The sequence below is a fragment of the Amia ocellicauda genome, chromosome 17 (genome assembly GCF_036373705.1).
Source record: "Amia ocellicauda isolate fAmiCal2 chromosome 17, fAmiCal2.hap1, whole genome shotgun sequence".
NCBI lineage: Eukaryota > Metazoa > Chordata > Actinopteri > Amiiformes > Amiidae > Amia > Amia ocellicauda.
The window spans coordinates 18916069-18988157 of NC_089866.1; the positions used below are offsets into that span (position 1 = coordinate 18916069).

Here is a 72089-nt window from a genome sequence, read left to right on the forward strand (position 1 = left end):
CCACTATTTAAAAATTTGAAATGGTTTCAAAACAAATGTTTTTGTTTTTGTTAAACTTTAACACAAAGTAGTCTGTGATATATAGCACAATATGTTTAATCTGAGTATTTGTTATAGTCAAAATAATCCACACATTTTTTACTCAAAAACGAGTTGTATGAGCTCAGGTCAATGAGGCCTACAGGCCATAAATAGCAAATGGAAGTTCAAAACTTGTAATGTTCACAAGAACTCAAGTTGATAAAAAGGTCTAACACAACATTAGGTGATAATATATGTATTATTATGGATTTATAATCAGGTATAATTTTGGTCATTTTGGACTGAGAACACAGAATTAATTAGCATGAAATGAACACAACAGGAGGGTTAAAATGCATGAAATATGTAGCCTGTCTGCACTGTAGTATTGTATTCATATGGTATTACTGAAATCATATTAATCTTAATGTCAACGCTAAACATGTGGAAAGACTATATGTTCACAATTTGCACATCATACATGATTATTAGCACGATTAAATGAGTAAAAAGCAAATGACCACAGTGTCAATGATCCTCCAGTTTATTGCTCAGTATGAATGAAAGAAGGCAGACATCATCCGTCTCCCAAACTCAGCTGTATGGATGTCTTTGTAGTAAACGGTGTATCATAGCATTGCAGATGCCATATTATAACCAAAATCATTACAAATCCAGTGTTAAATGAGATTTGCTGATGAAGTAAGAGCTTGCAGTTCACAGATATGTAAAGAAAGAAAGAAAGAAAAAAACACAAACGTGTGGGGAATAATTTCTGCTCCATCCCCAGTCTGTGTTTGGGTGTATAGGGCTAAACCCCCTTCCTGATATGCGCTGTTACAATTGGTGAGATAAATAATACAAAGTACCTGGCGATCCATTCTACTGACACATACATTCATTTTAATCTTCATTAGTTTTCATAAAAAATGAACACCAGTTTCATCTTATCGGCGTTCATATTGTTCGGACATCCAAATATATATACAGCTCTGGAAAAAATTAAGAGACCACTTAACACTGATTTCTGAACTTGGAGTGGTCTCTTAATTTTGTCCAGAGCTGTATAATTCAGCCACTCATGGACACGGTGTTCAGGGCCCCGCAGGTGTCTGATGCCGGGCAGCTCCGGGCAGAGGAACCTGACTGTGGCTCCACACGGTCAGCTCCCTGGCTTCTCCTTGTTGGGCCCCATAAACTCCACCCCGTCAATGGGAATGTCTTTATCCTTGATTGCTTTCTGTAACAAATTGGAGAAATGGCATTGACACATTGAATACTTTGATGTGTTAACCAAGAATCACCTACATCTACTGAACCTCACCACTGCTGCAACAGAACAGCATCCCACATACAGGCATGACCCCCTGTGTAAAGTAACAGATCTAACAAGAGTGTCGTTGTACAATCATAGTTGTTAAGGCCAGCTGTAAAACTTGACAGCATCCAGAATCCGCATTATTATGAATCATTAAAAGTCACGCTGGTGTATATTAATCCATCGCGGTGTATATTATTAGCACAGCAGCGGGCTTACCTGGACGCACACTTGGTATTTCTTGAACATCTCGGTGCAGGGATCGCCGGTCCGGTCTCCTTTCAGGAACTTCTCCGCGAACCAGCGGTTGAAACACTGATCGTATTCCCGTTTCAGCTCCGTGCATCCCTCCCCTACACTGTTCATCCTCCGGGGCGAAAGGGTGGCAATACCGTGTGTTTCAATGTGCCCACTACTACAGGTGAAGGTTTGGAGGGGAAGATAAGAAAAACACTGTGAACGTGTCTTTTTCCTGACTCAGAATGAATAAGGCATTATATCTGTGGCTTCCTGTTAGTATGCCTACTTGACAGGAACAAAATGAAAGTGCATGAGGGGGTGGGGGTGATATATAACAAAAACTCAAGAACAGAACAACAAAACACACGGATGAGTTTACACTCTCATGTCGTTTTCCCCTTATTGTGGACCACGTGGTTTGTACAGTGACCCCTAGCAGCTGTCGCTTTGTTATGACGTAGCTTAGCGTAGAGGTCATGTTTGAAGAGCCGTAGAGCACATAACGAATACATGCAGTTTATTTAATATTGAAAATACTAGATTTATCTGTAGGCCTTTCAACAGATTTTTGTAATAATGTTTTTATAACAATTTTTCAAATATAAAATACTAGTTTGAGAACTTACCTTAACTTAACTTAGTTATAAACGACCATTTACAGACATATGTACCTGTCAGTGCAGTGGGATTTTGCGTTTTAGTTTAACTTGGTTAATATTAATATTATATGATATACAAGAGATTTAAATAACAGTGCATTTAGGTTTACAGGAGCTAATATGTACTATTCCAACATAGAGCTTCAAAGCGGGACTGTCAGTAATTACCAGGATTATAATTGTCAGAGAGATTATGGGTTACTTGCATCATAAAAGATATTCAGTGATGGTTGGCGCTAACCGTTCACCCTAATAAACCTCAATATGATGGTTTATTTTGTTTCAAACACCTGAAACTAATAACAGGAAATATGTAAATCACTAAACAATAGACATCGAGATTCCTCCTCTGAAAGATTCCTGTTTGTTGGTTGGAAATAAACTCCAATCCCTGGAGGCAACAGGACAATCCTAAAGGCTGACAACCCCTGATTAAGACCTGCCCAAATACAATCCGAGAGATCTAGTGTCTTCATATCTGGGGAAATTAATACTGTATAAACTTGATTGCATGGGCACTGTTGAAAGGGCATTCATTGGTAAAACTTAAAACAAGCAAAAACACACAAATGTATAAGAACTGGTTTTGAGTAAAAGCTAACATCTTTGTTAAATTAAAAACCATTAAGTAGATCAATGGATACTTGTAGTCAAAAGTTATGTCTACATTGGGCAAGCAATCAGCTCAGATGGAGATATGGAAGAAATCAAAATAGTGAAAATAGGATGGAATACATTTGGAAGAAACAGCACGCTATTGAAAGGAAATCTACCTATTTGCCTGAAGAGAAAAGTATTTGATCCATGCATACTGCCAGTGCTCGTAATGACTCTGAAACCTGGTCACTAAATGCTCAAATGCTACAGAAACTGCAGACGACACAAAGAAGCATGGAAAGATGTATGCTTGGAATAACAAGACGTGACACAAATATGTGACATCGTTGAAGGAGTAAGAATGTAAAAATGGCTGTGAAATAACTGACACATTGAAAGAACAGATCAAAGATGGACAAAGGAAGCTATTGAATGCATCCCCAGAGATGAAACAAGACCACACAAAAGATGGGAAGATGAAATAATAAACAATGCAACCGTGACGTGGAAAAGAGGAGCTGTAGATCAAAGCAAGTGGAAACATCTTGGGGAGGCCTTCATCCAGCAGTGGATCAATATAGGCTGATGATGACACACATATAAAAAAATAAGTTGTGTATTATTGTGCACCACAAATATACAGAACCAAGTGGAATATGGAGATTCAGCTGGTGCTAAACTAATTTGTGAGGTGATCACTAATGTGCATGGAGGTCCAATCAACAACGGTGCTCACGCAAATTTCAATACCTTATTCAGTTAAGTAATTAACGATCCGTTTTGTCGAGGCAGGCGATGCTGCTATTGATTTTGTCACTGACCTTGTGTCTTCAGGGAAGAAAAAAAAGCTTGGCGAATGAATGATTCCTGTTGAGTTGGACGGAGACTGACGCAGACGCCGCCCTCTGCCCTATCCGCTCTTAGAGATGCAAAAGATGAGGGAAAGTAGTGAAAACAAGTCATGAGTAGCGCTGACACTTCAAAATGCCGAGTGGGAGAGATCAAATTGGGGTTTGGGAATGCAGTCCCCAAAACATTTAGTTTAACTGACTTTAATTAGGACTTATTGTATTTATTTGTATTTCCAGCACATATTGCAATGTTTTGTGAAATGTTTATATTGTGTGTCAACTGTAAGTCATGCTAGGTAGGGGCCCTGGTATGATACATTAATAATTGTTTACTCATAAGGTTAGGGAAAAAAATAGTTGCTTTACATTTTATGTTGGTGTGTAATGACAATTATGACATGTCTGATTTACATGGGACTAAGGGATTTTTTCCAGGTAACATGTACATTACAGGATCACAAAATAAGAAAAATAACAGGTCAAAAGCACACAGTGAATAAAAAGGAATTGAAAAAGCTATTGGAAAAAATAAGAACAATTCCATTTTTATTGATTTTTTAAAAATACATTGACCATTTAATATATATTTATATATTTAGATTTGTTTCTGTAATATATTCTTGTGTGTATGAACAACCATAAATAACAAATAGTTTAGCTTAGAATATAAAAGCAAGAAAATGCAGAACAAAAAAACACGGATTGTTGGTTCTCTTGTTGTTGCTGTAACATCGTTGTCTGTTCACAAAGAGTCATCAGTTTACGTGACACCAGAAACTTGCACACATTTACAAAACAGCGCTTGGACTGGAAGAGAAAACTGGACAATGGTAATGGGGAATCTGGTTGATAAAGACCTAGCTGGTATGCTGTTTGAAGATTGAGACCATATACTTGATGGTGGTATTACACATCTACAAGTGAACTGCTAATGAGACTATCAGCTTTGAGAAGAGAAGAGAGCTATAATGTATGGGCATATTGGAGAAAACATGCATATCATATCAATCATAAACAGATAAAAGACACAGGTTGATGAACTGCGAAGATCTGGACCATAAAGGACATGTCTGTGAGTTGAAAAACATGAGTTAGTGGCAGGCTGTGCAGATTTCAGCTAACCAAGCCTGAAGTTTCTAAACTGGTTTGTCGATTTATCATGTCCGTTACTATGATACTAAATGAAGACTTATTTTTTAAATTGTTTTTTTTGGTTGAACCCAGATTGAACTGAACTGTATTTACACCATTAGGTCACCAGGTGGCAGGTGTTTCCTGTAAAATGTCAGGTCTACGTAATAACTACTATTTGTCAAATCTGTAACTAAACATGCAGCACTAAGTTAATGTGTCCTATAATGCCAAAATAAAAGTAGGGACTGTCTATTAGATCTGTTTTAAATGGATACATTAAATAAACATACAAACAAAACAAGAATAACATCACCAACCTCAGGATGTGATTTGTATTAAGAACCCACACTGCTTGGTGATGTTCTTTTTTAAATATATATATTTTAAACTTGTATTAAACCCTTTCAGGCTTTGATGCACAGCAAACGTATCTGAAACATGTGACCGAATCCCTATTATCCAGTTTTCTCCTCGTTTCACTCAAACACACAGAAGTTTAGGGTTGTTGGCATCAGCTGTAGAAATTTCAACAAAAATAAAAAACCTGCTGAAAATGCAATATGACAATACACTATATTGAGAAAGCGGCACATTGTACATATTTAGTATACAGTGATTCACTGGAGAAAAATGAAAAAAAAAAGTAAAAGCACTGATTTTATACTTTCCTGTTTTGTTTAGTTTTTTTTCTTTTTTTCAGTTTCCTGTTTGATCCAGAAACCATAGTTAACTTGTACATCATATACGTTTATGAATATATATATATATATATATATATATATATATATTCATTCATTCTTTGTTTCTTTTTTTTTCTTTAATACACAGACACTGGTTAAACATATACGATATATATAGTTTGCCACGTTTAAAAGATATTTGTTTTTCCCTTATTACAGTACAATTCACAAACAGCAATATACAGAGACACTTCTGGGAATGAACAAGAAAGTCAGATGAATAAAATGAAAAAAAAAAAAAGATACGTCTTTCAAAACACTGTCACTTGGAACAATGAAACTTATTTGTTTACAGAGGATATGAAAATGGTTTCCTGCGTACATTTTCCTTCTCACCAGGGACAGCCTGCTTATAGAAGCGGACCTGGATCCATAAACATTCCTGATATCCACATCCAGAGTCTGTACTGAGGTGTCCAGATTTTCGTTAGCAAAGACCACAGATTATCTGAAATTAAGCCTCTATTTTCCATTAGTATGTGTACTAAAGCAGCTGTAATGAAAGAACTACACGCATTTTCAATTCTCCAGAGTGTGTAGATTTCCCAGCAATCAGGTCAATAGTCTGTCTTGGACGAAATCAATCCCTTTTCTCCCATTTTAAGAGATCAATCTATTATTCTACTGGAAAAAACAGTGCAGAAGAGAGAACATTATAAACCAATTCAATACATTGTGTGTTTCAAATCCAAGCAATAACAAATTAAAACAGCATTACCCAGGGTATTTTACTCATCCTGTATTGTAAGACGTACATTTGATGATAATAGTAAGAACAATTGAGTACTTTCTCAGAAGATGACGTTTTACCATTACGACACAGTATATGGCAATACCAATACATTTGGCAGTGAGTACAGTTGACAGTTTTCAAATGGGATCATTAAAAAGGATGTTAGCCCCCTTTTTCTTTGATTTACCATTAATCCAGTTTGTAAACACATGCACATCAGATTCATATGACACAAAATCAGGATGACAGTGATTTCATGGTAGCTTAATACTCTACAGCACTAATTCTATAACATGACACAGACTCACATGTTTGCATAAATTAATACATGTAAGGCTGACATGATGACATCTAATGCCAGTTACAAAATGGCATCATGACACGTATCCATATAATGATTTCTTTAATGGACCGTGACTTAAATATTCGTGATCATTACTGAATACATAAATAAATAGATTAAGGCAAATAAAAGATGCCAAGGCTAAATAACAATATGCCTTAACCGGGGGAAATGCAATTCTTAAGGCATGCCCCGGATATTGATTAACCTATTGAAATGTACCGAAACGCTCCTTTAATTAGCAATTTAGACTAGAAGGACGCTACAAGAAAAACGTTGTCAAAGGAATTGTATGCCCTGCCTCAGAAATCAATTCAGAGGATCAAAGCGGATTTTACAAGCAGAACGTAGCAAAACAAAGAAACATATATTAATATCTGATGCACCAGATATCTTAAATATTGATGAGCTACAGTGTCTGTAGCAATTGCACTTTGCCCATTAGCAGGTTAGTCTTCTTCCACATTCATCAATTCTAATTACATTATTTCAGACTCACACTTATGACAGAAGGGACAGAAAGGATTTGAAGGCTGTTAAAAGGAACACCAGGTAGATGATGTTTGGATTTCTGAAGGTCATAAACCGTCAGGGTTCTCAGTCACTGACCACACGTGCAAATGCCATTGAGAAGCCTTAATATATTTGTATCTGCATGTTTCAAACCTCTGCTAGAAAATAAACGTATCAAATTGATTCAGATTTCATGGGAGAGCTGCCCACATCACACTGGTATAGTTTCAATTCTCCTGCGGCAGGAATCCATCGCTGGCATCTGATTGGAATGTTTAAGCGTGTTTGGCACATGCTTTCCTTCACAAAGCAATTTAACGCTCTCCGTCTTTCTAACGCCGCCACCAAAATGTTTTTCAAAACAAATCTGGCAGCTTTCATCTCCGCAGCTCTCAAGTCTCCCCCGCGTTTGTTTATTTTTTGCGCAGAAATAAAAGAATTACCCAATAGCTTCTGCCGTGTTCTGAAAATCACAGATCGCTGTGGATAGAGATCATTTTCGGTAATGCCCAATTCTTTTAGTCTGCGCTGAGAAACGCAACTTCTAAACTTCACAGGGGGAAGCGGAGCAGAGTCAAAACCTCTCTCACGTGGAAAGAAAAGACAACCTTGCGTTTAAGGGTGATTTCTGCCCCGCTCCTCTGCCACACGCTTCTCAAGGGAGGCGAATGGGAGAACAAATACTGAGATACACACCTGCAAGGACAATTCATTGACTCGGCCCATCAGAATGAATGGTTTCAGTGTTCCATGGCAGACAATGGTGAAGTGATAATGCTAGGGTGCTTTCGTTTTACAAGGAAACAGATCATGTGACTCTGAACTTACAACACTACGAGACAGACATGATGGGGGAAGGCTGTGGGAAAATGGCTGAGGAGTGTCTGAGAGAGCAGACTGCTTCACGGGGCCCTGCTCACTTGTTCTCTATGAGAGTCTGGACTTTGTACACCAGGTCTCGGGCCTGCTTCAGCACCTGCTTGGTGTTGTGGTGCTCAGCCATTTCTAAGGGAGATAAAAAAGACAACAGGTATTGCAGAGGAAAATCTCTGGCTAGTCTTGCTATTCCTCGATTCAAATACATAATTAAATCATAAAAAAATATCTGATGCTGAACAACGTAGGGATACAAATGGCTTTTCCGAAGTACAGAAGAATGTTTAAGGTGTCTTAACTATGACGTCTTCCTTTACTAAAAGAAAAAACAAAATAAATACTGATTGGCTGATCTAGGGGATTGCAGTAGAGATATTTGTAAAGGTGTCTGTCTCACCGTTGAAGAATTTGATGATGTCAGTGAAGTCCATGTTGTTCTCCAGGATGATGTCTCTGTACAGCTCCACCAGCGCCAGGGCTATGAACAGGACAAAGTGGCTGGAGGAGACGTGCTTGGCCGCCCAGATGGTCTCCCACACTGAGAACACGTCGTCATAGACCAGCTCTGTGGAGACACGAGACGCAGCGTGTGTGACAGCAGTTTGTGTGTCCCTTTCTAAAGGTAGTTAATACATTAGTAAGCCTGAAAGAGCTCTCTAAAATAGGACTGAGAGCAAAATAACATGTTTACCTGGTGGGTGTAGACAGAGAATTCTGCATTTTCCTCTGTTTGGTGTGTGTCTAGTGGTGATTGAGGGTTAAAAACATGATCATTTAAGTGTATCAATTCATTATAGCGAGTCAAGTGTGTGTAAATAATGTATGCTTTTCTTCAGAAATGTTTGACAATTGATAGTATGTGTCTGAAATAAACAGATTGTGTCTGACGTAAACAGATTTTCTGGAATGATTTTTTTAAATTATATATTCTCCAGTGCATATCTGGCTTCCATCACAGCTCTTAACTCTACCTGGTGATCCTCCGTATGTTTCCTCTTGAGATCAAACACATGACTGGAGCAAACCACATGACTGGTGCCATTTCTTAATAGGCTTTGAGTACTAAAGGAGGCCATTACCTCGTTTGAAGTCCAGCAGAAACCAGCGGTAACAGAAATAGAAATGAGTGTAGTCCCCATTCTGGTGCATTAGCTCAAACAGCTCGGAGTCCAGGATCTGATAAACAAGTGGGCACAGAAAAAGGCATCAGTCACATGGATTTCCAAGGCCTGCTTTCACAGCACACTTGGATGGGTCTGAATGATACATATTCTTATCGAGTGTAAGGCAACATCATCGAAGAGCTGGGCTGGACTTTCTCTTGGGGGTCTCTCCAAGAGATGATGGAGGTGTGGGCACCACAGGGGCGCTGTACCTGGATGAGGGAGCGCATGTTGGCGAAGTGTGTGTCCATGGCTCCTCCATGAGGGAAGTTCTGGTTCATCCTCTTCATCAGCTCTGTGAAGCAGCTGAACGCCATGGCCTCTGAACAGCAGGCAAAGAGAAGCTTTATGAGATCAGCAGGCCACAATACAACCATTCCCACCCTATCTGGACATCTTCTAGGAAAAACTATAATATTGGGGGAAGAGCCTTCAAAAGCTATTATTGATGATACATGGGAGAATATTCCTCTTCTGACATATTCCCAAATCCTCAAGGTTTTATTATTAAGTGCCCAGCTGTACAATCCTGCCCTGGACTGTCTCTACTTGGTGTCTTGTGAAAGGTCTCCATTCAGACACCTGCCCCACCTATCTGGAGCCACGAAAGCATAGCTGCCCATCATAAGAAACCCTCCAGAACTCACCATCGTCCAGAATGACCAGCAGGGGCGCCAGCAGGTCACACATGCCCTGCACATACCCAATCTCCAGGTGCTGCCAAACGTAACTGCAAAAGAACGATTACAAAAGAAAAGAACATGTCACTGTAGCCGAAATATTCTGCCCAATAAAAAAAAATGAATTTCAGGGGGAGTAAATGCTCAGGTTAGGCAGCCCAGTGACCAGGGAAAAGGGTTCATTACCATGATGTTTCTGGTTCAACACCCCCACCACTGCCAGTGATTCACTCACTGTGAGTCACCCTGAGAAAATGACTCCACTTGCTTGTGCTGTTCCTCAGATCTGACACAAGACTGAGTGAAGCCCTATTGTTAGAGCCAGCAGCTCTGGCTGGCGTGCGATTCGTGTGGTTTGAAAGAGCATCTTAATAAAATGATAGTTGTTGGAACCCACCTGCACATGATGTTCCGCAGTTTCTCCAGGTTGCTGGGAGTGAAGTACCAGTAGTTTCTGTCACAACGCTGGACGTCCTTCTCGATGCGGTGCAGGTTCACTGTGTACATATCCAGCAGCTCTTGCTACAGTGACGGGGAGATAAAGGGGGAAAATAGCTGCCGTGATACAAAATGTCTTATTTTCAACAATTGTGTAATGTGTGACCTGCTTGAACACAGTATGGTCTAGCGCAAGGGTTTAGAGTTAGATCTGGAAGACAGGGATAATGGAATGAGGTATTATTTATCAAACACTTATGACAGGGTAACGAAAGACTGTTAAAACGTCATGAGTGTCTGATAAATAATATCAATAAATATCAGTGTTAAATACATTCAGACAACGCATTCTTACAGAGTACGTGGTCCCGATGGAGGAGACGGGGGAGGTGGCGTCATTCTTGACCTCCCCCCGGACCACCAGGGAGTCAAATTGTGGGAAGAGACTCTCCATCTCGGGCTCCTCTGAGAGCGCGTCCTCGCTGCCCACCAGGCTCTGCCTCTCAGCCTCTTCGTCCACCTGCATCTCCAGGACTGGCAGACTGGCCGCCTCCCCTGGGGCTTCCATGTCCTCCGGCGGCAGGTCCAAGGCAGACAGCAGCTCCTCCGAGCTCTCGTTGGTGGCCATGCTATCCTCTGCCGGACCGGCATCTTCTTCTTTGGTGATGAGAGCAGCCTCCTCTGGCTCCAGAGCCTTGGCCTCGTTCGCTTCCTTTTCTTGCGGCGCCTCCTCCTGGGTCTCAGCTGGGGGTTTCTTGCTGGGGCTGGAGCTGGGGGAGGCTTCTCCTTGCTGAGGGGTCTTGGCTGGACCGGGCGGGGTCGGCTGTGGCTGTGGCTGTGCAGGGGCCTTGGCCGCCGACTCGGTGCCGGCGCTGTCGTCCGCGCTCAGGCTGCGGTCGGAGAAGCCGGAGGTGATGGAGAAGTTGCGGGAGGAGGGGTGTCCAGAGTCCGGGGAGGAGGTGCCGTTGGGTAGGACACCGTTGGGGACCTTGGCTGCCTGCTTGCTCTCCTCCCCCTTCGGCTCCGTCTCGATCTGCTCCACCTCCTCCACCGACTCGAACACCTGAAATGACAATCCACAGGGAAGCAGACGGCTTGGTGATGGGGAGGTGATGGCAGGAGAGGTTGGCATGCATTGAGCAGCTGTCGGGGGAGGGGCGGATGGTATTGGGGATGAGCAATACCAGTTCAGACAAGTCAGTTAGTTTCTGTGATTGGCAAAGATCAACATTGTTTCATCTCAAAGGAGCAGATAGGGCAGACATTTTCAGGGCAAATTACAGCAGGTGCACTGCAGTTGAGAATGGTTATATGTTATGTAATTTAAACGTACAAGTACAAATGGCCAGAAAGGGGAAATAAATTATTCCCACATCAGATGCAAGGGCAGTAATATCTTCACTGCTACTTCTAAGAGGATTGCACTTGCAGGCTCTGCTCGCAGCGTGCAGTGAAACAGTGAAGCACGTCGGCAGCAGGTGACTTTAGCGGAGGGCCTGTAATTGGATTTTACGGAACACTACCTCTGTCTGCGGAACACGGGACGGACAGAACAGATAGAGTACTGCAGATAATAAACCTGGCAATTAGAGCCCCCAGGGGCCCCAAAGGACATAAATATATTCCTCAGCCTCTCTTTGGAGCAGCAGCTGGAGTGTCTTACTGTAATTAGATTAGCTGTTCACTTTAACGGCAAATTTAATTATTACGGTTTACATACAACAATGTGTGCTCCTCTTCCTACTAAGACTTCTACTATTACTACTACTACTAATATAAAAAATATTCTGTTGGATTATCTTAGTAACATTACCAGAACTGTTAAAAGTCTTTGGCTGATTTCAAATATTTTATTTAAAAACTGGACACACAATTACTATATTTAAAATATTTAGGTAAGTAAATGAGAAAATACTTATGATGACTGGGAGCAAATATAAAGGTGGATGTGAGAATACACAGACAGTGGAAGGTGCTTCGCTATGGTTGTAATGACACACAGCTGGCAAGGAAATTACATTTGTAATTACACAGGTAGTATGGGTGTAAACAAGCATGATTACAAATACAGGTGTTGTAATTGCAGCATTCCAAAGACATTCACATGACATCGTGACAGTCACATGATTGAAACACGCATGGATTTAATTGGCCAAGGGGGGCACGACTGGGGGGCACGACTGGGTACCTGTGTGCTGCTGCTGGAGTCGCTCTGCAGCCGTGCGTGGCTCGGCCTGTCCGAACTGCAGCTCTGAGAAGACTGCCACATGCACACCGGGGGGGAGCGTGAAAACACAGGGAGTCAGGGAGACAGGAGGGACACAGGGTTTTCTTTACCAATCAAATCCTTTCAAAATCCTGTTGAAAGGCAAATCATTCCCCTGCACACATAGCTATACAAAGTATGGGTTTAAAACAACTCATCCCAACCACTGTCAAATCATTATCAGGTGGATCCAAAAAAAAAAAAAAACAGTGATGTGCATTTTAGTGACTATACAGATTGGGTTCCCAGGAAAAGGATGTTGCCGAGCAAAAGTGCCCGTACGCTCACAGGCAGGGCTGGGCCTCACCTCGTTGCTGACAGTGGAGTCTCGGTGCATCATCTTCTGGATCTGGCTGTCCAGACTGGCCCCGGAGGAGCACTTGGCCAGGGCGGCGGCATGCTGCTCCTTCTCCCGCTGCCGGACGATGGCCTCACAGCCCAGCCACTCGCTCATGGTCTGCTCATAGCACGCACGCACCTGGTCATCCACCTGATACGCCAACACAACACGTCAACACACAGACACACATATCTGCACACGGAACGGGTCTTTCTTAATAAACTAAGGCTAAGACTACTATTCAACTATTCAACTGTTCCTATAATTTAACCAAACCACAGTTCGAGTCTAGCCTTAAACATTGTCCAAATCTTAAAGAAGGATTGAGCCTGGTTGTACACATACATGATTCCAGATTTATTTTGATGATTTATTTTCTACTGTTGGCCAAGATTGTGCCTCATCAGAGCCAAAGGACATGCATGGTCACCACTAAGAAGAAGCATTTTGTCCGGGACTGCGGTAGGTGTGTAAAATCCGACGCCACACTGACCTCTTTCCTCTCTGTCTCGGACATCCCGAACTGGTAGTGGCCGAGCAAGAAGGGCCAAGCCTCCTTTCGAAGCGAGGGCTCGACTCCCCCGAAATACACCAGCCGCAGCAGCTCCTGCTCCTCATAGGCCTGTGAGGAGAAAGGTCTTCTGTCACATGGGAGGTCCTCGCTCAGGACAGGTGGATGTGGAATGAACCTTCCAACTTTTTTTCTTTCTACCTTTTCTTTAAATAATTGGCAACAGTACAAAAGTACAGTGAATCACTGCTCAGAAACCTCTATTCCTTTTTAAAATAATACCTTTTCATCCACCTGACACACATTCCCTTCACAATGGCTATTTTCCTTTGCCAATCGCCATGCACTTTGCAGAAGAGATTCTCAGCCATAAACAACCCGTAAAAGCTTTTGAAGCGCGTCGGGTTTGAATGAAATGGAAATTGCTTTCCAGTCTGAAACGCTAAGATCAATACACCGTTTTGAAAGAAAATATTGTATCTTTCCCAAGAAGTTCTTAATCAAGGGAATTCTTTATTGAGAAAGACTCTGGATGACAGAGTTATTCAAGTCAAACTATGCCGATTACACAGCAGGATGAAACAGAAATCACAATGCAGTTATTCCCTGCTGTATTTTCAGTAGCAATCATTAAAGTACTAGACAGCCAAACAACACTAGACAACACCAGTTACTTTGAAGGGCATAATCTTGGTAAATGTGATTAAACAAAGAAATAGCAAATTCTGATGGGAATAAGGGACTCAATTTTAACTGCTTAACAAAACACCATTTGGATGTAATCAGATTTCAAAGTGCTTTGTTGATTGAGATACATACATTGCATATATGCTAGGATTTTTTTGACGCATTGCATATATAATTCAATGCATTAATAACTGACTGAATAATAAGAGACTGAACAAAAGAAAACCCTTCCACTTCACAACAATCATCTGCAAAGTTTTCAAAAATGTAACAAATGTCACTCTAAGACATGTTTATGGCCGCCCTGATGAATTAGTCAGAGCTGTGTATGGCTGTATGACTAAGAAAGTGTGAAATGTAATTAATGAGAAATTATTATTGGCACTAAAGGCCCTGCATGAATATTAAGAAGGCTCTGCATTACAGAGGAAATCACTTCTATTATCCAAATAACCATGTGTACAAAATGTATCAATACCTTCATTGTTATTACTATATAAAGTGTTGGTGTTTATTATGTACCCGTATTGATTAATCAATTTATTTTAAAATGGCAGTAGAAAGCTTGCTTATTCTACATCAAGAGCACTTAAATATACATCAACAGACTGACAATTTACAGCCCAGCCACGATGGGTAAAGATTCTGGCAAATGTAATACACTTAAAAGCGCAGAATATATTTCAAACACAAGAGTCAGAATCCCTCCTCTGCACTAATGTGACAAAGTGCATTAAAAAGACTGCGGAGATTCGTCTCTTTATTTAACTACACAGCGTGATGCCAGGTTTAGTCAACATAAACAAACATTGAGCCTGAAAGAGATTTTTCATACAAAAATAAAAGGTACAAAGGTTGAAAATGAGGAAGCAAATATTCTGGATTTGCATCTTTGGCCTGGCTTGAGTGACTCACATCCTGTTGCCAGTTGGGTTGGTGGGGACAGTGACAGTGACTTACTGTGCAGTCCTGAAGGTACTTTTGCCATATGTCCGTGGTCAGACCCCTACTGGCATCTTGTGGGACTGCAGGATCCACAATGGTGTGGTTGACCAGAGCAGACAGGTGGGTGCGGACAGTGGACAGGTGTCTGCAATACGCTAGCCCTGGTGAACAGAGAAAGCCATTTAGCACGAAACGGCAGCACTGTGGAAATGTTCCTCTACAAAGCTGGCTAAAGAATAATGCATTTAATTTAAATTACTGCCTGCTCCTCATTTAATATTGCACAATCACTGCAGAAATACTGGTAAAGACATGGCAGCTGAAGTTTGTACTTTTCCTCAGTATGATTAAATTCTGCCCCATGTACCGAAAGCTTCTGTACTTTGGTACTGAATTTCAAAACAAGTGATCACTCAGTTCAGGGATTAATTAAACCACAGATATCTATAACCCGAGCGGTCAGTGAAAAGAAGAAGCAATATGTACGTACAGCCATAGAAGGCTCTGGAAATGATCTGATACTTCATGTTGTCACACAGCAACTTCAGAGGAGCCCTGCAAACAATATATAACATTGTTAATAAACGGAATTTATTGTAGGTACTGCCTCGCTTAGGAATTGTGAATTTATCTGGGAAAACCATTAAAAATATAAACAAATAGCAAGAAGCACAGATGCAGGATTTTCTACTGTGCAAAAAAACAAAAATGAATCTTATGAGTACCTGCAGTTCTGACACTTCTAAGGAATAAAAAGCAAAGCAAATAATAATACCAAGACTTTATCTAAATGGGTTGTTAAGCAACATTTGCTTCACTTTATCTAAATTAAAGTGAGGGATTGAACACATTCAGGTCCGTTTGAAGGATTAAGTCATTCAATTAAGTAAGTCTTAATTCTGCTCAGTGAATGTGCAGTCCACAGTAGCCTGTGGTGCAAATGAGATTCATGTAAACAAGGTACCTAATTGTGTTTCAAAGCCTAGTCTAAAGCCTAAAGCCTATTGCTGCGATTACAAATCTACCGGCTACATGGAGATAGTGATGACCACAGTCTATTATGAGGTACTCTGGATGAGGTCAAAGGTCAGTGCCTACCTCTCATGGTTGCAGCCATTTGGAGGTCCCCCCTCCGAGAAGCCGCTCTGGGAACAGGATGAGCAGGAGGACTTCCTCGCGGTGGGGTGCCACATCGCCGCCCCCTGCTCCATGAGGTCCTGTGGCGCTAAACCAGACAATATAACCTCCTCATTACAAGAGTATCTTCACCTGGAATGGATCTCAGCTCCCAACAGCAAGCTGTGCAGAATGAAGCCTTACTACTGTGTCCCTCACCAGTGACATTACCAATCTCCCAGGGTTCATTATAGTTTTCCCTGCGAAGCTGATTAAAACAAAAACAAATCAACAGAGTATTTATATACATGCTTTCTGGTTGTGAAACCCCATTATACCAAAGCAGCCCAAAGCGTTACAATTCTGTCTGGAGAAATAGGAACCCACTGACATGTCATTGTTTAAAGAAGGAAGAGAATTGCTTCTTGGTGTGGGTCAGTGCTCCCAATGTAGCCCTGGCTGTAGCTTGCTGTAAGATATAAGGATGTTCAAGGGACCGGCTTTTCTATGTTGGGTTCCTTTGAAAAGCTTCCCCATGGATAAAACTGTGCTCAGCATGGGTAGAGCAGGACATGCTTGAAAATAGGACTATCTTAACTATCTTAATGTCTTAATTTATAAGTGGGATGAATCATTGCTTTATTTGCCAATAAACTGACATCTTATCTCCACATTATTTGTAAACTTTCGTCCACAAGCACGTGTGTGGGTAAATATATATTTATATGCACACAAGCTCCATGAATGAGATACAGACTTGATTTTGAAGACGCCTCTGCCGAGAAAAAGCTGCATAATCAAAAGCTGATCACAAGCAGTCAAGTGAGAGAAAACACACCCAGGGATTGGCAGCTGAAGCAGTCAGCGAAAGCACTGGTTGGCAACTAAAGGTGGCAAAGACAACATTACAGCCATGCTGGGTCCGGCCTGGGGGAGGTCCGGGGAGACCGGAGGAGGGTTTGGGGATGACCAGGGTCCGGCCCGCGGGGGCTCTCCGCAGAACTCGTGTCGTCAGGCCCAGGGAGGGGGAGGGGGACGTTGTGGGGGGCGGGTCATGAGAGGGAGGAGGGTGATGGGGGGCAATGGTAACTGGAGGGCGGAAGACAGGAAATGATGTCAACGAGGAAACAAAAACAGTAAAATGACAGAACATTTCAACTCAAACACAGAGACCAAGGTACAAAAGCAAAACACAAACACAGAAAGGAATTAGACACAATACAAAAGACAATATGATGACAGGAAGAGGGATTTTGCATTTTGTCTTTGTGTGCTCAGTTAGCTGGATGTCACAATCTGCACACAGGAGTGTTGTGCAGTTACACACCGAACTCAGAGTGGCTTCCCGGGAACAGGATCCGGAACACGTAGTCTGTGGCTTCATCCTCCTCTTTGTCTGACACGGACTCTGAGGACCCCTGGGGGCTTCTCTTCCGGAGTTTGGGGAAAACCTTCCCCTGTGGAATAAACAAGAACATCCACCTCTTGAACAATATAACTGAATCCATACAGGAATTCACTCACCCTCATGTTTTTTATCAGTGGTAGATTACATCTAAAAATCATGTCTCATATCTCAGCCTCATTCAGAAAGGATCTCACTGGCTTTTTCATTATCCCGCTGTAGCAGAAATATCTGTAATGCTGCCAGCAGAGCAAATAACTTCCAGGCCTCATTGATCGTCAATAACCCACTTTTGCGGCTGGTCTTTTAATGGACTTGGAGTTTAATAGTTAAGTGCATTTTACACATAATGCAGAGGATACGTTAACATACACAGCCTCTGTTTCAATGGGTAATGGTCAGTCGTCTAAAGACTATTCCTGTAAAGAAAGCAAATGTCTTTATAATGTGATATTATGCTGTATGTACATCTCCTTAAAAACAAAAACTTAAAAAACACTGTCCACTGTCCGCTGCCAGGGGGGCTTTGGAAAGGTGTCCTACCTTTCCTCTCTGGGACCAGAGGGGGGGGTCCAGCTGTCCGTGGGGCAGGAGCCCGTTCTCCAGGCAGGACAGAAACTGGAGGAGGTGCCCCCCCCTTGGGAAACGCAGGGGGGGGCGCTGGATCCCATCCTGGCTGACCAGCACCACTGTTCCCCCGCTGTCCACTGAAAATACACACCCCTAATCAGAGGCCTTTCCACACAGAGGCACTCCATCTCTCTAAAGCACCTCAGCAACATGTCCTGACACAATGTTCATCAGTGTTCGGTTCCCTAGCGGATCAATACAAGCAATGCTTTATAAAATATGTTGGAACAGAAACCAATATGAATTAGGTCAAAGCCCAGATGTAACTGAACCAAGAACATGTACCATTACATCTGAAAATCATTGAACAGCAAACATCTATGCCGTTATCTGGCTATTGCCAGTGGAAAGCAGTTGTTTAAATTGCTGGTTTGGAATATAGAGGAAAAAAAAAAGAAATCAATCACAGCCTTCCCAGTTCACTCTGTGAGGAGGATGAGGGGGCTGGGGGGCTATTGTAGAGTGTGTCATTAAACACACAATCTGTATGACTGTGGGGCTTTTCTGATTTTCTGGGTGAAAAACAACATTATTATTAAGCTTTAATTGCTGTGTTCTAGCAATAAATAGATGGAGTAACAGATACGATGAGCAGCGTCTCCTTTGTAATTGGTCTCTGTCTCGCTCTGCTGTAATGGCGGGGAAATGGGGTCCTGGGTTCCGCGTCTGGGATCTGCTCTGTGTGATTCCAGGATTTAATCGAGTTCTGATAGGTCAGCCAGACTCTGAGGGGGCAGAGATATTCCCATTCATCACAGTAATGTTTGTGGGTGAACCAGAAAGCAGAAGGTTTATGGTCCAAAACATATATATATATATATATATATATATATATATATATATATATACCGTGATGAAACAACACTTTTCAATTTTACTGTTACAAAAAACAAAAACAAAAACTAATAATGCAGAAATAGATACTGTAGCCAGGTTCCTACATATCCCTCTGGATGTTCTCATTTGGAATAAAATAATGTTTTTTAGTTATAATTGTGTGCTTAGTTCTAATGATGTGTTTAATGGGTGCTGCTGCATATTTAAAACCCAAAATAACACACTAAACATCCTTTCTTCCAATGAAGACCAGAGAAAAACAAAGCTTTTCTGTGAATGCTCGAAGGAGACTGCAGAACAGCGGCATTTGAACTTCAGAAACTGAAGCTGCAAAGTCATTATTGGCAGTTTATGAAGAAGGACAGAATTATTTGACTGGTTTAATTAAGCTCAGACCACATGTAAATCTTTGATGCTGAGACACACTCTGATCTAAAGGCCATACCCTGCTGGTGACAGTGCAAATAGACAATCTCCTCCAGACGAATCGTCATGGCGTAGTCCCAGTAAACACTGAAGGAGACAACATCAAAGACATCATTACCCAGAGAGGGACACAGCAGTCAAATTAACATCACACAGCGGCAGTTCCTGACACACACACCAAGGGGAAATAGAAAAATAGAAATAGAAAAAAACAGCTGCAACACTAAACACACTCTGTTTTGAAAATATACACACATATATCTAGATACATTTTGTATACGTTATTATAGGTTAAGTTTACTTTTGTATAAGTTATTAAAAAGATTATGAACTTTGCTATGATCTTGCTCTACCTGCATCAGTTACAACATATAAGATTGTATTCCTGACAGATAAATACAGAATTCTTTTTCTAGTACAATTCTTTTTTAAGTAATAGATTCAGTGCCAAACTGATTTCAGTACTTTTTCGCAAACCTACCTCTTGGCAAATGTCATATATAATAATAATATTTATGTATTTATTTATTTTTCTCTCCTTTGATACAACCTTACTGGACACCTGACAGAACCTGAATAATAATATATCTGTGAGCTCAGTGTGACATTAGATTTATTCTTCATATATTTCTCTTCATTTTACTCTGTTACTGAAGTGTGCATGTGTGTCATATACTGTAACACATTATAATGTTTCTTCTTGTAAAATGCATTAGTACACCGAAGGGTTAGATTTCTATGTTAACATTTTATGGTCCTAATGTAAAACTAACATCATTTCGCCATGGAACTTCCCAACCAACGTGGGCCTTTTTATTAAAAGAATAGAGAATAACAAAAAATAAAAAGCAAGATGAAATATTCATTGTTTTCCTCCAGTGTCTTCCAGTCCTCTATAAATACAATGAGCTCATTGCCAGCTCATTCTGAGTGATAACAACTGCACAGATAAGGTTTATTCTAGGACATTAAGCCCTCGGATATCTTCAAACCATATATAAAATAACACAAGGGTTATTGAGGTTCCTGTGCACAGTTGCATGATTGGTCAGAATCTCCTCTGCAGATTGAGGATATGGGTAAATCCACAGTAAAATGATTTGTATCTGATTTTCAAGTAGTTATCAAGTGTCTACAGCATGTATATGTCACTGTAGAGGATGCTAAAATGTGCACAATGCCACATCAATATATTGCACTATATTACTGCAATAAGCCTGTCCACTGAGCTAATATATTCATAAGCAGTACACTGCAATATAGAACAGGTCATATTCTCAGTGGCACAGCGGGGAGAGTGAATAAATACATTTTTCTCAAGTGATGAATGATTCACTTAACCATTTTGTAGCATGCTGCTTTGGTAATGGTATTAGCTATAACCTATATTGATACTGCTGCTCAGCCTTTTTTTTTTGCCAGTCCAGCCCTCCCATTCTCACCTTTTCTCATAATCCAAGTCCCCCACTGATCCGTTCATCAGCTGGTTGGGTGTCCATTTGAGAGTCATGATGTCTGCGGTCTGGTGCAGCGACAGGTAGCCAGGAATGGCCTCCATGTCATCTCTCTGAGGAGGAAGGAAAGAGCCACAGACTGGGATAAGCAGCCTAAATGTGTCAAATTATTGGTTACCGCAAAATGAGAAAGGCTACCCTTAGGATAATGCATCAGCTGCAGGGATATTGGTTCAGTTCTGGACACTATATTATATTCGACAGATAACAGTTTTCAGACAGAGACTCGGGTTGTGCTATTGGAGACTGCAGACATTGAAACAGTGCTTTTATTCAGGCCCGATTCTCCTCTCTGGTGGGGAGTGGGGATGTCGGGGGTGCTCATACCGGCTGCACCAGGACGTTGTTCTTGCCGTACAGCAGCGTGGCCCTGGAGTTTTGGTGCAGAGACTCCACGTAATCCCGGGCGGAGATGGAGGGGCGGTCGTCCATACTTCCACTGGAGTGTCTCTTCTGGATCTGCACCGAGACATCAAGCACGGATACCACGCTCAGCTTAAGCAATGATGGGCCAACCCAGTGTTGAGTCTCTATAGTAACCCAACTCTAGAAAATACTTGGTTTGGGTTTTTACCGGAGCATCAAGAGCAAGACGTTTCAACACTGCACTGAATCCTCTCAATTTGATCAGCTTGTCAGGTATAAAATAGCAGTGCAGTGCAATGGAAATCGGTAGTGAAATAAATTGTGAAAATACTATTCTTTTTGGGTTTTGCAAAATGTAATAATAATGTATACAGTGAAATAAATAGGATAGCACTCTATTGTCAGGTGTGTGTGTGGATGAGTATGTGTGGAAATGTATATCACACACTAAACACAGCACACCTAGGTTTAAAATGAATTACAAAATTGCTTACGGTTAAACTGTAATATACATTTGATGAAATACGGGTTATAAAACTGGATTACCAAGAAAAACGTATAAAACCGAATGACTTTAAAAACGACAACAACGAATGTCATATTAAATTAGGCTGAAATGTAATTAATTTTTCATACGTAACCCAATCTAGTGTGAGTGAAGGTTGACAAGCTACAAATCTCACAATCACAGCGAAATTACAAGTGCTGCTCTATCACAGGGGTGATTCGTAGGAAGTGCTGTAAATTACAGCCAATTAAAGCCAGTGCTGGACAGATACTTTCCTATTTAAATGATTTTAAGAATTCATTCTAAGAAGCACTGGTTCAAGAAATTAAAAAACAACAACAGCATATTGTCACCAGGCAGTTCCAGTTTTTAAAGTACATGCACCATCTTTCAGTAGGCACCAAGCGAAGTGAAGCAATAAGTCAACTTCACAATAGAGGAAGTAACAAGAAACAAGCTGACAGCCAGCGCTGCCCATCCCACCCTGCTTCCCAGACTCACACACAGAGCGGGCCTCTTGGTGGGTGAATCCTGCCGACAGTGTCCGCTATGAATACGGTGCCTCTGGACCAACTCGTCCGCCGAGGGGTCTGTCCAGAAGTGATCTGCCGTCTTCATCTTGGTATACTCCAGCGCACAGGGACCCACTGCGGGATGAAAGGCAAAACAACTCTGTATGACTGAAGGCTCAGCGCAGTCTCCTGCCTGTTCCTCATTTCCTCTAGAGTCCATCTGTCTGGTTGTGCTGGGAATGTAAGTAATAGACAGTCTTCAGGTCCTTAAAGACCTCTAATTCTAATCACTGGCCCTCTCTATGACACACTGCACCTCTCCAGCTCTTACAAGATAGATTCTCAAGACCTTGCTCATATGCACTAGGAACAGATTGAGCACACAGGAAATTAAAAGTGGTTTACCTAACAATGATGCCAGGATTGGCCCATCAACAGGATCCATCAGCACAGCCTCCTTCTCATAGTACTTACTGAAGGAAAAATAAATTAGCGCTTTTATTCAGCCATTTATCTGAGGCCTGTATCCAAGGAGATCTTCTGTTCTACACAATGGAAAGTTATAATCTCAGAGGTAGCTATCTGATTCAAAGTTACAAATTAAATTGCATTCTCTGACAAACAAAATCTACTATACAGGATAAACTTGAAGCAGGAAGATCCACAGATAAGCACTACCATAGCAAATTTAAGGTTACAAGGCTACTGCAGACAACTACGCATGTAACCATGTAACAATAGACCACTTCTATCAGTCTAAAAGTGACAGATCTTCTTTATATACTTTACGTTTTTCAGGGCCCTAGCTAGTGCAGGGGTCACCCACCTGCTGTTCTCCACCAGATAGAGCACGATCTTGTCCAGGACCTTCTCGATTAGGGCTGTGCGAATCCACAGGTTCTTGAAGGCCTGTGGAGACATGCTGGGCAGCTTCTGCAGCTTGCGGGCACCCTCATGGTTCAGTGGGACCTGATTCCTTCTGCAGGGGCCGGATTTATAAATAATAATTAAAAAAAAGACACTAGGTGAAGGGACAGACTTCTCAACATCATTCCAAACCACAGCCTTTAATTTGATCTGTCTGTCCTTCTGTACCTCCTTCTGTATTTCAAAAATAAATTCTTGGGATGCTGTAATAAACTGCGAAACGAGTGCAATGTTAAATTGAGATCTAGCCCAAAAACGATCATGTCAGACTTGTTTAATTTATTGGATTTATTTGTATAAAAGCAATTCCTATACACACATCTGGTCTGTTTAGGGATCATGATTTATGGGGCTGTCTTCCAGAAACACTAATTTATGTTCTGTGGGGGGATATATTAGAAAGTGCTTTTAAAATGCAATTTGGATTTACAAATATACAATTTAAAAAAGTTTAAAACCATTTGGTATATTTTTGGTAACAGCTCTACCCCATTATATCTAAATGACTGTGAATGATTGCACCTCTAATCGCTATTGGCCTCTCAGCAGCATTGCAAACATACAGGGTAAAAAAAGAGAGGTAATAATATGGGGAATTTACCTCTGTCCTCTACCTAATGGTAAATGTTACTTTATTACAGGGGTGGAATTTTCTTTTATTGTAATTACTCCATAGCACTGTTGTTGACATGGTTTTCATTGAAAAAGTCTATGCAGACTCAGAGCAATTACAATGTGGACATGCAGACATCTCTGGCAATCAGTAGCGTCCTCTGTATTGTGAAGCACTGCCCGGTGAGGCAAGGACACTCACTTGGTCTCGATGATCTGCTCCAGTTCCTGCGCCTTCCTGCAGAGATCGTCTGCCAGGGGGAAGCTCTTGCCCACCTTCATGAAGAGGGCAGCGATCTTGTTACTGCGGAGGAATCCGGCCGCCCGTCGCTTCAGCCCATGTAGCACACACGCCTCCACCGCGGCTGCAAGCACAGGCAACACAACACGGCAGGCGGTCTCAGTCAGGAGATCCAACACCACACAGGCAATGGAAGCCCAAGGAGTGTCCACCAACACAAAAAGGAAGGACAGGAAGTCAGATGTCTGGAATGCTTATCTTCAGTCATCTTAAACCCCGTTCCCAGGAATCATTGTGGTTATCTTCCACTTTGAAGGCAGGACTTCTGTCTCTGCCCATCATCATCTACTGCCACAGAGTTAAAGTGGTCAATTATGGTCAATTATCAGTTCAGCTGTGATATTAGGTGCCATGGTCCAGAGTTGTGTTCCCTTGTCGATGTGCATTCTGAAAGTAAATCTCTTCAGTTTAATTTCTCTTTCAAGTAAGTTTCCATCACACTGAAATGTTCATCAATCACACAAATAAATAAATAATAAACCAATAAAACAAACAAAATGGTCCCAGGTCTGCAAGTGAAGAGATCCATGCAGACACATGGCTCCACATGGTTGGCCATATGCAGCGCACTAATGAATACTGCGTTGCTGGAATCCTCACGACACGCCATTATTCGGTGATATGCAAGTCTGCTGGCAGCATGCCACTGCCTTATGTAATTTGCTTATTCCCATTAACATTCCTTGTACCTGATGATGATGTGCGGCAAGTTAGAGGCAGAGCAGACAATAGCATAACCAAAATCAAGAAGAGTCATGCTATTCTGCAGCCACCAGAAGAATCTAGAAGCAGGGGGAAGATGCCATAACAGTGCATAACCTCTTCATTTGGTAAAATGGGTACAATTCAGAAAACATAATGTCACCCTGCTCTGTTAAGAATTTATATATTTCAGACTAAATTGAAGTAACTGCAGTATGCTTTCAACCAGGCCAAGAAGGTGAATATTCACAACACACTCAAAGGACAGGTTCAATACTACTCAAGGGAAACAACTTGGGTGGAAAATATCTTGGCAAACATTTGCTGCAGTCAGCCTAAGAGCCAATATGAATGTTTATCATGTGTAGGTAGCCCAAAGTCTGCCTGCAGCAAGTATGAGGTGGATTAAATAAAATTATTACCCCTTTAGTGAAAAAATTACTTACTTCTATAATGAAATGTGTGTCTCTGTTCTGCACATTTGACACCATTTCATCCCAAGAGGGGCTTAGTGAGACTGTCTGATTTTCACACAGGAATCATTACAAAAATTCCAGCGTCTTAGTGATTGTCCCTGTTGGAATCGTCTCACATTTCGCACGTGTACACGTGGCAAATATGTTTCACGTGGGGGAAAAAAGGACCGCTTTCCCTTCAGATAATTAATGCTAATTTGTTTATCAATTTCTGTCCATCACACACAGACACACTTCCCTTAGGCCCTGCATGGCACAGTCTGTACTGTGTTGATATCGGAGCGCTCTCAGAGGACTAATCTTTCCTGTTCCGCACACATAAGGTCGGGGAGACTGCTGCGGTTGTCATGGAAACCGTGGCTGATGGAGCCCCTGTGATAGGTCTGTATGGAAGGAGAGGAAGACAGGCAAGAGGGAGACTTCAACAGGGATGGCCTATTTTGGCATCACCGTGTTAAGAATCTATATATACAATTGGCAGTATCCCTTTAGTTTTGCATTGCTATTTTTTTGGGGGGGGGGGGGGGTTACGCTATAATGATAATTTAAATCTTACATCTGTCTTGAAGTATTACACGATGTAGCCAATGTGCATTCCACCTTCCACCAACAAAGATCAGTGACAATGTCACAAAAAGTGTTGTGGGGATTACTACAAAAGTGAAATATGGGATTACTTTGATTGACGAAGGCAAAGGAAGCTTTCTTACTTGACAGGCTTTCCAGATAAGTGTTGGCCTGGGCTAACATAAGTAAGACTATTACAGGTGTGAATGACGAATGCTGCTGATAGGACTGAAACTCATTGTGTGGTCCTTCCTTTGAACAGGACAGATGCAAGTAATGTTTATTTTGACTTCCCACGGTTGTTCATTAATACTTTTTATAGATCCACTCACAGAACCTTTTTCTCAAAGGCTCATAATACTCCAATATATTTACAGACAACAAAGCTGCTATTCCACTGTGATCAAATCATGTTTTTCTTATTTGATTAACATTGATCAGTCAGTCAGGTAAGCCAAAAACTTCAAAAGATGTGCCTTTGTTTAAACATGAATAAGAACATTATTTTTGTAGAGTATTTTACGAGAATGAAAACAGACTGAACTGTAGTTGGCAGATTTCCCCCTCAGTTTGCTGATGAGATAACTTTACCCAACCAAGTATTGTTACAAGCCTCTTATGCAAGCTAGAGATTCAGGCTAAAGTAAAATTACTTTCCATTATTTGTAGAAAAAATGAATCAAAAATTCCTGCTGAGCTCCGAGAGGACTGCCTGCACCTACAATTCAACAAGAGAAACCGAACCGAGAGGAGCCGTCCCAGCACCCTCTACAAGGCAGAGATAAGGCCTTGTAGAATCTGTCACAAGGCAAATGACAACGAGCAATTTTTCCAAATAAACAGTCATCACCCACCCCTTAGGAAAAAAGGGCAATCATGTCAATTACAATAATTGCCTGCAATCAGTTTGTCCTCCAAAACCAGCTGTAATCCACCACGAGTCTTTCAAGAGGAGTGGTCGCGGACGGCATTGGCAAGTGGGCAGGTGCACCTCGGTGGGGTCCCTGGAAGAGCACTAAAAATAGCGCCAGGCAATGAGACATTGCCAAGAGATCCTGTAATTTGCCTGCTTTTGCACCAGCCCGACAGAGTGTTTTCTGCCATAGCAGGGGTTTCGAATAGCACCCCATTTTTAAAAGACCTTAATTTTCATCTTTTGTATTGTAAAAAAAACTAAACAAAAACAACATGACCTTCTAAGGCTATGATTATTCTCATTTAATGGCACAAATATTGGGTACGTATAAATCATTTGCTGGCTGCCATGCACTAGGCCTCAGCCTGTCTTGTAAAGCAGCCCACTGGTTTGAAACAGTCATGAACCTGAACTATAAAATACAGGACAGGGGTACAGCCACCCTGGTTGTAAAGTGCCAGTTTGAGGCAATATAAGGTCTACATGCCAGCAGAACATCATGAAACGAGGAGTCTCAACAGAACAAATGGAAACTTAAAATTATGATCTTTATCATACTTTTGAATCGATGTACCATTGTGTAAAAGCAAAGGGCGTCTTTCTGCAGAGCCAGCAATCTGACGTGAAAGGGCTCACGGCTACACTTGACATTTCTGCTAATTTGTTCTTCCCAAAAGAATGGAGGCAAAGCTGAACTTCTAAGAGCATTATAAAACATTTTAGTAATTACTTGGCTAATAACTCTCCTGTGTGCTCAGAGTGTAATCCAGGTTTGTGTTTTTTTCAATAAGGAGAGAATTGCTATCAGAGAATTTAATTTAAATCAATATGTAAGGCATAGGGGTCAAGGCAAGTGCAGTGTTAGAAGACAAGCCATATGATACGCACAAGGAGGAAGATAATGGAAATCAACTATGAAAAAACTAACCTATAATCATGTGCTTTTTTGGTTTTGTTTTTCTTAAAATTTGGAATTCACCAATTATGTTTCTTTGGAATCTGAAATGCTCCTGCCTTGATTCAGTTCAGCACTGCCACCCTCATATCAACACAGGAGATGTGAGGGCCACATACCCCAGAGAAGTTTCTGGCCAAGCACACTGCATCACTTAAACCCTGGATTTAGGGCATAGTTCATCTCACTGATAACACCACACACCTGCAAGCACCTAGTAAGACACAGGAGGACAATGCCCAGACAGGGTCTTGTCATCAGAGAGCTGCAGTTGTCCCTCTTAGGAGCTGTAATCTATTTTCTTGGTGAATGCTGAAAACATTATATTGAATTACTTTATCAAATGGTTCATTAGATCAGTGCTTGTCAAACATTTTTCATAGTGGACCACGTGAATCTTTGTGGAGATCTCTAATTTACTGGGGAATCAATCATTATTTTAATGTATTAGGGGAGAAGAACACCATATTTGGATGTGAATTAATTACATTCAACGTTCGCTTGTGTACAGACATGCTTATTGTTTTACTTTGTTTATTACTTTCTTTTGTGGAGCATTATTCAGAAGATGCGCTGTAAACTTCAGCTAAATAGGATGCTATGGAGTGTTGTATGCTGCATGTCAACACAGTATATATAATAGATACACAAGTAAAGTATTTATAAATTGAATAGGTTAACTAAATATCAGTTTGATTGGATGTCCAACATCTAAAAGTTTTCTCTCTACTGTAACCACAAAAGCTAGACATGTCTCATGTAGTATTTTCTAACTTCAAGCCACTACAAACAGACACACCTAAGTTGCAACTGCAGTTACGTAATCATAAAATTACATTTATTTTTTGTGCAGTACATTTTTTAGACAGTCCCACCTAAACATTAAATCTACTGGAAGTGACAGATCTGCAAAATGCAACACTGCACAGTGCACTGAGATATCTGTGTTGCGTCTGCTTGTCTGGAAGCAGTGGGATATTTTGAGCTTTTTTGAGAATGTTTGACTAACTTGCAGTGGCAAATCCAAATCTATTTTCAATACTTTTTATTTTTTTCCAAAGCACTTTGCTCTGTGCAGGTCCGTTCAGATTAGAGAGAAAACCCCATTGATTTCTAATTGCTCACATTTGAAAAACATAGTTTTTTGCTCCTGAGATGCTTAAATCAATCATAAAATCTGGGTGCTGCAAAGAATATGCTGACGTAAATGAAGGAACATCATTATCATACAGCACACCACCATTGAGCTCTTAATCATAAATATGTTCCATTACAATCTACAACTCACATCCTCTAGTCTTGACTGATTGTTCTGTGGCCAGTGTTTGGGGCACCGTGCTACAGCCCACCCAAAACATGCAAACAGACACTGTAGGGAGTCATGTGCCGGACTAACACCACACATCAGACACACCCCAAAAGCGACTGTCAGAGAATGGCTCTGGTTTAACTCCTTCTTATCCAGCAGTTTTCACATGCTCCATTCAGGGGGAGAAAGTGGACACTTTTGTTACAGGGCTCTGGGGTGGGAGAGGATCTTGCACGATTGTAGGAAGTCATCGCTTATATTTTCTCTATTTCTTCACAAACCATTTTACAAATCTGACCATGCGGCAATCATAAACACAGGACACACATAATAAAGGAAACTGTGCTCTCCCACTTTCAGATATATTAGACAACTAGTTATTTTATTATGTATATGTCAGTTATACATAGAGAGCAGCATTATGTCTGAGCTCAGAGAGAGTAACTACAGTGCAGTCAGAATTGTTAATACATTTAAAAAAACTGCCATCGTTGTTTAGTGAAAAGACGTCTTAAATGAATGGCAGCTGCCTCAGAAATCTGGCACGTCCTTTGTACAAATGAATAGGAACATTTGGCATCACTTTATTTGCCTAATTAAAAAAACACTGTGTGACACTGACAGACAAAGACACATAACAGTAAAACTATATATATATATATATTTTAGAACAAGCTTCAGTAGTAAATGTGTAGTTCATGGTTTGGTTTCTGTTTAATTTTGATTAGAGTGCTGATATGGGCTGCTGTAGTCCTGATTTCATTATTAACACGAGGTTTGGTGGCATAATGCATATATTTTGTTATGTAATGTATTTTTATGGATACTCTCCTTTACTCAAATACCCTGTACATTAAAGAGTTTTCCAGCGGTCTATCTTAGCAGAAATGATGATGGTGAAAGATTTTATTGCATGTTTTCTCTTGTTGTTTCCCCCCCCCCTTCATTTAGCAGATTTGGAATAATCCGTACTGCTCCTTAGTTTCTCATTGGTTTGTTCCAGTAAGTAAAAATAATGGCAAGGACAGCAACCAGGCATTGTTAAAGTGAATGAAAATAATAATTGATGTGTCCTACATAAAATAACTTTTGTTTCACAGTATTGGTTTCATTCTTGAATGCTAATGAATCCATTTGAATTTGCATAGCTTAACTAGGATAACAAGAGGCAAAGCTTAAAGGAAGGAGATGTGTTAGCAAAACAAACCTACTTTGCTTTCAACGTAAGAAACAGGGAACATTATTAGGTGAACTTAAAAATAACAAGTCATAATATTTTGACAACACAACCATAAATCTGAAAGCAGGAAGCCTTCATATTAAAATCCTGCATAACAATCATTAATTAAGAGAAGGGGAATACATATTTTTTTACTCATTCTTAGCAAACACCCTTAGCCAGGGTGACTTACAATTGTTACAACATATCACATTATTATTTACCCATTTATACAGCTGGACAATTATGGAGCAATCTAGGTAAAGTATCTTGCTCAAGGGTACAACAGCAGTGCCCCCCCCAGGATGAGCCCACAACTCTCTGCTCCAGAGTCCAGAGCCCTAACCACTACTCCATACTACTGCCCTAGTAGAGCTGGAGGCAAAACAGAGCCTGCATTCAGAGATATATTTGAGCCTTTGGCAACATTTGTAATTACCAATTTGGCTTATCAGTGTCATTAATTTTTATACAAGCCTTGTGCTAGCTTGACACTTGACAGGGCTGTTTGCTTAGTGAGATACAGACAGCATTTTCTCACGGTGAGAAATGTTTTTTATCGAGACACAAAATAAAGCGAGGGAAGGATTGTGGAAGCAGGTGAAAAGCTTTGGGCCTTTGTGTTATTTTCATTCCACATGAAAAGAAGAATGAAAAGTAGAGAAGGGGGAGCCTCTGGTCTTAACTGTGTCTGGATTCACTATCATTTGGATTAATGATTGGCATTTCTATCAACAGAAGGACAGTTTGTATCTTTAATGTTATCCTGTTGGGCCCCACCTCAGATTAATACACTCTGGTACTTGAGCCAAGTCTTTCAGTTGTGTTAAGGAGTTGCGAGTCTCGTGTTTCTATCAGGACTACGGCAGCCCCTATCAGCGCTCTAATCAAGAAGAATACTATAAAAGTGCAAGCCCCACTGGAAATCAGCCATATTGTTGCATCCTCCAAAGACTGTATTTACATGGACGTCTTGTAAATAATCAATGAAATAAATCACCCTCTCGTTGCTTTCAACACTGCTGCTGCTCTGCTATATGAGTTAGAAATGTAATTGATCAGGATCACACTCCATCTTCCCAGACGCCCCCTCCAAACCCCTATTTATAGATAGGAACCTTCCTCAGACTCACCACAGAATGACACTATATGGCTGCTGTCTTCGTGTACGAACTTCCGTGTCACTGCCTCCTCCATAATTTGCTTCACCTGGAAAAGAGAACAACAGCCTCAGTCAGCAAGGCTTTCAGTACCTTAACTTCACCCTTGCTCATCTTCTTCTTCTTCCTTGAAAGAAAAAAACAAACTGACAGTGGTGGTATAGTGCAGCATCATGAATGAAATATCTCCCGGCTGTTTTTACCATAGACCATCATTCCCTTGATTAACAACAGAAAAGCAAATGCCTGCAATTCCATTTCACTGTAACCTAGCTCAGATCAATTTAGTGGAAAACCTCAAGGCCAGTCTTCGTAGATGGGGCGATACCAAGAAAACAAGCATGACATAAAAAAGTAAAGATGGGTCTGACATCCCAATTAAAATGATCCATTGTGACATTTGGTGCAACAGCTGCTTGGTATAATGTTATCCTTCACATTAGTGTTCTTCATACTCCAACTCAATAACAACGGACGGGTAAATCTGAGTCGGTGAGGTGTGATTTTATGATTCAGCATGCCTTCAGGATCAGAATTTACCTCTTAACAGTTGACATATTCTCTTCCTACAAATACTGACTTGTGGCACTCGTTTACATATTGGACTTTAAACACTGGGTACATTTATATTTTTATTTCCTACAATTTGCATAATCATAATATTCAAGTGAAAGCCTCTGCTAGGCCAAGTCCAATTCAATCCAACTAAAGCCAACACATACAAAACAGAATGCATTATTGATGCTAGTAGGGATATGGCATTCTTACAGTGGGTAATTAAAAAAAAAAAAAAAATCCTTGGACACACATGACTTAATATCGACTACAAATAGGTCATAGTCAGCTCCCATCAAATAAACTGCATTAAAAACATTTTTTATATTGAAGTTAAAGTGTCCAATCTATTATAAAACCAAATCTCTTCATTTTCATGCAAATTCTTTATCCACGGCTGCTGATTTTTCAGTTATTAAATTAAAAAATACAAATTTCAAATGTTCTCTATAAACTAAATGGAATTCCTAGTGGGAAAGAAAATACAGTGGGTTGTTGGATTAAAGCAGCTTCCCAGACATTTAAATTTAAATATATTTATGGAAATCAGGATATGCTCCTTTATATTTATTTTCTATACATGTAGCAGCATTGTGCACACCAATAATACTGACTGGTACTGGGCCACCTATCAGTTCAGCCTGACAATGCATCCATTAAATTATATGTTGATGCATGACTGCTGTAAATAGGTTGTGGATTTTAACTTAAAACATTATACTGCCAGAAGGGCTGAGCCAAAGATTTCAGTTGTGGGCAGATTGCTCAGATAGTTATTTTAATACCAGCGCTGACAATTTTAGAAGACTTGCCAAATGAAATCTCACTGGACACAATCCCGTTACCTTTGCAAAACACATCAGTCTAAAGATCAGCCCGGCAGCTCCAAGATGCGTCACCTAAATAAACACAGCAAGTGTGATAGGATCCAGCTACCTCTGTCCCAGGCACAGGTTTAAAATGGTTTACATTTTCCCTTTCCATCTGCTGGATTGAAGTAGATTATCCACCCATTCCCACTCGGTTTGATGTAATTAAAAATTTAGGCAACATTAAAAATATGATAGAATAATTAGCCAAAAGTTAAATTAAAGAGACCTATCCATTGGCTGTCTATGGATGCATCATTGAACTACCAAGCCACCCTTGATTTAGGCATCTTCAGTGTTTTACTATAGAAGGACCTGGGTAATAAGCAAACTAGCCCAAACCTACTGCCCTCCCACACAAATACTTTACTATGAAATAAATGACTGTGTTACTGGGAACGTACAGTGATGTGATTAATATCATTTACACCATTACATATCTGATATTGCGTTTTTTTAGATTACAGTGAAAAGCAAATGTAATAATGAAATTGCAGCACAACCATTCAGGGTGAGCCCATTAGGACCATATCATCACAGCTCATTAGACGTATTGGATTTCATACATATAGTGCTTGTGACTGAAGACAATCAAGCCACTCCCCACTAACACTACAGACCACAGGGCTGTCCTGCGTAGGGGGCAAGCAAACACACGCCTTTGCCATATCAAGCCACATGTACACCCTCCCTCAACCGCAGATACAGAGCCACACACACACACGCACACACGCACAAACGCGTGAGCGCACTGCAGTAGCACACTCACAATCCATCTTGGTGCCTGAAGGAAAGCAATTATGTAACTCGTTGATAACTTCTATAAGGACATCAGTGATTATTTACACTTGAATTAATGCCTGAAAACCTGCAGTACAGAACGTGGTGGAGCAAACTCATTTACACAGGTAACGCAGAGAATTATCACTGGGTCAGTGCCAATGCGATCTTTAATGTTAAAAAGTGAATCCCCCTTCTCAGTTGCCCTATCAACTGTACTTCTCTGAAAGGCAGTGATGCAGCACAACCACAAGACTGTGCCAAAATCAGCTCAAAATAGACACTTTTCAATGTAAAGTTTAATATAATGTTATATAATATAATATAGCAAAAAATAAAGCACATAACTTTGTGTTTATATGCTATGAATTTTCCGACAGTTTACGTAACTTTTAATTCAATTAAACATCCTCAGATGTACTTACTTTTCTAAGACTGGAAGTGACAGCTGTGAAAATCTGCTGATTATAAATGTCAACATTTCTGTCGTGCTTCTATTTCATGCTTCAGATATCTTTACAGACTCTCTTGTGATGCAGAAGAACAAACTTTCTGAGCGGAATAAAGCATTATTCTGCTGCATCATTGAGTACCATGTGTAAAATAAGAGAAAGAGAACATATTCATACATAGATACAACTGTTTAATTAAATCTATACATGCATTCTTCAAGACTTAATTTTACACCATCTAGCCTGTCCCCTGTATTGCGTGAATTAAATATTTGAGGTCTCATAGTACAGATCTGCCAATGTATTCCATAATCACTTAATGTACACTTAAAACTGGGAACTAATTTACATTTGAAGCCACCAGTCTTTACAATCACCCTGAAAGTTGACTAGCCTCTGAGGTAAGGATAAAGGTTAGATTCACATTCATGTATTTAGGTATTTCAAACATTTTGGGACCACCAAAAAGTCAATACTCAATTTGCTTTAAAAAAAAATAAAAAATCATCCAAGCACTGGATTATAAAAGGAGGCAGCTTTTGGCAAACTTGTAAATGTCTCTATAATAATGGATCATACACTAGCTAGGCCTCTGTCACAGCATCAGTTCAATATACGCATACAGAATACAAACCTCAGTGCGGAAATCGAAACTCCCTGTGTTTATGGATTTTCAATGCACTTTTAAAGATTTTGCCGGGGCAGTGCTTTTATAACCCTTCCCTATTCATTACGTACAGCCAAGCTTTATTATTAACAAGCAAAAAAGAAAAAGAAAATGGACCACTAGCTATCTGTTTAATTCATTTACATGGTGGGGGATACAAAATACTAAATAAGAGGATTGATGTGGAAAGGAAATGTAATTAAGTGAACTGACTGAGAATGATAACATTGTACAGGACTGGAGCAAGAGGGACACTAGTACTAACATAGTAATAACAAGCCTTGTTGACCTGGATGTAGTCATTAAATCTGAGAGTCTGCAATTAAATGGTCGACATATAGGGACGGTAAAACCATACAAACTAGATTATATTTTCACAGATAACATCAGGTAATTTCTTAGATCTGAATGAGCATGCTGGTTATCAGAGACCTGCCTCTACTGCCTCAGAAAACTAATACACCCTGTACAATGCCACTGTGAGCATGAATGACTCATGAGTGACTTTGCTGGATTGCTTTTAGAGGGGTGTGGATCCTCTAGGCCTGTAAATGGAACAGGCCAGAATTGATAGCTGCTGAAATTAGTCTGAGAGATCTGAATGTCAGGGGTTTAATGTTTCATCAAAGGCCAGCTCTGAATACCCGCTGTGCAAGAGATGCTGGAGGAAAACCCACTTTTTCGAGATGGATCAGAGGCGGAGCAGAAAAGCAAACACGAAAGAGCAGCTCGAGATGTAGCTGGATTGTGGGGAAACACAAGTCTGTGAGGGTAAGTGTACGACTTGTGCCCGTTTTTTATAGCTTTCTTATGTTTGCGTAAGCTCAGTCCATCAAGATTCCTGACCTGCCATTTTGACCCAGTACAATGAATTGATTGCAAATTCACAAAAACAAACTCTCAGAAACGAGAAATGCCTTTAGGTCAGTCAGACAGAGTCTCCAATCCTGATCCAGGGGCACAACTGGTTTCTGGGTTGTTGTTGTTGTTGATGTTTTTTTTTCAACCAAGCGTTCAATTACTTCACTAAAACAATTATTTACTTAGTTAGTCGAGACCAGTGAGATCTTGAGCCATTCAGTGAAGACAGCTATAAAGTACTGGATGACTGGGCTTGCCAGAACCTGGTTTGGAGATCACTGCATTTATGATTCCATTAAGTTATACGTAAGGGCACTTTTCATCGCATCAGTTAGCAGCAACAGGAAAATGCAGAACATAAGATCATTAGAGAGTTAAAGGAGGCCATGTGACTCATTTTGCTCTTTTGGTTGCCAGGAGCTAATCAATCCAAACACTTGATCTTGCAGGTGGGGCCGAGGTCCTCGTTTCATTTTTGAGCTGGAACAGCATAGGATAGCATCTTGCAGTTGATGGAGATTTGTGGGATGCACATCCAGGGCACGAAGCTCCCGTTCCACCACATCCCAAAGACGCTCTATTGGGTTGAGATCTGGTGAGTGTGGGGGCCAGTTTAGTACAGTGAACTCATTGTCATGTTCAAGAAACCAATTTGAAATGATTCGACCTTTGTGACATGGTGCATTATCCTGCTGGAAGTAGCCATCAGAGGATGGGTACATGGTGGTCATAAAGGGATGGACATGGTCAGAAACAATGCTCAGGTAGGCCGTGGCATTTAAACGATGCCCAATTGGCACTAAGGGGCCTAAAGTGTGCCAAGAAAACATCCCCCACACCATTACACCACCACCACCAGCCTGCACAGTGGTAACAAGGCATGATGGATCCATGTTCTCATTCTGTTTACGCCAAATTCTGACTCTACCATCTGAATGTCTCAACAGAAATCGAGACTCATCAGACCAGGCAACATTTTTCCAGTCTTCAACTGTCCAATTTTGGTGAGCTTGTGCAAATTGTAGCCTCTTTTTCCTATCTGTAGTGGAGATGAGTGGTACCCGGTGGGGTCTTCTGCTGTTGTAGCCCATCCGCCTCAAGGTTGTACGTGTTGTGGCTTCACAAATGCTTTTCTGCATACCTCGGTTGTAACGAGTGCTTATTTCAGTCAAAGTTGCTCTTCTATCAGCTTGAATCAGTCGGCCCATTCTCCTCTGACCTCTAGCATCAACAAGGCATTTTCGCCCACAGGACTGCCGCATACTGGATGTTTTTCCCTTTTCACACCATTCTTTGTTAACCCTAGAAATGGTTGTGCGTGAAAATCCCAGTAACTGAGCAGATTGTGAAATACTCAGACCGGCCCGTCTGGCACCAACAACCATGCCACGCTCAAAATTGTTTAAATCACCTTTCTTTCCCATTCAAACATTCAGTTTGGAGTTCAGGAGATTGTCTTGACCAGGACCACACCCCTAAATGCATTGAAGCAACTGCCATGTGATTGGTTGGTTAGATAATTGCATTAATGAGAAATTGAACAGGTGTTCCTAATAATCCTTTAGGTGAGTGTATATCTATATCTTCTGGTCTGAACACCGCAAATGGATGATAAAGTAGCTCCACAAGTCACAATTACAGAAGAAAGCTGGTTGTACGATTAAACTTGATCTGCTTACATCACCGATTTGAGGAGACGCTCTGCGTGACAAGCTGTACTATAAAAAGCACGTACAGCAAGGAAATTATAACTTCAGAAATATTGATGAAGAGGGTTCACTCTGTACTTAGACAGAATGGAGTGCTGGAGTCCCAGAGGCAATGAAAACGTGCCCCTCACTACTTGTGTGTGGCTTTTAAATAAACCAAAGTAGCACTTCTTGCCATAATCATAATGCAACAACACTAAGAAATTAGAAAACATATACAAATCAGGGAATAAAATTAACATCCGCCACCCGCCAAATGCGGGTAGATTTAGCGGGTAGACAACAAGTGTACGGGAACTCAACTTTTAGTTTCTGAAAAGAGTATTTTTCAGTATGTTTCAAAATACGAATTAATTTGTTGACGTTGTAGTGTTAGTATGTTACTTGATTTGGCAAACCGCAATATCATGTTTTTGGAAAATATATGTCATCTGGACAGCCTTTGGTCCAGGAGGACATATTTCATGGCGAGCAATGAAGCAGAAGTAAGGTGGTTATGGATGTGGAAAAATAATGACTTTTAATTACTTTTCATAGTCATAATTACTGACGTATTGCCCGGATCAAAGTGTGACAGAAATGGAAAGAGGAACAACAAACACATGAATACACACACAGACAGCTTCTGCTCTTTATTCTGCATTTGCTGGAACTCGAATGCACAGTTGTGTTTCTGAGCGCAGAGCGGCAGTCTGAGTGTGGTTTGGAGAGGAAAAGTCAATTGTTTAGTCAAGTAGATTGTATAAATTAGCTCGATACGTCTTATATATTTTGTATTTCGCTGTTGTAACCGGAAAACATTGCCACAAGGAAGCTAATGTAAGGCATTTTCATTGCAGCTAACATTGCTAAACTGGGAATTGAATGAAAATGTATAAAAAATGAAAAAGAAAAACATATTGGTCGGTAAATTACAGCTGTAATTGCAAAATATTCCTTTATGAAACAAATAGTCACAACCTTTATAGTTAATTTGAAATTGTGACAATAGAAAGTCATGATAATGTCAGGACAATAATACAAGAGTCTCACACGAGGTGCGTGAGAGTTGACAGGTCTGCTGTTATGCCATTTCCATACATCTTCTAATAATGTATTTTTACATAGATATTTATTTAACAAAGTTCTTTTGTTAGATAAGTATTCATCAATGGCATCAATTACAACGTATTAATTTATGGGGAAACGATTTGCAATAGAGACATTCATGTTTGGCTGCGAGATTCTGCTGAAGAGAAGCGTGCGGTTTGTTTGCATTGTGTCTTTGCTGGCGTGCATGGTACTGAGCAATGGAAAGGACGTCACTGTCTGTCATCATTCCTAGAGATTATGTTTTTTACCAAACCACAGTCCGTGACTCTATGAATATCTAGCCAATCCAATGAAATCCTTTTAATGACGTGCAGAAACCCAGAGAAGGGAGCAGCACTGAAGAGGAAGAGGAGTTTGAAGAGCAATAATGTGTATCCACCCCATCTCATGTGTTAGTGTGTTTATACAGATCCCCATTAGCTGCCATGTTATTGCATATGTGATTGATCAATTTGATAAAGATGCTCCTGCACTGGATGAATAGGTAAATGTAAAAAATAATGTGATATCTTTAAACAATTGTAAGTTACCCTGCATAAGGGTGTCTGCTAAGAAATTGAGTAATAATATACCAATAGCTAGTCCATAAATAAAGACTTTTAAATATATCTAATCACACATATCTGGACATGCATGCAGTATTCTGTTACAAAAGGTTGTGTGAGGTTCAATTAGTGTTAAACAATTAAAAATTAATAGAATTCTAAGCATATAAGGGGAAATTATTTATTAAGATTATTATTTGTGGCTATGTAGTGCAATTGTGTTTCAGGACAGCTATTAAGAGCTGCTTTAAGATACAGGCGTACAACTACAGAAGCATCATGAATATAAAGTGAATGATTTCTTCTTTAGATGGACAGTCCAGTTTAGTCTCACATCCACATTATTTGAAAGGAACACAATATAAATGAAAGGTAGCCAGTGTTATCTATTTCCTGTACAAATAACAATTAAAAATACATAACTGTTGCAAAATGTGAAGTAATATTTAAATCTTTAGAAGATTATAAACTGGATAAAATTGCACAGACTGGGAACAAGCTTAGCACTTTTCTGGATTTTATTTTTAAGATTGCAATCAAATAGGTTTATTGTTGACATTCTAGATCGTAAATCTCTGTTCTGGTCACACACACAGCTCCTGTTATTTCAGTGTTCAGCAATATGTCATACTGCCTCTCCATTCTTCGGCTCTGAACGCTAGATCATCCAGGTCTGGGTCTATGCTACTCTGCATTCCTTCCCTGTACCTCAGCCTTCAAAACCAGGTAACATTGTTTCCCTATGACATTTACATCAGTGTGAGTCCCAGGGCTTCTGAGCGAACTCACGAAGACTACCTGAATTCTTCAAGTGCATTGATTTCATTTGATTGATTGAACAATTGGTGTATTAATTGAATAACTGGGTCAAAAAGCTTCACCCTCTGGTCCTCCCTCATTCATACTCAACTGAATTTCCTTGCAACAGTTCTTCTATTGAAGCTGCGATGCCCAGGTTATGTTACTGTATAAAACTGCTGACATGTGACTAAAGCACCTTAGTGACTGGATGAGCCTCAAAACAATTCCTATAACTGACAATGTTCTGCTATGTGAAAGTCTTTCATTTCTCCTAATAAAGGTGTTATTATTTTCTATTTGTTTGGTCAGCTCAAATCTGAAACTACAGTTGAAGTGCACCGTACTAATGCAGACATTAGTATGCTATTCTGGAAGAAAAGCAAAAAGCATAAAACCCACATTTTTTACTCGATTTTTCAGGAACACATTTATCTCTGCTTCTGTCTCTCTTACTGCTTCTCCCTCCCTCCCACTTCCCCCCGCCCTTGGTGATCACTTGCTAACCTCTGACTCTAGCCATTCTGCCCCTGCCCTTGTCTCTAAGAGCCAGCAAGGTCATGAGAGCAGTCTCTCAGGAGAGGAAGCTGTCTCCTCTTTTCTCCGCTCACTGATTGATGACTCTAGCCTGTGAATGCTTGAGCTATAGAGCTGAAACTGACAAAAAGGCCAACGGAGCTGGGCTTTAAAACACATCCATGCTTCTGCTTTGTTAAACAACTGTATAAAAACAAATGATCTTGATAGGCAATGCACAGCAAGCTACAATGTCCCCCTGTTTATAATTCAGCCCCTACCACCTCCCTACCAACATCTTACACAATGGAAATTAAAACCTCCTAAGCATGCCATACAAAAAGCATAAATAAATAAGACTTAATGCACACTGCAGGCACTTAGTTGCACTTAAAATAGATCCCTTCCTGTTGTGACGCAGGCCCGATGCCGAGCTGGGCATCCACACTCGGAAGTGTAATGAACAAGGCCACCGCAACAACTCTTTCACACACCTTCGTTTATATGACTCCCGGGATGAAGCTGCATTGAGTCATAGCTACGCGAACAGAGTGGTTAAGCACAGAAATGTATCCCTTGTATCAGTGCCAGGGCCATAACTAGTGGGGTTTAACCCAGGCTTTTTACTCCTTTGCTCAGCTCTACAGCATTTTGAGTTAGGGTTATAACTCTTTTGGCTCATTCTTCATACACAGAAGTCAAATGCAATTTATTTAATGATGAAAACTGTTCCAGGGGGCAGCAGTATCATTTTCTCTCAATACAGAAGGTGTCCTTTGATCAGTGTAATAAGCCAGATTTAAGACAAAAGCAATATAAAGTTTGTCCCCTGTCATTTAGAAGTGGAAATTGAAAATATAAATCTACAGCGTACAGTGCACAAAGCAGGAGGGTAGCTTTTGAATCCGACCTACTTAAATTAAATGAGTCACACCTTGCAGCTCTGGCACCAGGAAAAATACAGTTGGGGCTGGGGCAGGATGTCTCATATATCCCCTTCAGTCTTCTACCCTTGAAGGGGCTGGGGTGGGTGTGAAAAGAGCTGCTAACTGTCCAAGTCAATCAATTATCACAGGTCAATTTAATAACCTTTTTTTGTGGGGTTTTATAACATACTGTGTGTTCAAACCAATATGTTTGAGTAGTACCTGTTGTGCAGTATGTATTAGTGGATGGGTCATTGTAATTGGAGGTATCTCCACATAATACACTAGGCTGCAATGCTTTCCAGCTTCAGTATAGACCAGGTTCTGTCAGGTTGCCTAAGGTTGCCTAGGTATCCCCCCACCTCCTCCAAATGAGATCTCATAGTATCAGAGAAAACAAAGTTCAATTTTGTGATCTCAGCAAATGACCAGAATTGAATCTTGTAATCCATATTTTCACAAAAGAAGATCATTCAAAGGGGAATTAAAAAGCACCAGGGGATGGCAAGACTAAAGAGGTGTGAATATGTATTTTGTGTCTGGAACAGTTTCATTATTGTGCGATACACAATTGAGAATAGAGTCTTGCTGCATAAATCTGCTTCCGAGGTGAAATGAAGACAAGGCTTTGTACATCATATTAATGATGACTATATCAATTCATAATTCATTATCTATGCCAATCACCGTTCTTATTCACTAATAGCCTAAATATCTTTCTGGCCAAACCACAAGAGGAATCAGAAGAACCAAAATCACAACCAATATGTAGTTACACTCAAATTCCAGATCGTCAGAATGCAGTAGACCCCTAAAAGCAAGACCACTGGAAAGAAGGTCATCTTTTCTAGTAGATCACTCTAACATCGTGACGGCATTTCCACAACACAGACTAATTTGAAAGCTGTGAGTCTTTAACAAATCATCATTCGTCATCCTGCACATATGTGTGCTGTACAAACAACGATTCTCCGGTTGGGGAGGAGGGGGTTCTGCGTGTGTGTTGGTGTGTTGCACATAAATCATTTCTGGAAAGAAAAAAACACTGCTGCATGAATCAGTGTGACCTGTGAAAGAGGTGCCCTGTGCTGTGTGTAATGTGTGGGATTGTGAGTATAAAATTAAATAAAAACACAGTTGCATTCAGAATAGCATTTACTGAGTTATACTGCATGTATGCACGTATGTCCAGTCATATGCAAGTCTCTCTGTGGGCATATAAGGCAGCCGGGTTTTCCAAGGGCAACCTTCCGATGAGTGCATGTGCATGGGCTACAGCCTTGACATCAGGAAAAATGTGGCCAAGACCGATATGAATGATACCCATGGATGAATGAACATTAGTCATAAAATGAGTGGGCTAATAATTTGCAGTTCTCACCTACGATACATCCCTCGGCAGTCTGCAGTAGTTACAGGCATTTCTCTAAATCACATCGGGACCTAGACTTCCTCTGCTGCACACGAGCATGTCCTGTTACAGCTTTGTTTAACAGGAATGTCTTGATTCAGGCTAACAAAGGCACTAGCAGAATGTTCCTTGTAATCAGTGTTTGATCTTGCAAATAAAGTGGCTAAAAATAGAAGTGCTGTACTGTAAAAATGAACTGTCAGACAGTTCCCACACACATTTTCTAAGTGGTCAAATAAAACACTTCCACTGGGCTTGCATTTGCTCGAGGTACTCATTTAAATATATGAAACTAACGTAGGGTGGGCAAAGTAGTCTACTGCAGTGCTCTCTATATGTCACAAAATTGACTGTTTCTACTGGTATAGGATGAAGCTGCTTGGCACCTAACGTATGATCAACACAGAAATCCTGATTGTGTGAAGTGTGAAGCTAGATTGTCTGGTAATCAGATCCATGCTAATCAAGTTTTGAATGGAAAAGAACAGATTGTGCTGAACATGTTTTTTTTCTTCCTGCTTTTCTCCTCACTTTGGTGGAAATGTTGTTTTTGTATCAAACTCCTGCCTTTACCATTGAAGGCACGGAAGAATCAGAAACTAGACACAGACACAAAACGCGGTCTTCCAGAATAAAGAGTCTTCGATCGGTGGTTAAAGCAAAAGCAGCCCATCTCTGCTGGCAAAATCAAATGGGAAAAAGCGTCAAGTTGTTCCTCTTGGGTTTCATAGCCCTCTAAATATTGGTCCTTGGGGTCCATGTTCCTGCACAGTTAATATGTACCTTTCAATTAGCAACTGCTTAAACCCTGAAATAAACATGTGATTTGACTTCTTATCCTAATAATGACTTCAATTAAGTAATTAAGACCTGAAGTAAAATGAAAACCGGAAACCCCTTCGGCCATCTGGAACTGATACAGTCTGCCCCTACTCTAGGCTGCTATGATGCTGCTCTAAAAACCTCAAACTATGGTGAGGGTGGACAGACAAAGAAAATGAACTGTCTTGAATCTTATACCTCCCTCCATCTAGGAGACCCCCCTACTTGAGTAAACTACTACAGTTCATTATGTAACACTCATATGCAGATTAAAAAACAGTATTATCTCAAACTCCTCAGCTCCAGAGGGTGCGATGGCTTTGCAAAGATAATTTCCCCCCATTTTTTGTGTTTGTTTTGAGGTAAGGAGAAAATTAGTCTATATCAACATCCTGATCCATTGGCTAAGCATTTAGCAGGTATATTATATAACCAAGGTTTATTTTATTTTTAGTTCTTCATTATTTGGGACACTCCAACACTGAGACCGTTTGATTTATTCTGAATGAAGACTTCAGACCAATTTGGAATCCTCCTTTTCACAAGGGACTAGAGAGCTGAAGAAATCTCTGAACTTACATCCTGCTTTTACACTGTCTAGGATACATTCATGAATAATTATCGTCTTTGTTACATAGTCTTCTCTTTATGCTCCACTTTTTAGTTGTATAAGTATATAAACAGACATGCAATTAAACAGCCACCCCCCAAAAAAAAGAATGCCATTCATAATGTAGGTTATTTTCACAGCATGAAAAAATATCTATGTAAATTTACCATGGTAGCCTGAAAAGGAAACACTATCTCTTTTCACATAAGAGTGAAGATTTTTAATTGCTACATATTTAAGAAGTCTACATGAAAATGTTAATGCAGTCCCAAAGTAAACCTCTAAAACAGATTCCTTGCAAATCTTGGTTAGATATGGATGTTTTTTCACTTATTTTATTTGTGGGAGACAAAATGACTAAAGTAGAATAAGGGTTCTATGATCGAGGTAATGTGCTGCCTTGGTGGTTAGTGCAACGGCAATTTATTAGATGCAGAAGAATCTGGTGAATATTTAACAGGAAAAAAACTTTCAAAAAAGGTACAAATAACCTGCTAAGATCAGGGGACATCTCTGAACTTTTCTAGCATCTGTGTGTTTTTTGAAAGGTTCTTTTTCTTAGCCGTCTGGCGCACCAGTTCATTGTGCACAGTACTGTAAGCCAGTGATGCTGTATCCCTGAAAGTGCAAGCGCTGTCCCCTGCAATGGTGGAGTTATGATATTCATCCACTGCAAGGGGGTAAAACTGGTTACATAACCTTCAGATCTGGTTACATAAATGTATTCTGAAATAGTTTCCCACCTACTGTCTGCAGCTCAGCACCCACCAGAACTACTTACACTCTGGTCTTGTGGTCGGGGGGACATGCACTCATATTAGTGTTATGGGATGTGGAGAAACAAGGATGAACATATGTTCAGTGTTCATACAAGGCTTAGATGCTTGTATAATATATATATATATATATATTTTTTTTTTTCAGTTTTCTGTTATAAAGTGTACTGCTTTAAACATTGATTAATTCAGAAGAGTGCCACAAAAAGTGTTAATGCTGTGAGCCAAGTTGTTGAAACATTAGGCGATTCCATCTTGAGAGGGCATCAGAATAAAAGATGCTAACCAATTACAAATAATTTGACCCCCAAAAAAAGAAGTGACACAACAGTTTTAATTGCAGGACACAAAAAGTGGTCTCATCAAAGGACAATTGGGAAGCATTTTCATGCCACTTCCCTGTCTTTTCTACATCATTTCCATGACACTTTTGAATTGTGCTTCTGTATGTGCCTGTTTCTCGGTTGCTTGCCCCTGCCTGCTGTCTTCCTGTACTCATTCAGTGTAATCGAGTTGTTGTTGCAGACCACAGGCAGTGGGGGGAAAAGACACATCTAGCACCAGAATATGCCCTGGATTACATTTAACCTGATCTAAAGAAACACATTTCATATCAAAACTACGTGACTGGGTTTCCTGAGTGTGGTGTATTTGCATGCATGTTCCCACCCTGATTTATACACCTATATAATTGACTAAAAACTTTGTATTCCAATTATTTATGTGTTGCTCATGCAGTTAATGCTGTTTAATTACAGAATTGTATCACTGCCATTTCATTAATTACATTTTTCCTCAAAAAGTAAACCCATGCCTAGGTCAATTTTGCCACAAAAGATATGAATCCATTGAGTTGCCACAAATCCATGTCTAACACATTGAAATAACATTATGCTACTTGTGCTGTGCCACAAAACTGCAACAGCAATCCAGTTAATAAATGAAATTGTCATAGGTGCTCAGTGCAGGCAGTGATATTTTATTCTTGTAGAGCCACGCTTTCAACACCCCGCAAGCTCTCCTTCTCAAATTAGACATAATGCATGGCAATGAAGGTCCCTGCACATAGCCCATTAATCTACACTTTCAGTCAGATTACGGGCTGTAATATTACAGATATTTAAATTAGTACTATTGCAGTACAGCTCTATGACTCATCCTTTTTTTCTTATACTTGTCTTATGTTTAACAAACACCAAGATTTTCCGGTCATTATCAGAATAGAGGTTTACAAGCATCTGCACAAACAATCTTTCTGGAATCAATATCATATAAAAACAGATTCAACCTACAATTAAAAAGCACAACTCATCTCTTTTCCTAACACAACTGCATTAATTTGCTTTAATACACCACAGTAGGAACAAAAGAGAACAAATGTAAACAATTTGTTTTAAGGAACATGTGAATTAATATTCAGTAAGCCAGAGAACCATCTACACTATTTATAATACAATACAGCCTTCATTATTATTCCAAAATCTTTTTCCAGTCTGAATCTGCATAAAGCTGCTTGTACTGTTCTCGGTTTAGGGTTTTAGGATCAGAAATGCAGATCCTCAAGGCCAGCTGTGGCTGCTGAAGGGCCTTTCAGTCCCTCCTGAAAATTGCATTTCAGTTGTTGCCTGAAACCGAACCCCGGCTGAGCACAGACAAGCTAAAAAAAGAGCAGATGATAAAGAAAAGTAAATGAAAAGCAAGCTGTGCTCCTAGTTGGCTCCTATCAGTATCCCGGTCCTTTATGAGTGTGTCCTTCTCACTGTGTAAACACAGGTGTGAAAGCAGCTTGAGCAAAGGGAAGCAAACACAGAGGAACCCACGCAGGCAGGCAAATAGGACAGACACACAGCCAGTCAAGGGCAAGTGGCAAAGGCTCGGATGAAATGTAATGTTGAGAGACATGGTTTCCAAACTGGGGGATGCTCTGGGAATTTGAGATGTCATGATTCTACCATCGTATTTAGTGACATGCTTTTGTGTAAGTAAACAAATTAGTTACTCCCTATTGAAAGTAAAGTTGTTTGTTTTCTATAACTAGGCAGAAAAGGCTGGGAAGGCCAGGTTTAATGCAAGCTGATATTTCTTCTAAATGAGAAATGATGCAACTTCAATACAAAGCCAGACAGGCAATCGGAAGGATAAATAATGCATATAACATAAACTAATACCAGATATCAACACCTTTAGCAAAGTAATTGAATCACCTCTTTCATTTACCTCACCAGACATAATATTGAATGTTCATTGATACGGTGCCAATTCTGAACCCTGAAGCAGCACATTTAAATAATGTGAATAATTTGATTAAATGCATGTCTAATACAATAATGAAGAACCCCCTTAGCATGCTTTGATATTGGTGACATTTCTAGCAGATCAGTGCTATGCGAGCTGAAACTCAAGAAAACTTCAATGTTATTCAAAAGTATTTTTTAAGAAAATAATTATTTAAATACATACATACACCCACCCACCCACCCACACACATAGGGTCTACATATATAATGCCCCTCACACAATTGTGCTTTACATTTTGAAAGTCTCATGGTGTATGCATTATTAATGATAACTGGTAAATTTCACACAATAAAGCCACAAGCAAACTGTGTCAGTGTTCAGACACCTGTTCAAGTGGTTTTCTATGGGGGGTGTATTCTGAACAATAAAAAGTGGTTTGTGAGGAAGCCCTTCACAACCAAACACCCAGTTGGAGTGTTGAAATGAGTTTGGGAAGGCTGACTCAATCTCAAGCACACAATCACACCAGTACCTAACACACTCCACTCTGTACGTTGGGCGGCACCTAACAGTAGTGCTGAAAAACACAGAGAATAGAGAGGATGCGTCTCTGATGTCACTCGAAGGTGCTAGAGAAATCTATTCCTCTGTACCTTGATGTTATGGAAGTGCCTGTAGCTGCCGTTTCTCCAGCTGCTGTCTGTGACATGACAGCCAGCAGCTTCAAAGACACACCCCTGGTGCATGAATACAAGCTGACATGACCCAGAGTGCACTGCATTATACACTGTGTATAGAGTATGTATACATATTCTACATATACTGAGTTTTAAACACCTGCACAATGAATAGAAATGCGAGAGGCAGGTTAGTTTAACTTTAAACAGCAACACTTGGTGGTGTTTAACACAATCGCTTTGTAACCCCCGGTAAAATCCTTTAGATTCAAAGATGGAGAGTGAAGACTGCTCTTGCATTGACTCAGGCATTCAACTGTGACTTACAACCAGCACAGTGGTGCAGGATTTTGATTAGGCTCATGATATTTTCAAAAAGTGCACAAGAGATTCAATTAAAATGTGTAACATTCAGAACACTGTAATTTACAGGGTGTGATTCACAAATGTATGTATTCCTACATCGTGAATTGGTAATATGATGAAATTATTAATTAGTTTCAGCCCAACAATTGTCCCTCAGTGAGAAACCTTGAGAAACTGTTGTTTTTTTTTCCACATGAAGCATCTGAGCAGGTATATTGACTTGAAGGTGGGGGCGCTCGGGGTAGATATTAATATAGAAAGAGTCAGAGTCTGTGCTTACTCACAACCAATACCAAATCTGCAGTGAAACTAATGAATCACACATTTCTAGCCTTAGCATGATACAAACATAATTTCAGATACTAAAACAGTCTTTAAAATCATTTCTTGATTGCAGCTTTGTGTCACTGTGTCAGTGTGGGTATTACAGCTTTTACATATCTTCCAAACCGTGCTACATGCAAAAACAACATTAACATTAGCAAAGCCAGGCTCTGTGGCATTTTGACATTTGGCCAGCATTCAAAGATGCTACACTCACCCCTGTTTAAACACCCAAGAACAACCCCCTTCTCTGTCAACAGTGTTAGTTGATGTATGACTTAACACGGATAAACACCTCACACACTCAAATACAATCCTTTCAGTGTATTTTGCCTCCTCCAGTGTTAAGTAAGAAACTGTAGTAGATCACAACTATTGACTCTGCATATCCCTGATAAATATGATTTTATTTTTAAAGTGCCAGGCACGTCTTTCCCACCAACAACAGCCCGTACAATACCCAGTATTCATCTACAATGACAGCACAGCTCTTATAATTCCGTTTTAGATTAATATTGCAAGTCTACGTTTCAAACCAACACGGTTTATTAACCCATCCTTGTAAACGTGTGCTGGTGTCAGCGGTTGCAGCCAAACGCCCGGCTTTCTCAATCCGAAACGACGCGTTGATCAAAACCCTTACAAACAGGGATGTGGAGATGCGCTCCGACTGGTTTGTTACATTGATACATTGATACACTGTTAACATGATCTGTGCACCATCCAGATGCAGCAGCCATCCGCATCTCCCAGCAGTGCTGCTTATTTTACACAATTTGGCCAACACGGCTACGTTGTTTGGTCCCTATGTGGCTGTCCTTAGCTATACATGTTTTCTATGGGGGGGGGGGGGGGAGAAAAACAATAAGAACCCACCTCCTTCTTCACAGTGCGCACCAGTCTCTGACGCGTCTCTGCCTCTGGAAACATGACAAAAAACAACACACCATTGTTTTTCATATTAGTGCCGGACCTGCACATACAAGCCGACATGCGATTCGTGTGGACGGCGAGGCGCGCGGCTCTCCCTACCTGCCATCGCGGTTGCCATGGCTGCGGCGGTGCGGGCGCGAGGGCAGCGAGCGCGGCGTTCTCTCCGCGCGCAGGACACCGGACTCAGCGCCGCGCGGACTGGGGAAGTGCTGCGGGTGTGCGTGTGTGTGTGTGTGTGTGCGTGCGTGTGCGTGTGCGTGTGTGTGTGTGTGCGTGTGCGTGTGTGTGTGTGTGCGTGTTTCTTTTCCTCATGCAGTCCGCCTTTTAAAGCAGTACCGACTAATTGCAGCGACTGTAGTGTAAGTGCCTTTCGTACAACTACAGAGCTGGCTGATTGGTTCGATGTTATGTCTCGCTGTGCAGTTTTCAAAGTGTATATTAATATATTACAAACAATGAATAGCAGGTGCTTTCATCTTCGTGTAAACAGTATAAGGTGCGTATGGTTTTGAACGTTTTCCCAAAGTTCCCAGCTTTCTTTCCAAATGTAAAACAATTGTAAAATTATAGAGAAAATGTGTTTATTTCCTAACTCCACGTGAACAACGCACTGCACGCGCCAGTAATGTTGTGTCCAAACCACTTCCATCAATCCAATGTTATATATATATATATATATATATATATATATATATATATAGTAAGTTGCTAAAGAAAAAGCACATGTTCCACATAATTGTTCCACAACTTTGCTGTTACTGTCCTGTTAAAGTCTAAGCTATAACAGGCCTGGACAGAGGATGATTGTGATATAAAATAACAACTGAAACATGCAAGTACTACAAAAGGTACACACGTAGAGACATTATACTGTTTTGCAAACCATTACACCATGCTGTCACAGAGAGAGGTTTTGCAACCCAACCCTGGAACATGTGAAAGGGAACCTAAGCCAACAGCAAGACGTCTGGTAAATAAATACATCAATAATGCCACAACTGTGGTGTGGGGTGTAGGGCTGTCCTCCTGACAGGCCTGAGAGGGAATCGGTTCCAAACACTTGAGCAGCATTTCTTCACAGTGATGTTGTGTTGCTTAGCAACCTTCTAAGTCTTGTTAGTTAGAGATAATTAGACAGATACTGTAGATGTGATGAATGAGTCCCTTAGTCTCATTATGCCCTGGCTTTTAAAGCTCATCAGCAATATGTAATAAAAGATGAGTGGGGGGACACGGGGAGTAGGCAGCCCAGGCTTTCAGACAGCCTCAGTCAACTCTCCCAACCCCATGGTGTTTAATAGTTACCAAGACACAAATATTCTCTCCCTGATTTTCCCTAAACTGCACTTTATAAATGAAACAATAATAATAAAACTAACATTAACAACATAATATTCATATTATTAATAACAATAATATTGACAACTATTTATGTACAGAAAAAATAATTCTAACAACTTATTTGCTTTATGTTTGGTTGCCAAGTGTTTTTGTTTTAAACTCTTGGATTTGCATTTTTAAAATGGTGTTTTTATTACCAAATCTAATAATGTTGATAACAAAACTCAAAGTGTCATAGAGGGCGATGTCGTGTTTTGGGAGACAGGGGTCTGTTGTAGGGGACACAGGGCTGTCATAGGGGACACAGGTGTGTTGTAGAGGACACAGGTGTGTCATAGGGGACACAGGCATGTCGTAAGGGACAGGGGCCTGTTGTAGGGAAGACAGGCATGTTCTAGGGAACAAAAGTGATGCAGCCTTAGCTTTGGCCCATATAATATTCCTGCGTATTATGTTCACAATACACCACTGGTCTGTGTGTATGTGTTTGTAAGTCAGTGTGTGTGTGTGTGTGGTCGTATGTGGGTTTCTTCCTTGCTAATAAACTCTACCAACATCTCACCAGAATATGGGGAGTGTAGCTGGTGAGTACAGGGCTCAGTCCCTTACTGTCACTTTCCAGTCATATTGTTGCTGTGTAATCAGTTGCAAAAGGTCAGCACTGTAGCAGGAGATGGCATGGATGATAAGTTGTACTTTTTGAGGTACGGACAGATTGACTGTATATCCTGGATATCATATCACTACAGTATTTTGCTACAATGCGGTCTAGTATATTGTGACACAATACTATAATACACTATGTTATACATACACTATTATACACTATATTTTTATAATACATGTATTATAATGTATGGTACTATATTGTGCTGTACTGTGTTACACTATAATGGCACTTTACAACTGCAATCATATTACTACACACAAACCAAGGCAATCATTTGGGATGCAAAACTCAGGGAAATATATTTTCCATTTAATATGCATTTAAAGTTCACAAAAGGATATTCATTAGTAATTCTGAACTGTACATATCACTAAGGCTTTATCACATTCATATTCAGATTCCTGCATGAAATTCAACCTCTCATTAAAAATTTAAAGAAACAAAATTGGCTTCATTTATCTAATTTCTAAAAAGGTTATGTTTGAGAACATGGAAAAGACCTCAGGGAAGGTTGCATATAAATTGACACATAACTTCAAATTGGGGAGCAATATAGCCTTGTCATATGAGAACTGCAAAATGTTCTTTACCTGATCACCCGGCTTGATTGTCAGGTTGACATCCTTCAGAACACAGAGTTACGGAGTCATAATTAAACTGAGATGTGAAGAAAATTGCAACATGAACAACAGCGTCCACTGAGACCCGTGTATCTGGCAACATCTCAAATGCATGTGAAATTAATTTTGTTTGATATTATCATGCTGATATTTTTTCCTTTATTTAAAATGTACCTGTTGTAAAAGTGTAGTATTCATTCACCTTTGGGAGTTTAATTACATTTTGCTGATAATGAATACAATAATTTCTAGCATCACGGTTTGTAATACAAGGGCACAAACACGTGCAACTAACATGTGGATATGTTCATTAAATGGATATTCACGTGCACTGAAGTGGGATATTTGTAGTTTGTTCAAGTTTTATATTTAAACATTGAGCTTTATAAAACATGAGCAAACAAATCACTTACCAGATGGAGGATCTTATACTACTATTTACTTGCTGTAACTGGAGATTTGGAAATTCAAAAGAGACTATGCTTTTTGCACCATAGTGTTAAAATTAGACTGCAGTTCACAGGTGCTGCAGGGGACAAATTATCTACATTAGCAGAGAGAATGTGACCTGTTTTCTCAAATAGCCTGAACAAAGCAAATTAACCAAATGTGATGAAAAAAGCCTTGTGTTTGGTGAAATCGAGAACCGAGAAGCCTGCAGTTGGCATATCACAGAGCTCTTAATAATGACTCATTGATATTATTACCTTAAGCCAATTTTCTCTGGAGGTTAAAAAAATATAATAACATTAATTTGAGTGTATAAAACATAATTTAGGGAGTCATAGTATTACTGCAGAAACCTAATTTGGCAAAAGGTAAATTCAGTGTGAGTATATACTCCTATAAAATAAAGCAAACCAAACAAACTGTGTACAAACTAAACGAGGGAGGACAATGGTTAAGAGCTGTACAAAACCAAAGTGAGAATTGCCCTTGACATTTAATAAAGATCCCCTTTGTCCATGCCCTCTGGTACTGAAGAACTGGATGGGCCGGAAGTAACGCAATCCTCTGCTTCACCGCTGAACTGATAAATCCTTTATGAGCAGTTGGAATGTAACAGTTTGCTTCCTTATCAGCTCTCCCTGATCATATTCCCTGGGTTTGTGCTTCATGAATAAAATTATGACAGGCTGGGAAGCTCACTTTTGGTCAGGAAGCCGGGCGGCATTTGAAACTAAGTGAACCTGAGCCAAATCTCCTGGAAGACACACATACATCATCGGCCAATTTCTAAATGTGTACCTAGCCTACTGTTACTTACATAACTCTCTGTAGCTCCATTGGTGAGGAAAAGGAGTGACTGGCAGGTGAATAGCACTGTGCGATGGGGCACGTTCAGCGTGGTGAGCAAGGCAGTACAGATGTTCTAATTGTGTGCATCGGCAGTAGTGGGCCGATGTGAATTGGGATGTTATGAGTTGCTTAAGAAACTGATCTGTCTGGCATACTCAGTGTGCTGGAGACAGAGAGTGACGAATTGACTAAATCCTTATATCATTGAATTTTAGAGAACAAAAGAGAGTTCAATAGCTACTATATAAAGAAGAAGAAGAAGATTTTTGTATGTGTGAAAATATTTATCATATTAAAATCACACCAGGCCTTCAGTAATGCTATTGCTGCTGCCATTTTGTCTACTGCTGCAAATAATACTAATAATAATAATTATGCGATTCACTATAATACTAATAATATTTACAATGACACAAATAGACAGAATTAAGTGGAATGTTATTGCAATTTTGTGTAGCATGTGAGCGAAATAATCACAAAGCTACCATATTGCTCCATCTTGTGGCCAACAGTTTAATCTGCTAAAGTACTTACTGTGAAAGGAGGCCACTGAAATGTTTATGCACATTTTTTTTTTTTTTTAACGAACCAAATTCAGGTGTTGCTAATCAATAAATATTAATTCTGGTGTAACCAATTATGCTGCTTCATCAGCTCCTGCTGCTGTTTCAGTTACAATAAAAAAGGGAGATACAAGAACTCAAATTATTATTTATTTATTTATTTATTTATTTATTTATTTATTAGCAGATGCCCTCATCCAGGGAGACTTACAAAATATAAGCACAATACAAAGTGCAATAATACATTGCAATTTAAATCATAATACATTTTATAATTCACAATTTACACAAGTATATATGAGATACAGTAAACAATATATAAGGTCTTACATCCTAGCATGAAAAAGCTGATAGGTGCAAAGACATATGATGCATCATTAAAACTGCCCAAAGTCTTTATATTGTATTAAGAATAACAGGAACATAATTATCTAATCAGCTTACTGATCATGTTGTTCTCCCCAAACCAAGTAAATAAGCGTTTTTGTGTATTACCTGCAGAAACGGTAATGCTCAGCAGATGGAGCCATTGATATGCTTTAGTTTCACTATTGAGCAGAAAACCCAGGAAAGGTAGGCACACCATCCTGACACAGCAGCTGAGTGTGAATTTGAATCATGCTTGTCTGATTTACAATGGTAAACTTTACATTTAATTGCAACACAAGGCCCAAGCAACACAGGCTACAATTCTCTCTCTCCTGTACCAGCAGACCAAGGTATGGTATAGCTAAACACTTGTCTTGCATGTCTCTAACTGAGATTGAATGAAGAGTGTGTGGTAAAGCCTTCTCTCTACAAAGCAGAAGGTCCAAACCAATCGGTGATTTCGGTGACCCCCTCCTGGTTGTATGCTTTTGATTTGCGATGTTACACCTGGCACTGTTTAAAGTGCTGCCTTGGTACCCTAGATAAGTGGTGCCTCGATCTTTGCCAGTTCTTTGCCCTGCCTCCATGTGCACTTTGGGAGGTGCATTCAATGGTGAACAGAGTGAGTACCCCATCCAAACTTTTTTGTTGCTATATAAATGCAAGGTATTCATATTTGTTTTCATCATGTCATCAAAAGTACATTTTAGAAAAGCCTGCAGTCCAGCTGGGGATCTTGGCTTGAACAGAAACACAGCTGCGTGATTGCAGAGGAATTTAAAATATAATCTTGAAGGTAGATGAAACTGCCCATATTTAAATGAGTAACATTTAAACAGGAAATACCTAACCTTCACCACAAAACAAGCCACAGCCCAGCTTCCTGAAGCTTGAGGGACAGTTAATGTCACCAGGAAGTACGTATATAGTTCCACTGAGGTGGCACTCTGCAAATGTAGGTTGTCCAATACGTGCAAGTTAAGAAGCGCAATCCTGTATGTTTTTGTCTGTGTGCAGTATGGAAACACAATACAATCCTCTGTGTGTAGGTGGGCCACCGAGTGGGGATGATGGGAAAGTAGGGAGTGGGAGGCAGCCGTATGGCTCTGCACAGCTGTGAGGAGCAAACGGGGCGAATTTGCCTGGTTTGTTGCTCAGTTGAAAGGGAGGGAGGCCTGCGGGGGGGAGCTGTCAGGAGGATTTCCTGGTGAAAGGAGGGGCAGGTAATGCGGGCTGACACTGGGAATATCCTGGGAACCTGATGGAGGTAGACAGCCCCTGCTCAGTGAGTAAAGACCTTGCACGCTGCCACTCAGGTCTTCCTTTCCCTTCACTGCATGCTAACCTTCCCTCCCGGACTTACACAACATCTTGCTGAGGGTCAGAGGGGTGGGGGAGAGAGCTCCTCAACACCATTCTGTTACAGGCAGGTGCAGAACAAGATGTTTAGAGTTTTCCAATTCAAAGCACCAAGAAGACTACAATGTTCTACTGTGGTCTTAGTGTGTGAAATGAGCTAAACTTTTGGTGACCCTTGTATGACAACAAACAAATCCATTCTCCAAGACCTACTCGCTATGCATGTTAAGTGAGAACAAAGGCTGCAGGGTTTCTCACTTCAAACACTTTTATGAATGTTGCGGTTTACTACAAGTAAGACACAGAATAGACTTACACTATTATTATTGCCAGGAACCCTTGCAGAATGTGTCGTGATGACTCTCTGGAGATTTCGGCCTTATATATTTGTATTGGATAAGGTTTATGTGAGCTCCTATGGTTTTTGCTTCTTTTACAGTGTTGTTCGGTCTTGTGTCACATCATGATATACTTTAGGATGAAAAAAATATAATTATTAGATAATGGAGAAAGTGAGAAAAGAAATGAACCTCTGCATAACTATAGGATCTTCTTTCGCAAATCTAACTGGGTTTCTGGAAAACTGCATTAGAGTAGCATGACAATCTCACATGTCACATCTGAATCCCTTTTAAGGGATCTATATTTCAAGCAAGGCTTCTTTCTATGTGTTCTGTGTATTACAGGCATGTTTATACAAAAAGTCAGATGTTTGCAGTGTGTTTTATCATATTGCTTTTTCTAGTATATGAAGTCACTAATGTTGAAGGCTAAATGGTAGAGAGAAGAATTACCCTGAGAATATAGTTGGCTTTTAACCTGCTCTAATTGCTTTCTTTCTTCCTTGTGCAAGTGTTTATTCTTTGATGACAGAACGCTCTCTCTAAGAGGAAACCGAAAAGGTTACGGGGAGTGCAAAACCATTTTCAGACTGCACGGTGTGGAAACCTTCTGGCCTGGCTCCTCCACAAAAGTTGATCTCACGCGTTTCTTCTCCTGCTTTCGGCTGTGAGGTCATCCCTGTTTACTGCGGCACTCCTTCAGCCTTGGGAATTCAGTCACAAAGCTCTCACACAACCACACATTCATGGACCCAGGTGTGGTCCCAATGACATAACTCCCCGTCATGCTCTGAACCCCTCCTGGAGTATTTAAATTTATAGGAAGCTAAATGGCAGGTGAGAGCACATGTCCCTAAACCACATTCCTGTTGACCTTTTCATGAAAATCCAGGTGATTTTCTTACCTTCAGTCCTCTACTGAATTGGTCACAAGATGTTTTGGAGCTACAGCTGGAATAAAATTAGTGTTTTTTTATTGCAGTGAATGCTACAGTGATCGCAGGGATTACAGTGAATGCTCTGACTATTGATTATTGGAAGTGGGTGGGGCCGTGAGACAAAATTAATTTGTGTGGGTGTGAAGAAGGAGAGTTGACTATTGTATCTACAACGTGTCATTTGATGTACATAAGGATAGAGAACCGCTGTTTCGGCAGCTCCCTCCTTGCCAGTCAGACAGGACAAGTGGCTCTCTTTTCCTGAGGAAATGGCTTTTTCCACTAGAATCGTCTGAGTGGACTCTGCGGAAAGGTGTTGGTTTGGCAAGTGGCACTGTGTTTCCATTGCATGACAGTGCTGGGCCAGGGATTCAATCCAGCATCTTACCCCAGCTTGTTTTATTTTGCATGTACTGTATTTGTATTTTGTATGCAGATTTCAAGCGAAGGCCATTGGGGTAATTGTTTGCTTCGTTGAAATTGAGGGCACACTCTTCAGAAGCTAGAATTGTACAGGTTGCCTTCCCCTTTAATTGAATTTTGATGTAGACTTGTATGGCTGGCCTACGTAATTAGTCAGCTTGCTATATAACACTCCAGAAATGGTCTTCGTTTGTTGTCTCATCAGGAATTCTGCCTGACTACCCTTTCAGACATCTTCTGTTTGCTCAATGATGGGAAAATCATGTGCTCTGGTTCTGTTCACCATAAGGTCCTTATTCTGCTTGAACAGAGACCATGGGCCGTGTCTGTTTAGGGAAATGCTACACTTTTGATAGTTTGCTATTGCCTGAACAGCCTTGTTCTTAATAACAAAAACATGGTGCACAGTGAAAAGTACAGACTGATTTGAAGGTAAAGAGCAGTTTGTATAGATCAATATGAGCAGTGGCCCTTAAACTAACACCAGAGGGCCCAATAACACATAAAAGAAAAACGTGTGATTATGGTTCACAACGTGTTTTACAATGTGATACAATCAAACTGAACCAAAAGCACAATTAATACATTCTCCTCTCTTCTTCCAGACCTCGGCCTCCACTCCTAGATGTGTGGGATTGACTGCCCAAAGAGCCTATTTTGTCTGAAGCCTCCCTACCCAGAAATGTGAGTAATGAGACTCGACAGATCCTAATAGGTATCTCAGGCAAGACTGAAACCTGTCAGTCTGATGTTATTTTGCCGAAGGTCATTGGCAGATTGACAAGACTGCAGATTTCTGAAACATTACCTATATTGTAAGAATCATTGCGGGCGGATTAAGGCGGCAGATCACTGTCTTGGCCCCAGGCTCCTGCCCTCTGCTGTGGTCTTTTTTCTCAAATGACTGATATGGCAACCTGTTGGTCTGGCTCAAACAGGGCTGACAGCGCAGCACTATCTGATGGAGCTGAGACTCATCTTCAATTCTTCCATTAACACCACAGGGTGAACAATGTATTAACATGTAAGTACCTTATTAGTTTAAGGAAGTAAGGAAGTGATGGGAAAAATCCATAGTAAAACATAAAAACTTTCTGTTGGATGATATGAAAAGTACGTTTGTTTTTTTATCATTATTTTAATACCTTATGCTGCCACCATCATCTTTTTTTCTCAAGTGCCTTTATGCTGATGCTCTGTGGGTGACAAGCTTCTATCTTTGCTCGCTGCTCCAAATCTGTCACCTGACATTTTGAAAAGTCTGTATCAATAGAAAGGTTAATGAAGCCTTTTGGTTACATCTATCCCTGCTGAAGAAGAGTCTGATCATCCATGCTTCGTGGCTGCTTAATTGCTTCATTGCTTCGTAGCTTCATTGAAGCTAGGTGTTCTGTACTCTGGTTTGCCTTTGACCCTTCCAGAAGAATGATACAAAAATAAATGAAAACAAGCTTTGTTTTGCTTTGTTTTATTAGTAAAAAATCATATCCTTGTACTACTAATCCAGTAATAACTATCTTAATCACTATTGATAACAGACAATCCAAAGCGTGTTGTTTCTTTTGTTTGCGTTCTTGTTTTTTTTGTCTTTCCCTCTTGAAGGAGATTAAATGAATATCAGATTATTACCATTATATGGCTACTCCAAGAAAACCTCTTAATTAACTGTAAAATGTGTGCAATTTCTTATTTTGGCATCACCGATCACAAGTATGTAATTCAGTTGTTAAAATAACATAATAATAATAATCATCATAATAATAATAATCATAATAATCATAATAATAATAATGATCATAACTGTTTGCTTGATTGGAAGTAAAGCAATTTCCAGCTTTTACAATAAACAGTATCAGAATCCACTTCTTCATAACCATTCCTGAGGGTCAGATTCAGGAAACACATGACTAACCGCAAAAACAGCTTCTCTTGGAGCTCTAGTGTGGGGTTTACCCTGTTTGTGAATCCACTGCTTTGTATTTAAATAATTATTTATCTGTGCCTTGTGAGACAGAAAGTTAAAACAAAGAAACAACCGACCACCCAAACAAAAAAAAAATCTTACCCTGGCCTGCTAATTCACATTAAAAGTGAGAACATGAAACTCCTGCACCGCATCCCCACTTCACTCCGCTATAGAATTTCAGTTATGTTTCCCTTCCTTGCTTCAAAGACTTTGCTCCCTGTCACTTAGTTTTAAGTGGGAGTATTCATGACTTTCTTTGATGAGTCTTTCCCTCTTGTCATATCCACTTTCATCGCTAATGTGATTACCTTCACTCTGTGCTCTTTAACTTGTGGGATTACGGCAGGAGAGATATTCAATTTGTGGGAAGCGGCAACCCTTAAGGTAGTCTGTGGGAGCTAAAAGGAATGAATTCCATTACTACCTCGTTTATATTACATTTTCTAATGAGGTTAATCAGCCTTGAGCACTGTCACTCACCGCTACTTCATTCCGGACAGGAATACACTGAGGTAAGACAACTGATGTCTGAGAATACTTCCTTTACCAAACTTGATTCACCCAGGACTAAAATTAGGTATATATTAGGTATAAAAACAGCTGTTATGCCATTCAAACCAGTGTATGCCAAGGGCAAACCTTTGTATACACATGACTTTGACAGACTGAAATTCCATTTGACTGCTCTTCAGTTTCATTGATTTATCCAAACAGGCTAAAGAATAACAAACTCTTCCTACATTTAAATGTGTATGTCTGCTCTGAATAGATGATGACTTCTCCCTATGCATTAAGAAACTTGGACGCCTTGGGACTTCCTTGTCTGTGCTCTGCAAAAGACTTATGTATGTGGGAGATGGAATTACACTACTATTTCCACATTTTAAAATTAAGATAAAAGTCAAGCAGCCATTGCCAATTGATCCATCTTCATACACATGCAATGAATATTGACACTGTCACTGACATGTAGGCCCAGATTAAGAAAAAAGCTCAACCAACGAGGTAATGACAAACTGTGTCTATGATGGTAGGATTTTACGGCATAGCAGAAAGAAGCCTCTGTTTTTCCCAAAGCTTCTTTACCAGCAGAAGATTCCAGAAGATTTCACATGTGTTTTCTTTTACCTCCTCAATTAACGTGAAATGCTGCCATTTTGAATACTTAATGAAGGTAGATACAACACATTCAGCTTTTTGTCTTATTCTTATGCCATGTGATTTTCCGCACTTCTGTGATTTTAAATAAATTCTCCCTGTCTCTGTAATATATTTTCTGTTTTTATTGTGTCTCTTCTAAGTCGTATTGGCTATAGGTGCCTGGAAAAATTAATAATGAAATGTAAGAAATCTGCCAAACATTCTCGGTTTTAATTTGTAAACTAATATTTTTACTGCCTGGATGATTTTATGTACAATATTGAACTGTTTTTTTGTGTAAAAGCACACAAAATGAACAAAAAACATTTGAAAAATCTGTACCTAAGTACACCTTTTTTCATGTAATGAGGTGCAGCCCAGTGCATTTCTTTTGGATGAATGGGTATAAATGGGAGAGGAGAGCATTGCTTTTCACAGTTACCATGGCAGAAAAACGTTCCTTTGTTACAAAGCACTCAGTCCATGGCCATCATTACCTCAGCACAACATATATTTAAAAAATGTCATCTTGTCTCTTTTAATTTCAATATTGTTTCTAATTATATTACATTTATTGTACATGAAATGCCCCCCTTGACCCTCACCCAGCCTTCACAAACACACACACACACACACCCACACACACACACACATCAGATTCTGCATCTAAAATAATTTGTACTCAGTTCAGTCTAACTTTATCACTTCTCTTCTGTGATGGTTCAGGTGTTCTCAGAAGAAGGGAAAAGATAAGAAGGGGGAGGACTTGATTGGCACCTTAGGTAGGCTAGATTTTATTTAATAATGTGCTCATTTATTTATTTGTGGTCTCCTGGTCCTTGAAAATAGTGGTATCCAAAGAATTCATTGTTTCAGATCTTTTATAATAACAAACTCATAACATTTTGACAATTCATGTTTCGTGCTCGATTACTTCTCATGCCCTTGGATTTAAAACTTACCCATTCCAAGAAAACTGGTCAAGTACATATGGAAACAGGTTTGCGGGGTGACACACTGATGGTGTGTTACTTACAATGTGTAACTATCAGGTTCTGTGAAGCACCATCTAATTAAGGCTCTTGTTACTGGTTTTTCTGATTGCTATACGTTTTCTGGTTGCTATAAGTCTTCTGAGGTTAAGTTCTCTGAGGTCTGATATTATCTGAAATCTTATATTATTATCAGTTTCCTTGTATGTGGCTGACTGTGTTCGGTTTCCCATGAAACACCCACTCAGTATGTGTGCTAACTATGCTAAGTAAGAAAAGTGCAATAACAAAAAAGCATCAGTGTGGAAGAACCATGTGCATGTATAAAATCCTCTTTCAATACGTTTATCTATAATACCAACACATACTTATCTGATCTATTATTTGTAGTCAATATAGTGTTGCAATAATAGGAAAGACTCAGTATACTTAAACAGACCGTGCACAAAGCTATTCAAAACGCTGTTAACACATATTTTGCATACAATTCAGCATCCTTATTCGTGTTCCTTTTTCAGGGGACATTAGATACTTTTTGTAAGAGTTTTGACTTTCATTATTTTACATGTCATTGCATTGTGAATCTACTTAAATATTAAGGTAGAAACTGTTGTCTCTGTATATTTCATTTTACACCCGGGCAGTGTCTCTAAAAAAAAAAAAAAACATGGAATGAAAGTGATGTCATATTTAAATCTGCCAAAAATGCATGAATACACCTAAGATTTCCTGTGCTGTTAATCGTTGTATTTGGACCCTATCTTTAATGGACTACAGTGATTGGCACCAGCAGAGACCTGTGTGTTTTGCAGTGCCCGTCCTGCAGGCGAGCTGAGAGCTCCTCTACCACCTTCTCTGTGCTCTGCTCTGATCTTGTAGTCTTGAGAGTTGAGTCCTCATCATCTGAGAAGCTGGTTCACAAGTGGATGTGTCCCTCCTCCTACCCAACCTGTCATCGCCAGCAATAAGACAATCTTCTGCCTTTTCCCCAGCACCAATTTCTTGAAGCTCACGTCTCCTGACAAGGGATTCACTTTTTAATAGACCATCAACGATGTCCCACCAAGACGCAGCGGCTCCCACTGGGAGTCTAACCGGCCAGGGCTCCACCAACGCCGGCTATAACACCAACCCCGTGCCGGTGATCACCCAAACGGACTCCAGGGACAAATGGAGCAAAAAGATGGATTTTCTTTTATCTGTGATAGGCTTTGCTGTGGATCTGGGAAATGTCTGGAGGTTTCCATATATCTGTTATCAAAACGGAGGCGGTAAGGCGGTATTTATATTCATGTGCATATTACACATAATAAAGTTATAACTGAGTTTAGTTTTACTCACTTTAGTTGAGATAAATATGTGGTTTACATATTTGTTCGCCCACAATGTGGCATTAGAAAACAACCGACATCAATTTATGTAAAAAGGTACTTAATTAATGTGCTAGTACGTTTTACAGGAGTATGGTCACAATCGAATTGCCTTGATCTTTTTTCCAGTGATAATAGTATCCTGATCTAAATCCACAATAGTCATTCTGTCATAATTCACAATGCGACACTGAGAATCTAAACTGAGTTAAAGTTGACTAGCATACTTACCTGTAAAAAGGCATATATATATATATATATATATATATATATATATATATATATATATATATATATATATAGTTTTAAAACTAATTTTGAATCCTCAAGATTGTGAATATACATTATTCCAGACAGGGGCTCACTTTTCATGTTAGATATAGCAGTTTGCCATCCGTATGAGCTGTCCATGGTCCAGACTGACGCACAGGACCAGGCGCTATTTCAGCCACATTTCATTTAATCTCATCCACATTTTCTTCATATTATTTGTATTTAAGTACTTCATTCATTGACAATAATGCGAACAACAATGTATCTCGTGTTTCCACTATTTCAAAACAAACAAATAAATAATTTTAGATAGATATAGCAGATGTTTCGTTTGTGGTAGTTTACCTATACACACGTTTATTTATTTTTCATACAAATAATGTTGACTGTAGTTGGTAGAAGAGTTTTAGAAGTAAAAACTATTTAAAAGAAGGAAACTAACATGCTATCGGTACAACCGATGATCTATAGTTGATTAGCTTTATACGTGATATCTTTATGAGTCTGATTATTTAATTGAATTCGCAAAGTCATTCTAATGAAAAACACTGAAAACACACACATATATATTACGTGTCACTAGCATACAATTTGCTATAATCTAAATAGTATATTTATTAATAATAAGAAAATAATAATAAACAATAATAATAAACAATTAATATTCTAATCTGATACAGCCCATGCCAAATACGATTAAATAATCCGTAATTTGAATATTTCACCAGTACATTACCATCCTAAATTCACTATAGTTGTTCGATAAGAAGTGATTTACTTTTACCCCCATACCGTTCGTTAAATCTCCCACATGTTAATTCAAACAATACACATACAATTTAAATCTTAAAAGCACAGTATTGCAAATGGGTTTGGTTTATTTCTCCAAGAAATAGTGGTTTCAGTAGAATTATTGATTGATTTATTATAATAAATATCAATAACCTGTTCTTGGCCTATAAAAGCTCTAAACATACCTCCTGATTTTTTCTCTCTCTACAACATCTGTCTAAAATAGCCCTTTCACAGCAGTTACATGTCCCGTAATACTAACAGTTAGATATTGTGGTTAAGTGCTCCCAAATCTTGACAATGGCTTATGGACGTGCATCTGGCACTGGTACTAAAAACGAAAGGATTTATGTTTTAAAAAACTAAATATAAAACAAACAACAAATACAACAGCATATATTGGCAAGAAAGACAGATTTAAAATGGAAAAACTGTGACAAGATGCCAATTATAGCCCACCCTGTGGAAAACAGACATGCGTTAAAAGCCAACACACTAGTGTTGTTCTTGGCACTGTCTAAGTCATTAAGGCATTAGCACACAATCTAGGCAATTTTCACGAATGTTTTAATCGCATTAAAATAAAGTTTTTATCGTTAAAATAATTAAATTATTTAATACCAACATTAAGAAAGTAATAGCCTTTTAAATTGTCCTCACACAAATGGGAACATGCACAGCCAAATATATAGACATATATTTACAGAATATATATTTCAATTTAAGATAAATCAACAGTATGGTATTGTCATGACCCTTACAAATGTCACATCTTAATGTTTATACACAATGTAGAAAAGCACAAAGCACATTGGCCCTTATTCATAAAACCACTCACACCTAGTTACATTTACCATCCCATTTGTTTTTAATAGGAATCATTTAATTTACATTTGTTAACTTAACATTTATGTGGATGGGGCACATTCTGTAATGGCTGAATATACTCAACTGACCAGGCATTAGTCTTTGACGAGAAAAGGGAAAAATAAAAAAGGTACCCTGAACCAAAACTTGGTTGGAGATATATCAGAAGGAAATATACTCAATGAGTCCACAGGCTCTCAACTGCTGCTTGGCTGAACATTACATAAGTCATGCATATGTTAAGCACCAGTAAAATGTTTTAACTTAAAATTACTACAGTGCAACCTTCTTGAGGACTAAGATGATTAGCAAACCAGTGTGAAAGGTAGAAAAACCATGACGAAAACTGCCATATGGTACAAATTCACCACAGTAAAACTTCGTTAAGTTGAATTTATATACACTCTTTCTTTTAGACACTAGGTTCAGTAGCATTATCATAGACAGACATTACCACAAAACTTTGGGTGATACACATGAGTCATAAATTAAATAAATGTTTCTCGACTAGAAACTTAAGATTGAATTCTGGATGTTTATTTTGCAGTGCCTTTTCACTGAGAGAACAATCTCAAAGTGATTTAATTAAACTAATGCTTTTTAAAAGTCTTCTTTAGGTGTTTTTTTTCTCTCGTGTTTTTTCACATCACTGTCTAACAGCTGTTAGCATTCTGTTTACACCATGTTTTATGCTCCAAATTGCAGAATTCAATTTAAATTCACGACAGTCCATACTGAATTCATCATACTACAAAATGTTTATGGAAATGCTTTCCTTTACATGGTCAACAAACTCCAGCCAACAATGGTCAGGACAGATTAACTTTCTCAGAATAAAAGACAACAGCTCTTTGTTCAAATTCTGTAACAGCACACTAGATGGCAGCAATTTGACTTCTGTGTACAACCTGTGACTTCATGGAACAGGTAGCACAATTTTACAAGACCTTACTTTTAATGGTAACTATCCACTTTAGGTATCCCAGTGCTGCATTGCCATTCAAGTCACAGCACAAACAGCACACTCCATTTGATAAAGCGCACATGGAGGGTACCTATAGCAACTAAGATGCAATATCAACACAAGTATTACACTGAAAACTATTACATTTTATGATCAGCCTTCATAATCAATCTTAATCAATATGACTGCACTTAATGAAAGTCTGAGAGGAAGTAGTTTACTAGCCTTGACCAGCTGGGCTGATCTCTTCTGAAGCTGTTCTCTCTTCTGTCTTTTCGCTCGAAGGTGCTTTTCTCATTCCCTATATCCTGATGGCTATTTTTGGAGGGGTGCCGCTGTTTTACATGGAGCTGGCGCTCGGGCAGTTTCACAGGACAGGGGCGATCTCTATCTGGAAGCACATCTGCCCTATATTCAAAGGTACACAGAATTCGCCCAGGTCAATGTGTTAATGCTGTGTTTGATAATATACAAAATATGATATCAGATTAGGGTCTCTAGATAAGATGTTATCTGTGATGAGCCATGTTAACCACATGTTTTTCTTTCTTTACTCTTATTGTTTTCTAATAATTCAAGTTTTTAGTATGTAGTGCAACAGAGACATGCTTTCCAGAAGCCTTTGACATCAGAGCCAATGTTTAGAGACGGTCTACTAATCTACTGACCAAGGCACTTCCTCTTCCTCAGAAGGGCATTGTGTCTACTTTTACAACCAGGGGGCTATGAAATGGAACTCGTACGGGAAATTACATCATCATTCACAGCAACAGCACTGCATGACGTGTGCGTTTATTTTGTGCTGTTCTCTTCTGACACAGGAATTGGTTTCGCCATCTGCATCATCGCCCTGTACGTGTCCTTCTACTACAACACTATCATAGCCTGGGCTCTCTACTACTTCTACTCCTCCTTCACCAGCACGCTGCCCTGGACCAACTGTGACAACCCCTGGAACACGGCCAACTGCACCAACTACTTTGGCAAGAACAACGTCACCTGGACCAACTACTCCAGGTCCCCGGCGGAGGAGTTTTATACGTAAGTGCATGTAAGTGGCTGGTGGTGAACCGAGCTGGCTGAACTGCACAACAGTAAGCCTGGCCCTCACATCACTAGTGTTTATTTCTCCATTTTCTCTCCACGTGATCCTCAAGACCAGTGGGAGATATATACATTTGTAGTGAACAGTACTTGCACTTTTCATTTGAGACAATGTTATTTGGAGATTCGTTGGTGCACTCCATTCAAATACAGTTTCCCCTTTACTCACCCTGCCTAGGAGGAACGTACTGGAGATCCACAAATCCTCGGGATTGCGCGGCGTGGGGGGGATTCGCTGGCAGCTCCTGCTCTGCCTGTTCCTCATCTACACCATTGTCTACTTCAGCCTCTGGAAAGGAGTCAAGACCTCAGGGAAGGTGAGGCATTGGGTGCATTTGACTCAGGAGGAAAGCAACAGTTGGCAGTTCTGTTGCCCAACATAAGAGACAGGCTATCCACTCACTCCCTCCCTCCCTCACTCAGGTGGTGTGGGTGACGGCGACGCTGCCCTACGTGGTGCTCGTCATCCTGTTGATCCGCGGGGCCACTCTACCCGGGGCCTGGAGGGGCGTGGTCTTCTACCTCAAACCCAAATGGGAGAAACTCCTGGAGACCTCAGTGAGTGACAACAGACTGAGAGGGAACATTAGATCCAGACAGGGCAGCAAGTCCCTCAAAGGCTGGCCCTTTACAGTTGCAATAAGGCAACTTTAGAAGGCTACACTCACAAAGCTCGGATAAGTAATTGGTTTTACATAAGAAACCATTTGACAGTGGACCTTTTTGAAATGTGAAAAGGTAATAATCATGTACTTTTAAGGACCAGTTAAATGAGAGATTCAGAAAAAGAAAAAAAATATCTTTATCAAGGGAACTGCTCTGATCTCTATCAAACACACCAGAAGGGCATCATTTAGTTATTGAAGTTTATATACTATCTTTAAAGCTGGTCATATATTGAGCACAGTGGCATACTGACTGACTGCACATTTTTACTGAGCAGAGCACTTTAAAAAAAGACAGAGATGAGATGCATAAATAAACCCAAGATACTAATGAGATGCTTAATTCAGTTTGAAATTTCCATTAACAAGAGCTCCCTCTCTTTTCCTCGCTCTCTCTGTCTCTCCGTTGCGGAATAATCAACTCGTTACTCTTCAGATGTCTCAGTTTGAACGTGGCACAAGGGAGGGCTCTTAGATTTCATAACAGGGGAAGGAGGCCTCCATTGTAGTACAGTTACCATAACAGGTTTCAATAAAGGCGTGTTTGGTCTCTTTTGTGCTCGTGGAGCCTGTAACAATGACCCCCTTTTTTGTTGTTGCTCCATTAATTCAGAAGCTTCTGACAGTTGTATATTCACTATAGCACTGTGAAAAGCCTGTGCTCAGATGCTAGAAAACAGGAAATATTGAACTTATAACTGAACACCATAACAATGATACACATTGAAAGATGGAAACACCCAGAATATAAAATGTAAACTATTAAACAGTTTTGCATTATAAATGTGCTGTATGACTCTAGATTATAATCATAGGGAACCTGTGGCAAAGTTATTTCACTTCTAGATATTTCCGTGTCGTGAACTATTCTTGCTTTCACTTTGTAGGTGTGGGTGGACGCTGCAGCTCAGATCTTCTTCTCTCTGGGTCCTGGCTTCGGGGTGCTTCTAGCCTTGGCTAGCTACAACCCCTTCACCAACAACTGCTATCGGTAAGGACGTGCAAAGGTCAGATCTTTGAGGGACACTGAGCTTTAACATGACTATGGACCAGATTATATCAAAGAGTCAACCTCACCTGCCAATTGTTCCTGTCCCTAGTGAAATACAGACCATGATTTGGGTATGCCACTTACACTGGCATTCCTCGGTCATTAATAGCCGTCATCCCTCTTCCTTCTCGCAGCGTCGAAGGTCGATTCACAGAGGTCTTCATTCACTCATACAGATGGAACGGTTCCTTTTCCTTATGTAGGACTATTAATAGCATCCTCCTCATTGCTTTAACTAGAGCCAGAGTTCAATGTCTGAGGAGCAAACAGAAAATAAACAAACAAACAGGAGAGAAAAAAACAGGACTAACGGTATAAAACGGATGAGCTAGAAGCCAAAAACTCTTTTGTAAAATGCAATTAAAAGGAAGCGATGACGCCAACTGAAGCAGAAGATGAATGTGGAGCAGGTTCTTCATAGGTAGAAATTGAATTTGAAGTCCCTGTAATGCCACACTGTGAAATCACAGCTTGTGGATAATGTAATTGGTATGGGAACACAGCACGTGAGAAACTATCAGCACAATTGACTGCTAAAAAGGAAATCAATAAATCGGAAGCTTGTCTCCTCCTAATTGGTGGTCTGGAAAGGTTTTCAGAGCTCACACACTTCACCTTTGAACTGAACGCTCTGCAATCTTAATCCCCGAGATGGAGTGCGCGCTGCTGGCGGCATGCACAAGATTAGTGTGTTACGTGCATCCTCTAGAAGTTGCATGTTATGTGATGTGCACGTGACACACGCAAATTCAATCACCTGCTCTGCTGAAAAACACATCACTGCTCTTCAGTCTTATGAACTGTAAGATGAATCCAGAATTCAAAATGGCCCGGAGCCATAGTCAATATAGCCTTTCCAATTGTAAGTAAGTAAGTTATTGAGCTATGGATTTTTCTCATATTTTTGTGTGCACTTTCCTCTTTTAACAGTCCTAATTAAAATGGTAAATAGTTGTTTTATTCCCAAAACTGTTGTTCTCTCTTCGTGTGTGTGTGTGTGTGTGTGTGTGTGTATGTGTGTCAGGGATGCCTTAGTGACCAGCCTGGTGAACTGCCTGACTAGTTTCATATCAGGGTTCGTCATCTTCACTGTGCTGGGCTACATGGCAGAAATGAGGAACGTGGAAGTTGAAGATGTGGCCAAAGATAAAGGTATGTGTCTTTAATCTCCCTGCCTCACTGCCTCTCAGGGAATGAAAGTGTGCCAGTGAGAGCAGAACTTTATCACCTTCCTTCTTTGATGATCTCATGTATGTATACGATACATGTAATACAGTCTATTTTAAAGAAACTCTGTGAAAGGTAAAGCTTATAATTGTTCCCCGCAGGTCCCAGCCTGTTGTTCATCACCTACCCTGAAGCCATTGCAAACATGGTGGGCTCTACGTTTTTTGCCATCATCTTCTTCGTGATGATGATCACGCTCGGGCTCGACAGCACGGTATGTAAGTAAATGGGGAGCACCATGCAAGACATGGGTTTGACAGCAAGCCAGACCTTCTCCCTATTGCTAGGAAAGCATTCATAACAGGAAATGCTGTGGGCTCTGTGAAGAGGACAGGGACAGCGGCGTGTCTGGGGGGCTGTCTGGTGTGACAGGTGTTGTGTTGTGCGTTTACAGTTTGGGGGGCTGGAGGCCATCATCACTGCGGTGATGGACGAGTACCCCCAGTACCTCTCCCAGCGGCGGGAGCTGTTCGTGCTGGGCCTGGTCATCGTCTGCTTCCTGGGGTCTCTCAGCACCCTCACCCACGTGAGTGATACTGTCCCATTGGACCGAGCCACTGGTGACACCCTGAGGTTCAAGAGTGGGATGAAAAAACACAATGTTAAACTATGTAATATCATATAGTAATGTACAAAAACTATGCCCACTGTTAGTATACCCACTTGTGGCCATTAATTTAGTAAAGGACTGAAAAAAACAAAGTACATTTTGTTGTGTCTCCCGCTTCATGCCTATAGTAAAAAGAAAGAACAGATGGGATAGTATTGAAGTTATTTAAGATTTGCGACTAGTTTTTACATTGTTACTCTGTCAATGCCACGTTTTTATTTTATTGTCCAAGAAGATGTAATTTATTTTTACGTCTAGTGCTCTCTGTAAGAATGGTGTGTTGTGGTTGCAGGGAGGTGCCTACGTGGTAAAATTGCTGGAAGAGTTTGGTGTGGGCAGCTCCATCATTGCGGTTGGGTTCCTGGAAGCCATCGCCGTGTCCTGGTTCTATGGTAATTCATTGTCTTCCCTTACCAAAATCCATATTCCTCATGGGTAGATTGGGTGCAGACCATGATGTTTACAGACTGAACCAAATGCTCATAGTCAACAGCAGCAGAGTAGCATGTGTGAACTCTGTTTGTGTTTCAGGTATCACGAGGTTCTGCAATGACATCAAATCCATGTTGGGCTTCAGTCCAGGAATCTTCTGGAAAGTCTGTTGGGTGGCTATCAGCCCTGCCTTCCTAGCAGTAAGTATGAAGAGAGATCTAAACGATTGTTATCTCAAGAAATGCAATAACCAAATTAAAAATAAATTATATTCTTCATTTACCAGCACTTGAAAACCTTGAAAACTTGAAATTCCAGCAGTGCACAGCAGTAGCAGTACCTGTTACATAATAATGAAAAAATATTAGAACATAAGTATCTATGCTTAATATCTTATAAGGGACATAACCTTCTCTGAAGAATCCACAACTTTATGAAGGTGATATTTACAACAAGAACTAAGAGCCCCTGAAACTGTTCCCAAAGCATGCTTTATACAGTGGCTTCTGCATTGATGGCACTTTCAATTTAATAATGAGCTTTAAAGTCCATTACTTAAGCAGGCTTTTGTCTGCACCAGATGGAATAACATTATGGTAAGAATTTCTTCCAAGTAAAAATCTGAGCGTGGCTTTTTGATTAGATGTAGGTCACTGGCAGATGGGCTTCAGATCAGGTTCATTGACAAGCAGTAATCAGCAAGGCAAACTTTGCTTTGATTAGCAAGGACGCAGTGAGGCCGAGTGCATGTCAAGGCTACTGGTAGCAGATCATTCTCCACTGAGATCTAAAGAGCTGGTGATTAAGGGCTCAGTAGAGTTTTGATATATCCAGGCAGGTAAAACAGGATGGTGCAAATTTGGTCCAGATAGATAATTCAAGAAAACATTTCATTAGCCTTTTGAGGTTCCTTTTTACAGTACCATTTCCATTTAAGAGTGAAGGTTTAAGCTGAAATCAATTGATGATTGCTAGAAAATGTCTCTGTTCAAAATAGAAGTAAGTCTCAAAATGCACTGTATAAATAGCCCTGTTATAGTATAATAAATGCAAACAGTGAACCCACACCCAGTGTATTAATATCAACCACTTGTTCGAAACTCCACCACGCTACCACTGCCCTTGGGGTGAGGTTTGTGTATGCTCAGTTTTGGTGTTGGGTGTTGTGTTGCTAACGTTTCAGCTGTATGTCAAGGCTTCTCATTATAATATGGCTGGATTCTGTCAATTTAACCAGCAGGTGCCATTCATCCCTCCCCCCCCACTAGAGATG

General features: G+C 40.1%; 3 protein-coding genes across 3 annotated transcripts in view; 1 reads left to right on the forward strand and 2 right to left on the reverse strand.

The window, feature by feature from the left end:
* Positions 1 to 549: 549 nt before the first annotated feature.
* On the reverse strand, positions 550 to 1998 carry triap1 (TP53 regulated inhibitor of apoptosis 1). The gene is made up of 2 exons (XM_066689103.1): positions 1559 to 1998; positions 550 to 1261 (listed from the first exon to the last, which is right to left on the reverse strand). The coding sequence occupies exons 1-2, from the start codon at positions 1703 to 1705 to the stop codon at positions 1184 to 1186; spliced, it is 225 nt and encodes a 74-aa protein (XP_066545200.1). The 5' UTR covers positions 1706 to 1998; the 3' UTR covers positions 550 to 1183.
* Positions 1999 to 4205: 2207 nt separating this feature from the next.
* sgsm1a (small G protein signaling modulator 1a) lies at positions 4206 to 49939 on the reverse strand. The gene is made up of 25 exons (XM_066689102.1): positions 49540 to 49939; positions 49384 to 49427; positions 31487 to 31562; positions 24111 to 24273; positions 23196 to 23348; positions 22775 to 22842; positions 22359 to 22504; positions 21311 to 21442; positions 20912 to 21036; positions 19489 to 19556; positions 18120 to 18283; positions 17499 to 17628; positions 16154 to 16280; positions 15546 to 15610; positions 15071 to 15216; positions 13406 to 13534; positions 12880 to 13062; positions 12495 to 12566; positions 10662 to 11369; positions 10266 to 10390; positions 9836 to 9918; positions 9401 to 9510; positions 9105 to 9201; positions 8423 to 8590; positions 4206 to 8154 (listed from the first exon to the last, which is right to left on the reverse strand). Exons 1-25 carry the CDS (start codon positions 49556 to 49558, stop codon positions 8066 to 8068), a joined length of 3390 nt encoding a protein of 1129 aa, XP_066545199.1. The 5' UTR covers positions 49559 to 49939; the 3' UTR covers positions 4206 to 8065.
* A 16051-nt stretch (positions 49940 to 65990) lies between these two features.
* slc6a4b (solute carrier family 6 member 4b) overlaps positions 65991 to 72089 on the forward strand; it is a 9407-nt gene continuing 3308 nt past the window's right edge. The window contains exons 1-10 of the mRNA XM_066689709.1: positions 65991 to 66147; positions 66549 to 66768; positions 67010 to 67148; positions 67255 to 67389; positions 68384 to 68487; positions 69572 to 69699; positions 69876 to 69988; positions 70169 to 70300; positions 70677 to 70776; positions 70916 to 71016. Of these exons, the coding sequence (XP_066545806.1) occupies positions 66039 to 66147; positions 66549 to 66768; positions 67010 to 67148; positions 67255 to 67389; positions 68384 to 68487; positions 69572 to 69699; positions 69876 to 69988; positions 70169 to 70300; positions 70677 to 70776; positions 70916 to 71016 (1281 nt within the window). The 5' untranslated portion in view covers positions 65991 to 66038. The remainder of the gene's footprint in view (positions 66148 to 66548; positions 66769 to 67009; positions 67149 to 67254; positions 67390 to 68383; positions 68488 to 69571; positions 69700 to 69875; positions 69989 to 70168; positions 70301 to 70676; positions 70777 to 70915; positions 71017 to 72089) is intronic.

Bases quoted from the DNA above. Each gene is read 5' to 3' on its own strand.
- sgsm1a (XM_066689102.1), bottom strand. The intron at 23,349-24,110 runs GTGAGTGTCCTT...CGGCCCCTGCAG, and splicing joins GAGCAGATCATCGAGACCAA to AAGGAATCAGGTCCCACTGA. The intron at 8,155-8,422 runs GTGAGACAGACA...TATCTCCCTTAG, and splicing joins CATCATCAAATTCTTCAACG to AAATGGCTGAGCACCACAAC.
- triap1 (XM_066689103.1), bottom strand. From the start codon at position 1,705: ATGAACAGTGTAGGGGAGGGATGCACGGAGCTGAAACGGGAATACGAT. The intron at 1,262-1,558 runs GTAAGCCCGCTG...AATTTGTTACAG, and splicing joins AATACCAAGTGTGCGTCCAG to AAAGCAATCAAGGATAAAGA.